General features: G+C 37.8%; 1 protein-coding gene across 1 annotated transcript; it reads right to left on the bottom strand.

Annotated features, from left to right (window-relative positions):
* Nucleotides 1–20,714: 20,714 nt before the first annotated feature.
* On the bottom strand, nucleotides 20,715–28,206 carry LOC101594644 (vomeronasal type-2 receptor 116-like; the record flags this gene model as incomplete). Its single annotated transcript, XM_045141400.1, has 6 exons — nucleotides 28,118–28,206; nucleotides 26,552–26,840; nucleotides 25,344–26,165; nucleotides 24,093–24,302; nucleotides 23,624–23,747; nucleotides 20,715–21,613 (listed from the first exon to the last, which is right to left on the bottom strand). Coding segments are annotated over exons 1-6 (2,433 nt in total), but the record flags the coding sequence as incomplete, so codon positions are not given.
* Between the last annotated feature and the right edge of the window lie 43,883 nt (nucleotides 28,207–72,089).

Here is a 72,089-nt window from a genome sequence, read left to right as displayed (position 1 = left end):
GATTTGCCATGTAGCTTTATATTTGGTATGGTAATGCCTCCAGAGGTACTTTATTTATTTATTCCTTCATTTTTGTTGAGGATATGTTTTGTTATCCACAGCCTACTTCCATTTCATATGCATTTTGAAATCATTTTTTTTCTATCTCTTGAAGAATGATGCTACCTTTTTTGTTGGTATTTCTTTATATTTGCATATTGTTTTTCTTAGAGTTGACATTTTTACAATGTTAATTATACCTATCCTTTCTTGAGTTTTCTTATTTTGTTTTCATTATGTAGATCTTTCACACCCTTGATCAGTTTTATTTCAAGGTATTTAATGTTTTGTTGATATTAAAAATGGGGCAGCTCACTGATTTCTTCTCTGTATATTTGTCCTTTGCATATAGAAAGGATACTAATTTTTATGCATTGATTTTTTTTTACCCTGCCACTTTATTGAAGGACTTAATTCCCTTTTAGATGTTTTGAAATGGAGACTTTTAGGTCACTTATGGATAGGATCATGTCATCTGCACATAGGGCTAACATGACTTCTTCCTTTCTAATTTTAATCTCTCTCTTGTTTCTTTTTCCTATCTTATTTCTTTGGCTGGCACGTTTGATACTATGTTGCAGAGGAGTGATGAGAGTTGGAAGCTCTATATTGTTCCCAATCTCAGTGGAAACTCCACAAGTCTTTTCCCATTAAGTATTATTTGGTCTTTTATATCTAGAGTCTCTTCTGCTGTTATATAAACCATCAGGCCTATTCTTTCCAGTGTTTTGATCATGAATGATGTTGTAGTGTGTCAAATGCCTTCTCTGCATCAATTGAGAAGATCATGTGTTTATTATGGTTAAGTTTATTTATGTGGTGTGTTGCATTGACATATTTCCATATGTTGAACTTTCCCTGCATCCCTGGAATGAACCCTACTTGATCAAAATGGATAATACAATTTATTTATTTATTTAGGACAGTGAGAGAGGGAGAGAGAGAGAGAGAGAGGGAGGGAGGGAGGGAGGGAGGGAGGGAGGGAGGGAGAGAAAATGGACACCCCAGGGCCTCTAGCTACTGCAAACAAACTCCAGACACATGTGCCACCATGTGCATCTGTCTTTAGTGGGACCTGGAGAATCTAACTGGGATCCTTAGACTTTTCAGGCATGCACCTTAACTACTAATCATCTCTCCAGCCCTGAATAATTCTTTAGGGGTTGTTGAATACGGTTTGCTAGGAGTTTGCTCAGGATCTTTGCATTTAAATTCATCAGGGATGGCCTATAGTTTCCTTTACTGGTTGCATCTCAGTTTTTCATGTTAGGATGATGTTAGTTATATACAAAGGTTTGAAGAGAATTCCCTGGTATCTGATAATGCAAAACATTTTGAGAAAAATTAGTTTCAGTTCTTCATTGAAAGTTTGATAGAATTTGGCGGAGAAGCCATCCAGTCCTGGATTTCCCTTTTGGGGGAAGCTTTTGTGTAACTTTTCATTCTCCATGTATGTGTTACATTTACTTAGGAGATTAATGTGCTCTGAGTTTAGTTTTGTTAGGTGGTATGTGTCTAGCAATTCATTCATTTCTTCTAGATTATTCAATTTTGTGAAGTAGAGGTTTTGAAAGTATTCCCAAATGACTCTTCCAATTTCATTGATGTCTGCGGTCGCCTCTCCTATTTTATTTATGTTTTTGCTAATTTGAGAATTTAATTTTTTTTTTTTTGCTTAATCACATTGGCCAGGAGTTTATCAATCTTGTTTATTTCCTACAAAGAACCAGCTGTTTGTTAAATTGATCTGTTTTCATTGTTTTCTTAATTTCAAATTCATTGATTTCTGCTCTGTCTTGATTGTTTCTTTACATCTGGAGCTCTTATGATTTGATTAGTCTTGTTTTTCCAATGCCTTTAGTTGGCCAGTTAGGTTATTAATTTGCGATCTCTCTGTCTTTTTATTAATGCATTTAGTGCTAGGAATCTCCCCCTTAGGACTATTTTCATTGTGTCCCATAAGTTTGGGTAGGTTGTGTTTTCATCAACATTTGATATGAATTTTGATTTCTTCCACAACCCGTTCATTGTTTAAAAGTGTGTTTGAGCCGGGCATGGTGGTGCGTGCCTTTAATCCCAGCACTTGGGAGGCAGATGTAGGAGGATTGCTGTGAGTTCAAGGCCACCCTGAGACTCCATAGTGAATGCCAGGTCAGCCTGGGCTAGAGTTTTACCCTACCTCAAAAAAACAGAAAAAAAAATTGTGTTGCTTATTCCCCAGGAGCTGGTGGAGTTCGTTATGTGTCTCTTGCTTTTTTTTTTTAAATTTTTTATTTATTTATTTGAGAGCAACAGACACAGAGAGAAAGACAGATAGAGGGAGTGAGAGAGAATGGGCGCACCAGGGCCTCCAGCCTCTGCAAACGAACTCCAGATGCACGCGCCCCCTTGTGCATCTGGCTAACGTGGGACCTGGGAAACCGAGCCTCGAACCAGGGTCGTTAGGCTTCACAGGCAACCGCTTAACTGCTAAGCCATCTCTCCAGCCCTCTTGCTTTTAATTGATAACTTTAAGTTATTTTTATCTGATAAGATACAGGGAGCTATTTCAATTTTGTGAATGTATGGAGGCACATTTTATGACTTAATATATGGTGTATTTTGGAGAAGGTTCCATGGGCTGCCAAGAAGACTGTGTATTTTGTAGAGTTTGAATGGAATGTGCTATAGCTCTGTCTTAGGTTGTTGATCTATGGTGTTGTTGAGCTTAATTATTTCCCTGTTGATTTTTTGCTTGGATGAGTTGTCTATTGATAATAGTTAAGTACTGAAGTCTCCAACTATGATGGTGTTTGTTTCTTTCTGTTGTGATGTCAGTTAGGTTTTATGTTATGAACTATGGTGCATCTGTGTTTGGCACATGCATATACATTCAGGATTGTGATGTTAAGTTGCGTCATTCCATTGATGTGTAAGAAGTGGCCTTCTTTGACATTTTTAATTACTTTTGGTTTGAAATCTACTTTACCTGATATTAATATAATAATATCCACTTGTTTTTTTTATTTCTGTTTGCTTGGAATATCATTTTCCATCATTTCTAACTGAGGAGGTGTTTAATATTAGTTGTGAGGTGGTTTCTGGAGGACAGCAGATAGAAAGACCCATTTATTTGATGCACCTTTATAATTTGTGTCTTTCAGTGAGGAAGTTAAGGCCATTAATATTTAAGGTTAATATTGTGATATTTGATTAATATTTGTCAATATGAGATGCTCTATGGGGTTTTGTGGTTTCTTGTGTTTTATACTCTTTTGAACCTGGTCTACTTTTGGTTTTTGTGTTCTTCTTCTTTGTAGATACCGAAATTAGTTGTTTGACTCTTCTGTGTGGAGTATTTGCTAAAGTATTACCTGTAAGTTTGATTTTGTATTCATATAATCATAGAGTTGGATTTTTCATGGAAAGTTTTTCTTTCCCCATCTATTATCAGGGATTATTTTGCTGTCTAGGGTACCTTCAGTTGAAATCCCCAGATTTTTAGATGTTGAAGTGTTCCCTTCCAGGACTTTCTGGTATCCAGGATTTCTGTTGAATAATCTGAGCAAATTCTGATGGAATAGCCTCTTTATGCAATGATTTGTATCTCTCTTGCTTCTTTTAGAACTTTCTGCATGTAGAATGGCTTCTTCCAGCTTTCTGTCAGCTGGCCTACATGGGGGAAGCTATCAGCTCAGTTCCAGAAGGATTTGTCAGTGGCCTTACAGCCCAAGTATGTGGAGTCTTCAGCAATAGGGTCTTACCATCTATTCCTGGTGGGAAACTAAGGGCCTCAGCAATGGCCTATAATGTTTTGGGGGCATAAGGGACCTCCCTGGCCAACAACTCACTGGAACGTATCCCCATCCCTGGCACGGAAAATTTTCTAACAATGATCTATGGCTCCTGAGTGTTCCATTGTCCTAAACCAGCGGATTCCATATGATTTATTTATATCCTCTTCGATATTGATTAGTCCTCCCTCCACCTTTCCTTTAATCAGTCTCCTCCCCTGACCTCACATTGGGACATTTCACCCCTGTTAATCTATTCTTCTACTTACATATATACACTACCAACCTATTAAGTACCACCGTCCTCCCTTTCTCTTCCCTTTATATCTCTTTTTTAGTTTACTGGCCTCTGCTACTGAGTTTTTTCCTTCTCACATAGAAGCCCAATCATCTGTAGGTAGGATCCACATATGAGAGAGAACATGCAGAGCTTGGCTTTCTGGGCCTGGGTTACCTCACTTAGTATCATCCTTTCCAGATCCATCCATTTTTCTTCAAATTTCATAACTTCCTTTTTCTTTACTGCTGAGTAGAGCTCCATTGTATAAATGTGCAATATCTTCATTATCCACTCATCAGTTGAGGGACATCTAGGTTGGTTCCATTTCCCAGCAGGAATAAACATGGCTGAGCATGTACTTCTAAGGAAATGAGATGAGTGCTTAGGATATATGCCTAGGGGTGCTCTAGCTGGATCATATGGTAGATCAATCTTTAGCTGTTTTAGGAACCTCCACACTGATTTCCACAATGGCTGGACCAGATTGCATTCCCACCAGCAGTGAGTCCTCTTTTTCCACATCCCTGCCAACAGTTATGATCATTTGTTTTCATGATGGTAGCCAAACTGACAGGAGTGAGATGAAATCTCAATTTAGGTTTAGTCTGCATTTCCCTAATGACTAAGGATGTAGAACTTTTTCTAGATGCTTATATGCCATCTGTATTTCTTCCTTTGAGAACTCTCTATTTAGCCCCATAGCCCATTTTTTAAACTTTTTGTTCATATTTATTTATTTATTTGAGAGTGACAGAGAGAGAGAGAGGCAGATATAGAGACAGAGAAAGAATTGGCATGCCAGGGCTTCCAGCCACTGCAAAAGAACTCCAGACGCTTGCACACCCCTGTGCATCTGGCTAACATGGGTCCTGGGGAATTGAGCCTCGAACTGGGTCCTTAGGCTTCACAGGCAAGCACTTAACCACTAAGCCATCTCTCCAGCCCCCCCATAGCCCATTTTTTAATTGCCTTGATTGATTTTGTATTATTTACCTTTTTTTTGTTGTTCTTTTGGTTTTTCGAGTTAGAGTCTCACTCTAGCTCAGGCTTACCTGGAATTCACTCTATAATCTCATGGTGGCCTCAAACTCTCAGCAATCCTCCAACCTCTGCCTCTCGAGTGCTGGGATTAAAGGCGTGCACCACCATACCCGGCCTTATTTAACTTTTTGAATTCTTTGTATATCCTAGATATTAATCCTCTATCAGATATATATCTGGCAAAGATATTTTCCCATTATGTAGGTTGCCTCTTTGCTTTATTCACAATGTCCTTTCCAGTACAAAATCTTTGTAATTTCATGAGGTCCCTGTGGTTAATCTGTGGTTTTATTGCCTGAACAATTGGGGTTGTATTCAGAAAGTCTTTGCTAAGAACAGTATGTTGAAGGGTTTCCCCTACTTTTTCCTCTAGCAGTTTTAGAGTTTCTGGTCTGATGTTAAGGTCTTTAATCGATTTTGACTTAATTCTTGTGCATGGAGACAGAGAAAGATCTATTTTCATCCTTCTACAGAAACATATGCAGTTTTCCCAACACCATTTGCTGAAGAGGCTGTCTTTTCTCCAATGAGTATTTTGGCATTTTTATGGAATATCATGTGGCTATAGCTACCAGGACTTACATCTGGGTCCTCTATTCTGTTCCATTGATCTACATGTCTGCTTTTGTGCAGTACCATGCTGTTTTTGTTACTATGGCTCTGTAGTATAGGTTAGAATCAGGTATGGTGATACCACCAACGTTATTTTTGTTGCTCAGTATTATTTTAGATATTCGAGGTTTTTTGTGATTCCAAATGAATTTTTGGATTGTTTTTTCTATTTCCATGAAGAATGCCTTTGGAATTTTGATGGGGATTGCATTAAATGTATAGATTGCTTTTGGTTAGATTGATTCTTCCAATCCAGGAACAAGGGATGTTTTTCCACTTCCTAGTGTCTTCTGCAATTTCTAGCTTGAGTGTTTTAAAGTTTTCATTGTAGAGACCCTTTACTTCCTTGATTAGGTTTATTCCAAGGTACTATATTTTCATTGATGCAACTGTGAATGGGAGTGATTCTCTGATTTCATCCTCTGTGTGTTTCTTGTTAGCATATATGAGGCTACTGAATTCTGTGTAATTATTTTGTATCCTGCTACATGACTATAGGTTTTGATCAACTCTAACAGTTTGCTAGTAGAGTCCTTAGGGTCCTTTATATGTAGAATCATGTCATCTTCAAATAATGATAACTTAATTTCTTCTTTTCCAATTTTTATCCCTTTTATTGTGTCCATTGCCTTATTACTATGGCAAATTCTTCCAGTACTATTTTAAATAAAAGTGGGGACGTGGACACCCTTGTCTTGTTCCTGATTTTAGTGGAAAAGCTTCCAGTTCTTCTCCATTTAGTAATATTTTGGCTGTAGCCTTGACATAAATAGACTTTATTCTATTGAGATATATTCCTTCTATTTCCAGTCTCTGTAGGACTTTTATCATGAAGGAATGTTGGATTTTGTCAAACAGTTTCTCTGCATCTAATGAGATGATCATATGATTTCTGGCCTTCAATCCATTTATGTATTGTATTACATTTATCAATTTGCCTATATTGAACCATCCCTGAATCTCTAAGATAAAGCCTACTTGGTCAGGTTGGATGATCTTTCTGATGTATTCTTGTACTCTTGTTTGCCAATATTTTGTTGAGAATTTTTGCATCTATGTTCCTGAGGGAGATTTGTCTGTAATTTTTTATTTTTGTCCTATCTTTGCCTGGTTTGGTATCAGGGTAATGCTGGCTTCATAGAAGGAGTGCGGTAAAATTCCTTCTTTTTCTATTTTATGGAAAAGCTTAAGAAGCAATGGTGTTAGTTCTTTCCTGAAGGTCTTGTAAAATTCCGCAGTGAGTCCATCTGGGCCTGGGCTTTTTTTAGTTGGGAGATTTTTGATAACTGTTCATATCTCCATGGTTGTTATAGGTCTATTTAAGTGATTAATCTCATCTTGACTTAATTTAGGTAAGTCATATAAATCAAGGAAATCATCCATTTCTTTCAGATTTTCATACTTTGTGGAGTATATGCTTTTATAGTATGTCCCTATGAATTTTTGAATTTCTCTGGCATCTGTTGTGATGTTACCTTTTTTCAGTTTCCTTCTTTATTTCTTCACTGTCCCATTCATCATTTAGCAGTGTATTGTTTAATTTCCATGATCATGTGTATGCGCTATAGCCTTACTTGCTATTAATTTGTAGTTTGAATCCATTGTCGACAGATAGAATGCAAGGAATTATTTCAGTTTTCCTGGATTTGTTATTATTTGCTTTGTGTCCTAATATATGGTCTATTTTAGAGAATGTTCCATGTGCTGCTGAAAAGAATGTATATTCTGCAGCATTTGGATGAAATGTCCTGTATATATCTGTTAGGTCCATTCCTTCTATGACCTCATTTAGTCCACATGCCTCTCTGTTTATTGTTTCCTGGGATGACCTGTTAATTGATGAGAGTGGGGTGTTGAAGTCACCCACTACCACTGTGTTTTGTGTTATCTGTGACCTTAGTTCTAATAGCATTTGTTTGATGAATTTGGGGGCCCTATGTTAGGTGCATATATGTTTAGGATTGTAATGTCCTCTTGTTGAAGGGTGCCTTTAATCAATATAAAGTGGCCTTCCTTATCTTTCTTAAGTAATATTGGACTATGCCTTTGGAGTGAAATTCTTCTCCTTCTACTATGTCCTGAATTCTTATGTTTGACCTTTTCATAGCGTCACAAATGTCTTGAATTTCCCATTCATACTTTTCCACAAGTTTGTCTTTCTCTTTGTTGGACTGTATTAGATCTGCCACCTGGTTTTCTAGCTTAGATATTCTGTCATCTCCTTCATCCATTCTACTAGTGAGATTTTCTACAGTTTTTTTTTTTTTAATTAGCTGTGTTCTTTATTGTTAGTAATTCTAACTGGTTTTTCTTTATTATTTCTATTTCCTTATTTATGTATAGTATTAACCTCTTTATTTCATTAAATTGGTGTCCTGTGTATTCTTTGCTTTCTTTGATTTCTTCTTTCAGTTCTTTAACATATTTATTATCATTCTTATGAAATCTTTCTCAGGCATTTCCTCTAACTCATTCTCACTGGAGGTCATTTCTGATGCATTAATAGTTTTTGGTGGATTTATATTGCCTTGATTTTTGATGTTTCATATATATATATATATATATATATATATATATATATATATATATATATAAGCATCTTGTATTATTTAATGATTGGATTTTCCAGTTAGCTGGGTATTAAGAAATATATCAATCAATCTGATGTTATATATCTTTGGCATAGTAGCTTAAGGCGCTAGGTGTGGCTCTGAAGACTCTCAGAGTGTCTACAAAAGTGACTGTAGGTGTTGGGTGTGCCTTCTATGAGAGTATTCAAGTAGGCTAAGTGGAACAAAATATAGACAGATTGTAAAATTTAACTAAGCAATGTATATTTACAATGAAATACAGCACAGAGTATTTTTCCAAGAGTAGGTATTATGACAACCAGATCCTCTGTGTGTCCCTTAGGCTGTGTGGTGCATTACCCCTTCCCTTAATCCTGACAACAAGGTGGTTAAGATTTCTGGTATGCAGAGGGTTCCAAGTCAGCTTGTGAACAGGTGAGACCCTTCCATAATGTATAACAGAAGAGTAAACAAAGCCACTATAATTCAAGAAGCAACAAATAACAAGCCCAAAATACAGCTTATTTAAGAATGGCAAATTTGACCATCCATCTGATTTAACATATAATTTATCCTGATATGGAAGGTACAATTAGCACTTCTGGTTCAGGCCTATATACCAGGTTTATTAGATGGATACTGACCAGGTGTAATTCCTGTCACCTTTTGGGGTGATTTTGGTCTCAGCTGTGCTCTTGATTGGGTCCCTCTTTGGTTCTCTGTCAGTTCAAGTAGGCCTGTTCGGGTCCCTGGACCACTGTCTGTTCCCAAGGGCTAGGCACTGGTGATGGGAAAGGGCAGGGAGCTGATGCTGCTCAGTTTGCCCACTGTTCCACATGTTCTTCTACCTTGTGTTCTGCTCCTCCATTGTTCATTACTGTTCTCCCTTCACATTTCCTGAGTTTGCAGAGAGCTCCAGGGTGAGTGGAAAATCCCCTCACCTGGCTTTTCCTGCAGCTCAAGCCAAGCCTGTCAGCTGGCTGGCATGCGTCACTGTGGTCTGTCCTTCCAGAGCAGCTTCTGTCAGCCTGTGCAGGCTCTGGATTCTCTGGATCTCTCCTACTTCTCCACTGCTGTTTCAATTTCCTATACACCTCAGTTTTAATAAAAGTATGTATTTTGCTGTTTTGATTTTTTGTTTTGTTTTGTTTTGTTTTGTTTTGCTTTCCTCCCCCAGGCTGTTTTGGCATGGTACCTATGTTGCCATCTTAACTGGAAGTCCCCTTAATTTCTGATTTTATTAACTTGAGACCTCTCTATCTTCTTGATAATTTAGAGCAGGGGTTTGTCAATTTTTTTTTTAACAACCAAGTCTTTGTTTCATCAATTTTTTTTTACATTGTTTTCTTAGTTTCTAATTCATTATTTTCTGCTCTAATTATTTTAGCTTTTTCTGTCTGGAGCTCTTTGGGTTGGTTATTTCTTGTTTCTCCAGTGCCTTTTGGGCAATAACCAACTTATTAATTTGAGATCTTTCTGTCTTTATAAAGAAGGCATTTAGGATTATGGATTTTCCCAATATGTCTGCTGTCGTTATGTCCCAAAGCAGGACCAAAAAGAAACTCTCCAAGACACATCTTAGTTAACACTCTTAACAATAAAAACAAAGATTGTTAAAAGCAGAAAGAGTGTAGCAACTCACAACATAGAAAGGCAATCCCATTAGATTAACATTATGTTTCACAATGGAAACCATGAAAACCAGAAGAGCCTGGAATGGAATACTTCAGACAGGCAAACTAAGGCTTCCAACCCAACTTCATTACCCAGCAAAAGTATCCCTCTTAATAGATGGTAAAAGAAAGAAAAAATACTTTCCAGGAAAAAAGTAAATTCTATGATTATATGTACACAAATCCAAACCTACAGAGAATAGTTGAAGGAATATACCACACAGAACAGTGAAACAACCAATCTCAGGAGCCAAAAAGAAGAGGATCACAATAGCAAAATAAACCAGGCTAAAAATAGTACATACCACAAGTAGCACCCAACCCCTAAAACACCTCACTATGAGAGAGATTAATTAAAACCTCACAGTAATAACCTTAACTATTAACAGTCTTAACTCACCCATAAAATAACACAGGCTCTCAGGATGGATCCAAAAACTAGGCCATTCTAACTGCTGTTTTCAAGAAACCCACTTTAACACTAAAGAAAGACACCTCAGTGTGAAAGGTTGGAAATTGACATTTGAAGCAAATGGAAATAAAAAACATGCAGGTGTTTCTACATTAATGTCTGATGAAATAGACTTCAAACCAAAAGTATCACAAAAGACAAAGAAATCCACTTCTTATTCATTAAGGGAATGATCCAACATGAGCACACCACTCTCATAAATATGTGCCAAACGCAGGGACACCACAGGTTATAAAGAAAATTCTACATGGCAATGAATCAGAAATAAAGACCAACACCATCACAGTTGGAGACTTAAAAAACATCACTCTGATCGATAGACATAGCTTTCAAACAGAATACCAACAGTGAAATAATAGAGCTCAACAACATCACACAACCACGTAAAACTAATGATCATCTACAAAACTTTCCACCTGAACTCTCCATTCTTCTCAGAAGTCCACAGAACCATCTCCCAAATTAGCCATATATCAAGCCATAAAGCATGCCTTCATAAAGTCAAGAAAATTGAACTAATTTCCTCCATCAAGTAAGATCACAATGCTTTAAAGCTAGAAATTAACAATGAGAGGTATATCAAGAACTCCACCAACTCTGGGAGACTAAACAACACACTTTTAAACAAGGAATTGGTCATGGAAGAAATCAAAAAAGAAATTGTAAAATTCCTAAATCTGAAAGATAATGAAAACACAACCTACCAAAACTTATGGGACTCAATGAAGGAAGTCACAAGTCACAATTCAGAGCCCTAAATGTCTTTATGACAATGACAGAGAGATCACAAATCAATAACCTCACTGTTTATCTAAAGGAGTTGTAAAAACAAAAAGAATCCAACCCAAAGATCTCCAGATGGAAAGAAATAATCACAATTAGAGCAGAAATTAATTAATTGGAAGCTATGAAACCATTTTAAAAATCTATAAAACAAAGACATGGCTTTTTGAAAAATATACAAAATCATTGCAAACCAAACTATCCAACATATCAGAAGCATTATCCATATTCCTAAAGTAGGTTTCAGTCCAGAGATGCAGGGATGGTGTAACATACTGAAATGCACTGCAAAAGTAAACTGAATCATAAGAACAACATGATCATTTCAATTGAGGCAGGGAATGCACTTGACAAAATACAATAGCACCTCATGATCAAAACAATTAAAAGAATAGGCACAGAGGGTGTATATCTCAATACAATAAGGGCTGTATATAAAGCATCCAAAGCTCAAATAATATTAATCAGGAAAAACTCAAAGAGTTCCCACAGTTCTCCACACAGAAAATTTGAACAACCAACCTTAAGAGCATTCAAGAGGAAGAACACAAAACCCTAAACTTGAGCAGATAGTACAGTGCACAAAGCATAGGAAAGCACCCAAAACCCAGAAAGCATCCAGCATGGCAGTGATTAAATTGAAACTCAGAAGTATAACTTAAATAATAATGGTCTTAATTCATCCAAAAAAAGATACAAGTTCACTGTGTGGGTGAGTAAAATGTACTTTTCTATGTGCTATATTCAAGAAAACCAACCTACCACTAAGAATAGATAGCTGCTCAGGGTCAAAGGATGGGACATAATTTTCCAAGCAAATAGAAATAATAAGCACCTGTGGCAGCATTAACATCTGACAAAATAAACTTCAAACCAAAAGTAATCAAAAAGGAAAAAGTAAGCCCAGGTGAATCAACAGAGGAACTGATGGGATGAGCAATAATTTGCTTCAGTGGAGATCCAGACAACCTGGGCCAGGGAGATTGAGACATACACTGAAGATACTCAAAAAGCACCAAACAGAATCCCAGAATCTGCTGAGAGCCTAACATTAAAATCACTGTCCAATGCTCAGGGAATTTTGTGTACATACTGGCAGAAAAGGTAGAAGAGCCAAAGAGCTGGAGGGAGTATCCAGAAACATGGCACCCCCACAATGACTGACTGCTGGTCTCATCACTCATAACTCATAACCCTGCTGGTCTCATCACTCATAACTCATAACCCCATGAAGAATACCTTCAATCCAACTAAGGTGGGCCCTCAGTAAGGTGGGAACAGAGAAGATGGAAAGGATGGTCAAACATATTATATAGCCATACAAAATTTCAAGGCAATACAAAAATTAAAAAATGTGAAGAGGGAAAATGGAAAAGAAGAGAGACAGGTGTAAAATATATATCTGACACATAAAAAATGAGATCAGTTGAGCCCTGTGTGCTTGCCATTCAAACACCATTTGCTCTGATATCCTGACTGGCCTCTGTGTACCTTCATCCTTATTCCTGAATCAAAGGGTGCACATGTCACTGTAGAAGATGGCCTGTTGACCCAGTATCTCCAGCTTCCTGTGTCCTTGTTCTCCATTCCATTAGTACCCAAGTGATGAGGAGTAAGTGATAGTTGAGTGAGGAGGCCAGATCTGCCAGTTCCCCACATAGCTTTATAGTACTTTTAATCTCCACAATCTGCACATCTGTGGTTATTACCCCATCATACACCAGTACACCAATGCAGTTCAAATTTACACCAAGCACCCTATGGATGTCCTATAGGAACATAAACTTTCTTCTACTTCAATAGAATAAAGCCTTTCCCCAAGATGAGAAGACAACAATAAAAAAAAAAAAACAAGAAAAGTCAGAAAGCAGAAATATTTCCACAAAGTATGCCTAGTCCCACAATGGAAGCCTCCAATGAAATCATAGAGAAATTAAAAGAAATTGGATCCCAAAATGAAAACACATCAACCTCATTGGTTGATCAAAAGAGACCTTGATGAAAGAATTGCTGAGCTGGAGGCAAGCCATCAAATAACCAACAATTGTATCAATTAAATTGAACAGAATTGACTCTTAGAGCATTCAGCTTTTGACAGTAGGCTTAACATGATTGATATATGATTACATATATATATATTACATATATATATGTATGTATGAATGAATGAATGAATGAATTGACAATGAATCTAAAAATGAAAGATCTCATTAACCAATTAACTAAACTTACTGAAGACTTGATCAAATGCAAGAATGAATTCCAGAAATCAAGGAAAACAAAATATAAACTGAAATCATACTTCAAAAAGAGCTGCACACGAAGCAAAATAATACAACAATGTAAAACTTGTGAGTGTGCATGAATCACAACCAAATAGGATCAGGAAAAATAAAAGTCAAAATAGTTGTAAATAATAATAATAATAATACAACAGAAAATAAAAATCAAATAGAGCTCATGAAACGTCAATAAATCTCAGAAACTCTCATTAACAAAGTGACTATTATGGAAGACAGAGCCTCTTATCTTGAATACAAGAGAGTAGAAATTGATCACGAGGCTAAAAACTTTGCTAAATTTAAAAAAGCAGGTGGACCGAATCCTTAGGTACTGTGGGACACCTAACACATTCAAATATCTGGATATTGCATGTACTGGAAGAAAGGGAAATCAAAGTGACAGGCATAGAAAATATATTCAACAAATTTATTGAGGAAAAAAATTTCCCATTCTCTGAAAAGAGGGGACCACTCAGATACAAGAACCCCACAGAACTACAGTCAGGACCAAAGAAGAAACTCTACAAGACCTACTCAGGTTAAAACTCTTATAGCCCTTTTCTAGCTTGCTGACATCTAGTACCAATTATTGGCTCCAGGCCACACACAAAGTTATACATCTGTAGCTAGGACCACATATGGGAGAGAACATGCATTGTTTGGATTTCTGGGCCTGGGTTACCTCCCTTAAGAGATCCATCCATTTCTCTGCAAGTTTCGTAATATCATTTTTCTTTACTGCTGAAAAGAACCCCATTGTGTAAATGTACCACATCTTTATTATCCATTCATCTTTGGATGGACATGTAGGCTTGTTCCATTTCCTGGCTATTGTGATAAACATGGTTGTGCAAGTATATCTAAGGAATGGAGAAGAGTCATTAGGATATATGCCTTGGAGTGCTATAACTGTATCATATGGTAAATCTATTTTTAGCTGTCTCAAGAACCTCCACACTGTTTTCCACAATGGCTGAAACAGATTACACTCCCACCAACATTGTAGAAGGGTTCTCCTTTTACCACATCCTCACCAATATTCATTGTCTTTTCTTTTCTTGATGGTAGCTATTCTGAGAGGAAAGCGATGGCATCTTAAGGTAGTTTTAATTTGCATTTCCCTGATAGCTAAGAATGTCAAACACTTTTTAAGATGATTTATATGCCATCTGTATTTCTTCCATTGAGATCTCTATTTAGTTCCATAGCCTGTTTTTAATTGGGTTGTTTCACCTTTTATTTTTCTGTTTTTAAGTTCCTTGTATATTCTGCATATTAATCCTCTGTCAGATGTGTAACTGGAAAAGATTTTCTCCCATTCTGTAGGCTGACTCTTTGCTATCTTCACAGTGTCCTTTGCTGTACAAAAACTTTGTAATTTCATGAGACCCCAGTGGTTGATTAGTGGTTTTATTTTCTGAGCAATTGGGGTTATAGTCAAAAAGTAATTACCCATGCCAATATATAGAAGGGTTTCCCCCATGTTTTCCTCTAGAAATTAAGGTCCCTGTTCCACTTGGATTTGATCCTTACACATGGAGAAAACAAGGGTATATTTCTTCTTTCTATATGTAGATATCCAGTTTTCCCAGAACTAATTGTTGAAGAGGCTGTCTTTTCTAAAATGAATATTTTTGGTATTTTAAGTCAAAGTCAGATGGCCATAGCTGCTTGAATTACCATCAGGATCCTCTATTCAGTTCCATTGATCTACATTCCTGTCTTTGTGCCAATCCCATGCTATTTTTGTTACTATGGGTTTGTAATATAGCTTAAAATTGGGTATAGTGACAACACCAACCTTACTTTTGTTGCTCAAAATAGTTTTTGCTATGCTAGATTTTTTGTGCTTCCAAATGAATTTTAGGATTTTTTGTTTGTTTGTTTCTGTGAAGAATGCCATTGGAATTTTAATGGGGACTGCATTACATGTGTAGATTGCTTTTAGTATGATTGGCATTTTTACAAAATTGATTTTTCCAATCCAATAGCACAAGATGTCATTCCATTTGTTTATGTTGTCTGCAATTTCTTACTTCAGTGTTTAAAGTTCTCATTGCACATATCCTTCACTTCCTTGGTTAAAGTTATTCCAAGGCACTTTTTTTTTTTTTTGAGGTTATTGTGAATGGGAGAGATTCCTTGAATTTATCCTCTGCATGTTTGTTGTTAGCATATAGTAAGGTACTGATTTCTATTTCTTTATGTTGTATCCTTCTACATTTCTAAATGTGTTTACCAGCTCCTACAGTTTGCTGTTAGAGGATTTAGTGTCTTTTATGTATAGAATCATAGCATCTACAAATAGTAAAAATTTGATCTACCTTCCTTTCCAATTTGTGTCCCTTTCATGAGGGTCTCTTGCCTTATTGCTGTAGCTAAGATTTCCAGTTCCAGTCGTGCATTGAATAAAAGTGTGGCAGTGTGGCAGGCATGGTGGCACATGCCTTTCATTCCAGAACTCTGGAGGCAGAGGTAGGAGGATTGCCATGAACTCAAGGCCAGCCTGACTCCATAGGGAGTTCCAAGTCAGCCTGGGCTAGAGTGAAACCCTACCTCAAAAAACAAACAAATAAAAAGTGGAGCAGTGGACATCCTTGTTTTGTTCCTGGATGTATTGGAAAAGCTTCAGGTTTTCTCCATTTAGTATTATGTTGGCTGTAGGTTTGTCAAAATTAACTTTTATTATGTTGAGATATGTTCCTTCTATTCCCAGTTTCTGTAATACTTTTAAAATGAAAGGATGTTAGATTTTGTTGAATGACCTTTCTGCATCTATTGAGATGACCATGTGATTTTGTACTTCAGATAATTTATATGATTTTTACATTCATTGATTTGTACATGTTGAACCATCCTTGTATCCCTGCGATAAAGCTAAGGTGGTTGGGATGATTAATCTTTTTTATATGCTCTTGTATTCTCTTTTCCATCATTTTGTTCAGAATTTTTGTATCTATGTTCATAAGGGAGTTTGGTCTGTATTTTAATTTTTTATTCTGTCTTTGTCTGATTTTGGTATGAGGGTGATGCTGGATTCATAGAAGGAGTTCAGAAGAACTCCTTCCTTTTCTATTTTATGTAAAAGGTTGAGAAGCTGTGGTGTTAGTTCTTCCATGAAGGTTTACTAAAATTCACCAGACAATCCACCTGGCCCTGGATTTTTTTTTTTTTAAACTTGGGAGACTTTTTGTAACTGTGTGGATCTCTGTACTTGTTATAGGGCAATTTAAATCACATCTTGATTTAATTTTGGTTTGATTTGGTTTGATGCTTGAATTTTCAACTTATCTGCAGTGTTCTTAGATGTAGGAATACACCTTGATATACTTTCAGGATATGAGTTTAAGATGCCAGGTGTAGCTTGTGTACCCCAATCCACATGCCAAAATAATCCTAGGTGTTGATTTTGCTTGCTAAGCAAGTATTCCAGTGGACTGGGCAGAACAATTTTCTGGCAAATACTAAGCTTCAATTGAGCAGTATACACATTAAAACAAAACAGCACAAAGTATGCAATTGTTGGGATTAAAACAAACAGATAGTCTTATAAAGGCAAAATCCTTAAAGATGTGTTATTCTACACTCTTAATTTTGTCAGTTGGGATGTGAACATTTCTGTTCTGAATTGGGTTCCAAGTAATCCTGGATCTGGATCAGACCTGTCCCCAATAATGACAGAAGAAAAAGACAAAGGCCCTACAAACATAAAAACATAAAAGACAACAATATGCAACTTCCAAAGACAGGTTATTTGAAAATTGTAAAGCCAACTAAGAATATATAACTCCTAACCTGCCCTGACAAGGAAAGAGAGATTAGCTCTTCTAATGCAAGCCTATGTACCTGTTTGTTTGTATGTTTGTTTTAAGTTACATTCTCTTGTGGCTTCCAACCTCACTAATGCTGAATGCCCACCTCAATCCCTCCGTGTTGTGCTGTGGAGCTGTAGCTCTGATCAGCTGTGCAGCCCCTGTGATTCAGGGTTCTGAAGGTGGGGGATGGGAGAGTTCAGACTTCTCCAGTTGTTCACTCAGTTCTGCCTTTGATGCTTCCAGTACCTCCTGAGTTTATCTTCAATTTTCTTAACTTTGCAAAAAGGCTGATGGAATTGAAAATTCCTCTTGTTTTGTCTCTGCCACTTCTTGCTGCACCTGGCAGGGTGATACCGGGAAGGTGTGTAGATTGCATGGATCAGTGGGCTGCAAATGCCTTAGTGGTATTCTGGCTATTTACCTCCTACTGGTGGAACTTGATCTCTGCAGCTTCTTCACTGTGTCTAAGAATAACCTGTACTCCTTCATGTTTTAGAAGAAGAGGGTATTTTGCTGGGGTGTTGCTTAAATCCTTCCGTAGGCAGGTTTGGGGTGGCTCCTGTGCCACCATCTTAACTGGGAGTTGACTGAGAATTTTTATCTTACATAGTTATACCAACTAGAGTGATTAATTTATTGACATCTTCTTGCAAAACAAATTCATGGAATTTTCATATCTACAGTAATAAAAATTCATAAGATTAGCAGTGAAATATAATCCATATTTTACAATATGATATGTGAAAATTTTTATAAATATATATTTAACAGTACTCAATATTTTCACATTTTGTATATTTTGGAAGGATATATGTTGCAATTACAGTTACTTGTAAAATGAATAACAGGTTATTGAACTCTGGCTTTCAATCAATAGTGTAGGATTCCCAATATTCATATGTGAAAAAAGTTCTGAATTTCAAATTCATAACATATGTGTGCTGTTTAAATCCAAATGAGACTATACTAACTCAATAGTTGTTCAAAATGTGTTACATCCATCCATTTGTATCACGTAGGTCTGTTTTCACACTCTAGTAATGGATTGTCACAGCAGCCACAAAGACCATGTGGTCTCAAAACTGAAATGATATGCTTTCTAGCCCATTACAAATAAATATAGTATACTTTATTCTAAAATGTTCAAGTTGCTGCCAGCAATAATGTAAGTCATTTTCATAGTTACCTAATCAAATAAGAAGCACAGCTTAAAAGGTTCAAATCATAAAAAATGAAGTTTCGTTTTATAAAATTAAGTTCTTGATTTGTTGGCCTAGAATTATCATATCCCCATTTTTGGAGGAAGGGCCTGGCAGTTTAATTGCTTTGAGTGAGAAGTACCTAAATTGTGGAAAATGAAACATTTCTAGACAGCAGTGAATGTAGCTAAGGCATCTTCACTATGCACTTAGTCCCTGACAAGATGAGAATTGTGTTGTGTGCAGTTCAGCTAATTTCAGAAGAATAAATATACTATTGCATACCTATTGTACAGAAGCAGGTGGTACATTATTTACTTTTACATGTAATCTATGAATGTTTTCTTCCTATTTCACTCTAGTTTGGTGGATGTTGTCTCTAATCTTACACATAAAGGAGAAGCATCCTATCACAAATATATACTGTGTTTAAAGAAGCCATGGATGAATGTTTGAATCTTTTATACTATTTTTGAAAGAGTGATGTAGAATTCTGTGACACACACACACACAAGAAAACAAAAACAACACTGCTGATGAGCTATTCCCTTGGCCACTATGATTTACACCACTCTACATATGACATTGAAAATTCCACTGTCCAGAAATATGTTAATGCTTCATATCAGTTCATGTTTCATGGCCACAAATGATGATATATTCATTCAGGAAAGACAAAGAATATTCACCAATAAAAGATGATATGGAAAATAATCATCTTGCTTTTACCAGGAATTTAGCATTAATGCTAAGGTGAATATCTTAATCTTGGACTATTCCTCAATCTTGTCTGTCTTTCATATGAACCATGAACATCACTTTCACTGTCACAGAAGTTTTGCCAGCATTATTGTGTATATACTCTACAACAGCACATCAAATGACTGGTGATTTAAATCATTCATATTCTGTTTCAACGTTCCAGCTGGTGAACTATCTGCTCCTGTGCATGGATAAATCTCTTCCTTCACATTTGAATTCTATTTGGTGTTACCTTGGGTAGGACCCTAAGAGTTTCAGATCAAAATATCCAAATTGAATTTCAGAAATTTTGGCACAATACCTTGGATGCTATCTCGCAATAAATTAAAATGGGGAGTGGCATGGTTAAGGATAGAAAATAAGGTATAAAATAATCTAGCTCCAAGAAAGGGGCAATAAATGAAGATCTACTATGGACCAGTTCTTAATCACACATCTTCAGAACAAAAACATCATGATCTCTGTACCAAGTAGATTAATCCTTGAGAAAAGAAAAAAATGTGATCTATGTAGCAAGTTATTCTCACCAGATAGCATACTACTTACAAGGATGCACATTTTTTTAGTAATTACTATTCTTAAAATTTTAAAATAATTACCACAAAGAATTTATTTCATTAGAGTTTTATAAATTCCCAAGTTTTAATGATCTACAAACCACTGAATTAAATTACAAATGTGTTAAGTGTCATTATTGTAAAGACAAATTTATGCTCAAGTGTGTCAGATTCTGAATAGCACACCATTCTTCTCACATAATAGAAAAAGGTCTTCCATCGTCCATATAGTCTTAACTCTATATATCAGTTTTCAAGGTATCCAGTAGATTCCACACACTTTAATAACCTTAATGTATATTGAAAACAGGTTAAGATAAGGCCTCTGCTTCTTCAAAAGGAAATTATTGTACCTCCTAATCATACCCTCACTGTATGTCTGAATATTCTTGAACACTCAAGTACAAACATTTTAGACATTCTCAAAGACATTTGCTTATCCAGCATACTGTAGCAGCATTCTTTGAAGTAATCTGAAGAAGGAGTGAGAAACATTTCAAGTTTTTAAGACTAACAGAAACAAAATGCACAGCACACTAGCAGTGTTTAGTTCTATGTGTCTTTATGAATTTGAGAGACATGTGATAAAATGATTTTTCTTGCTACTACAATCTCCAGAGGCATATGCCACTTTGGGAAATCAGCTTTCAGTAGGTGTGGGAAAATGGAAACTGGAAAATGAGGACTGTGCATGAAAGCTGATGAACAATGTTAGAGAACAAATATGACTTGTACACATGAACAAATAGCTTGCCATTTTTAAAATATGTAGTGCTTACAATAGTGCAAGGGTTTCTACAGGTTATACTTTAAATTAATACATATGAAATAAAATTTAAAAAGCAGTTGGTTGGAAAATGTGTTTTTTCTTTGTCATCTTTAGAGAATTTTTACTGGGTCTTATCAGAATAATGTAACACTTTGGGAAAAAGATGCAACCTAGCAACCCTGCAGTGGAGGCCAAGATAGCAAAGACCTCTACCATCACTATAGCCTTCCCCTTGCTGCTATGGTAGACAGGGAGGAATGTGACCCACACACTGCAGAACACCAGCATGCTGAAGGTCAAGAATTTGGCTTCATTGAATGTATCAGGAAGGTTTCTGGCCATGAAAGCCACAATGAAGCTTCCTATAGCCAAGGAACCCAGGTATCCCAGGACACAGTAGAAAGCAGTGTCTGAGCCTTTGTTACACACAATGATGATACTGCCATCTTCCGAATGTGGATCAGTGTCAACAAAAGGAGGGTATGTTCCCAGCCAGATTCCACAAAGAACAAGTTGGATCAAGGTACATATGGGAATGATGAAGTTAGGTGCTCCTGATAAAAGCAACACCCTCATCTTTTTTCCTGGAGCAGTGACTCTGAAGGCCAGAACCACAGTAATTGTTTTGGTCAAGACAGTGGACACAGCCACAGTGAACAGAACTGAAAATGTGATCTCCTGCAGAATGCAGTTGGTGGTGTTGGGATGTCCAATGAAGAGTAATGAACAGAGAAAACAGAACTTGAGTGCAATAAGCAGGATGTAGCTGTTTGTGCGATTATTGGCCTTCACAATCGGTGTGTCTTGGTGCTTCACAAAAACCCCAAGAACAAGAGCAGTGAGTGCAGAGAAGCACAGGGCCAAGCAAGCCAGAGCCATCCCCAAGGGGTCTTCATAAGCCAGAAATGTCACAGATTTTTGGAGACAGTGAGTTTTCTGTATGCTGGCATACTGAGTGATTGGGCACTTCACACACTGATCCATATCTGGCAGACAAAACAAGAAAAAGTATCATCAGATTATTGGCAGTATTTCCTTCTTAGTCACATCATGCTGCAATAAATAAATGTCCTACAGGTGAATGATACATGTATTTGTTCTTCTTACTGATAATTAAGGTAGTTCTTTCTATAGCTATGATGCCAATTAATAAAGAGCAGCAAATTATGAATCAAAATTTTTAAAAAAAATTTTTTATTTATTTGCTCATAAGCAGAAGAAGACAGAGAGAATGGGTTCCTCTGACTCTCTAGCCAGTGAAAAAAACACCAGATGCATGTACTACTTTGTCCATCAGGCTTTATCTGAATAATGGGGAATTGAAATGAGGTTGTTAGTTTTTGCACACCTGTGCCTTAACTGCTGAGCCATCTCATCACCCTAACAAAGCTGTATTTTGTTCACTTAACTGACCTTATGTAGTCTCCTGATCCTTTGTTTCTCTTAAAAGAATAAAATAATTTTGATGCATTGTCCTAGAATTATAAAATAACATTCCTCCTATGAGGTATTTCTGATGATCTCTACTTCAGCAGAGGTGGCTTATCAATTAAGATGCTTGTTTGCAAAGCCAAATGACCCATGCTTGATTCCACATGTCCCTCCTAAGTCAGATGCACAAGGTGATTCATAAGTAAGTCACGCATGTGCACAAAGTGGCACCTGTGTCTGGGATCTGACTGCAGTGGCCAGAGACCTTTGCAACCCAATTGAAGTCTCAATATTTATATCATTTTTAAATCCCTTTGATCATATTTATTGCAGCCTTTAGGTTCTACTCTAACTTTCCACCCCCATTGTGTGACCTTCTTTCCTGTAAAATAGAAGGCAATGTAAAATACCATGTATTCTGTCATTGTGTGCTCATCCTAGTAGGATGGACATCTCAGAGATACATATTTCTTTTTATTCTTCTTTTTAATCTCTGAACATTTCCATTATCTCTTTAAATGATTCAATATACATCTGAAGCAATACTCATGGCATTTTAATCATAATATTTTTGTTTCTTGATAAACGATTTAAATGTCTGTGACATGCTGTTGTCTAAAGTCCTAAAATTAACTTTCTTCTGAATTATTTCATAGAAACTCAGGAGATATTATGCTTACATTGAAGGTATTTGCAAAATTTCATATCTCTCAAGCTGAAAAGGGTGAAGATATGACTCCCTATTTAAGTGCTTGCCTGCAAAGACTAAGGACCCAGGTTCAAATCCTCAGGTCCCATGTAGACCAGATTCATATGGTGGGCACATGAATCTGGAGTTCATTTGTAGTGGGTAGAGGCTCTGGCACTCTCATTTTCACTTTCTGCCTCCCTACCTCTCTAGTCTATCAATAAATTAAATTAATCTTTAAAGCCAGAAAAATGACATCTCTCAACATTTATGATCCATCAGCAACATCTTAGGTCCTGTGAAAATAAAGGTATGGAATATTCCTTCCTATTCACTTCATTTTGTGTAGATTCAAATATTATATGTATGTGTGACATTACTTGATAGCAAATATATTCATTAACTATTGGATCTCAAACATTGTGGTTTTTAAAAAATATCTTTTAAGTATTCATTTGAGAGAGAGGGAGAGGGAGAGAGAAAGATGGGTGTTCCAGGGCCTCCAAACACTGCTTATGAACTCCAGATGTGTGCTACCCCTTGTGCACCTGGATAATGATGGCTCCTGGAGAATTGGACCAGGATCCTTTGGCTTTGAAGGCAAGTGCCATATCTCCAGCCCTCAAAAAGTGTGTGTGTGTGTGTGTGTGTGTGTGTGTGTGTGTGTGTGTGTATACAATGTATCTACATACTAAAACATGTGGTTCATGGAGTAAAGTGAGTATTAATTTTATAGTCATGAATATTTAACATTTCAACAAAATGATTACATTAAGCAAGGAAGAGATATTATCTGTTTCTTCAAGTTCCCTTGAGGCTCCCACTATGAACAGAGAAAGTAGTCAAGCTGGAGAAAGACACTAAACCATCAACATACCCGTTGTGTTAGAAATCTCATTTTCTGGGCAGGGGAAACAATCAAAACAGCAGGCTGCCTTTCCCTCTTTTCGGAACTTTCTGAAACCAGGCCTGCAAGTCTCACTGCACACAGAGGAAGGAATCTGAGGAAAACCATAAGTATAGTTGTAAAAGTTAGCAATGTTGTATACTCTATTCCTAAGTATATGTCAAGACACTCACAATTATTAAACATTGTATCCACACCTACAATAAAATTGAAGTGTCACACTCCATTCAGTACACTGTACATTGTCATACCTATGAACATGATGATCAAATAAATTGTAACTTCCAAATATCTTTCAAAAGATAGAAAGAAAACCTATGACACTATAAAGAGAACCCTGAACATGTTACACTTGGCCAAATCATGAGGAGCACACATGGCCCCACAGCATTTTATCTACTTATGTCTAGAGTCAAGCATTACAATTAGGTAAACATACCTGCCTACCCCCAGTGGCCCACTCTATTGCCTCATCAGACAAATGCAATTGTTGACTGAGGGAACCATTTGAAGAAAACTGTCCTAGTTTCAGCTTTATTCCAAGACCTTGTGGAAAACTTGAAATGTGGAAAATATCATAGTCTGCCTCATATTTTATTTTCTCATCAATATTCACTAGGTCTCCAACGGGGTTAATAAATTGCACATTCTTCAGATTGTGGTAAAACTAGGAGAAATGTATAATTTTCCAATTAAGTACATACTCAAATGGATAAAATATGTGATATGGGTAAAACTTTTGTTTTTACAACTCTTCCCTGAGAAAGAAACTTTATTGCATGTACCCAATCTTGGGAAATAATGAATTTTCAGAGATAAATTAAACATTACTATATTGTTATAAATTTCTCTTTGGAGAAACTGCTAAAATTTATCACAAAATATTAGGTAATACTTTTGAGATTAACATTAAAACACATTATATTTATAAAAATCAAAAGAATATTAACTAAAGCATTAAGTTTTTCAATCATAGCTCTGATACATAATTACATTAACAACTCATGTGACATCTAAATCAATTGACCAGAATACTTTGGCATGGGAAAAGCAAGCTCACATCTAGATTTCAAGCACTTCATTCTTAAAAAAAAATACTGGGAATACATTTCAAATACTGAAAACAGTTGTCCATGGTATCAGGATCATGTGTCATAAAATAAGGATCACTCAAAACTGATGTCATTAATTTCAGTATCTTTTTCATGTGTACACACAGTAGTAATGGTTTCTCATGGTTGTCTAGTTGACTGGAGTTAGAATTGCCATGGACAAAAATCTGTGATCATGTCACTAAGAAATTTTTTAGTTTGGAAACTAAACTTGGAAAGCTCACACCTAATGCAGTTGGCACTATATCATGAGACAAGGGTTTATATTCAGGGGAAGCTAGATGACCATATATATACAACATACTTGATTACAGAGTGCAGATGCCATGGGCACAATCTGTTTCTTGCCCCTGCTTCCATGGTGTCAGCATCATGATGGAATATAGTTTTGAAATGTGAAGTAGAATGAAACCACTCTCAGCTAAGTTGTTTTGGTCAAGTATTTTCCCTAAAAATAGTAACTAATAAATTCAGTCTATAGTTACTTTGTAGGGAATGAAACAACGTAGAAACATCAAAAATTGACAGTACTCACAGCCACAGAGTTTAAACATGAATGGACTACCTTAGAGGGTAACACTGATGACACTACATACCTTTGAGCAGTCAAGTCTGCATAGACTGATTATTGGGTGAAGATCTACCTGTTCATAATACATTCCATGGTAGGCATGTGCATAAGCATACACAGCATTATATAGATTATAATTCTCATCATTCATAGCTATGTCAAATTCTTGACTTGCATACCATTCTAATGAGATGTTAGGTGAACACTTTCTCTGTCTTCTACATTGAGATTCAATGTACAAACAATTAAAGTGCATCCATTCTGATCTCATCACAGAGATGTCTATTGGATATTGGGAAGTGTTCATTGTCTCAATAAATTTTTTTAGATTGGGAATCTCGTGATGGTGATGAGAAAATGTAAAAGCTCCATAGAATGAGTCATGAATGAAGTCTCTTCTTGTATTTGTGATGACATCCCACTGTGAGGTGGTGACCCAGATCCTATGGATGCCTAAATATGTCCATCTTTTAAAGCCCACTTCCAGTGTAGAATTCATTTCACCATAAATGATCACAACATTTGTCAATGATGTCATAATTTGTTCATAATATTTCTCAGCCCTTGTATTGTATAACTTCATGTTTATTGGGATCACATTCACAAAGTCTAAGCACAGTTCATTTCCTTGCATCTTTTCTCTGAAGTCTGAGAGAAATTGAATACCTTGGTCATCATCAGAGATGACCAGCCCCATCCAGGTCCAGTTGAAATGAAGCATTAATGAGATGATGGCACAAGGCAGCCTTGTGTCCTTAGGGGCAATCTGATACAGATTGCGGTACTGTATATGGTCACTCAGAAGAGGATGAAATGGGCCATAGTGAATCTAAAGACACACAACATAGAAATGAATCTGAGGAAGAGCACTAGATGAAAACTCAATTTAATATCTGAATTGTGTTTATCACCACTTGGGAAGAATGTTAAAGATTTCAGACACCATTTTTAGTTGTATTTCTCTACCCATAAGACTGTACAAGTATTGAACAGTTTAAAGGTTGTTAGGAAATCCCTTTGTATATCTCCACAGTTCCTCTGATCAATTTTTTTTTAAGTTAAGTGCTGATATCCACCAAATTACTGGTTATTATTTCTATGATCTGTATTGGGCAACACATGGATGAACCAAGTATCTACTGGAAATATTGCTAAGCATGTAAGAATGGTAATAAAGAAAACAGGATTTCTACTCTGCATATGACAGAGTCTCACCTGTCCTACATTAAAGATTGACATCAATGTCCCAATTTTGCTACTTGCTGCCCATGATGGTCCTGAAAATAACACACCACATTCAGTTACTTCACAGCTATAATTAGGAACAGTGCTCTTTTTAACTTCTGTGGAAGTTGTGTAAGATATCATAGCCCATGAATCATCACACTTGGAAGGAATGAAGTAAAAATTAATGGACTTGTTGGGTATAAGTTTGGGATTTCTGTTGATCTCCTCAGTGACAAAAATCATTGTCAGAATGTATTGATATTTTTTGACTGGCACACTGAAAAGAAACACAGTAATCATCATGAATGAGGCTTCAAGTGGGATAATCTTCAAAACAATTGGAGTGGACATGTAATACATGTGATAAGGCATACTTTCTTCTGAAATTCTCATGTAATCATTTACCTTTATGTGAGTATATGATCCTGCAGAACATAGAGATAAACTAAGTATTTTGAAATTATTAAATGAAAGGCAATTCATAAAGGTATGTTGTAAATATTTATGTAAAGAGGTGAATTTGTCTATAGGAAATGAGAATCTGGTGAAAAGAGTACATAGATCATACATGAACTTGAGAAAAGTGCTATACCAGACAAAAAAACCTGTTCATATCTTGATGCTAGAATTCTCAATTTTAAGAAATGAAAAATAAATGCAGTAGGTATATAGTTTATGGTATTTTGGTATGTATATGTTGGGAAAAGTTATCTTCATGTTTGTGGAAGACCACATTGTGTGTGTGAGTGTGTGTAGGTGTGTGTAAGAGTGCACATGCTTGTTTCAGTATGTACACCATAAAAGAGAGTCAAATGGTTTTCTGAATTACTTTACATGTAATTATTTACTTATTTTTTATTATTTATTTTGAGGTAGTTTCTGACTCTTTCCCTATGTGACCTAGAATTCACTATTTACTCGTAAGTTATCCTCAAATTCACAGTGATACTCATACCTCTGCCTCCTCAACACTGAGATTACTGGCATGAACTGTGGTACCTGGCTTACATATAATTATTCTGATGACTTGGAGTTCACCAATTTGGCTACACAAGCAAGCAGTCACGAGGAATTCAGATTTTTCAAACTCTTCAGGACATGGGCTGACAGATGCACTTCACCATGTCAATATTTTATGTTTGGGCCATGGATTTGAACCCAGAACCACATGCTTATACAGAAATTCCTTTACAGATTCCTATCTTATGGTGCTTTATTAAATACCATCCTTCACTGAGTAAGTCAATGCTCTAATGAATGCTGCATGTACAGTCAATACAATCTATAGCAAAACTCCTCTTACAATGCCTTTTGAAGGCATTGTGTCACTCCTAGTTGTAGTGTGAACTCTATTTCATCAAGAATTGGAAGAGAGACTTCCGGCCAAGATGGCGACCGCCTGGCTGCCCTCCAAATCCCGGAGAAATAAAGGCAAGAAATTAAGGGTTTGCTGGGTCTTCTTGTCAGTGTCGGGGGGAGGGCGCTCAGAAGGGGAGAAATCAGGGAATCATGGATCTTCTCACGGGCGGGTAGACTACCCATTTCACCAAATACCTGTTGCGCACTCCCGCCATCCTGCACTCTATCCCGTGCCCCATCACTGTCACTGTCCTGCACATCATCCCACAGTGCCCCGCCACCATCGTACTCCCCGTCCCACGCCCCGCTGCCTTCCCTTGCATTGCTGTCCCGTGCCCTGTCCTGCGCCCCGCCGCAGTCCCACGCACGGTCCTGTGAAACCCGCAGTCCCTCGCACCAACGCCATGCTCTCTACTGCACCCCACTGCTGCTCCTGGCTGCAGGCTTGCCACCAATACGGAAACTTAAACTGCTCTGCACATTTGCCCACATTACTGCTCCTGCCACTGCACATTCAGTGAGTCCAGTCCCACAGCAACTGCCACACAAACCCAGACTGTGTCTTTCACTTGCACCAGTTCAGGTGCCTTCCCAGCCAGCCCCCATTCTCCTGAGATGGGGGAGCACAGACTGTTTCTGGGTCCCAGTGTTCCCAACCAGTGTTTGGGCTACTTCAGGGCTTGGTACCTCAGTCACCCTCCAAACTCAAACACAGGCAGCTTTGGCATATTACCACTTGAGAATTCATGCAAATTTGGCGCCCCTGTCAGGCAGTAGATAGGCGGCTCTGTCAAGTGGGATCCAAAGCCCAGGCTGCTTGGCAACTGCCCCAGGCAGCCTCTGATTCCCATCGCCCTAGAGCACATGCTGATCCACCCACCTACGTGCTCATACACTATCAGGGGAAAACCACAGTGCAAAAGAAATAACATAAAAAATCAAATACAAGAAAATCCACTTAGTTCACCTAGTTCTACAATGAAAAATACATCTAACATAGAAGAACCATAAGGATCAGAACAACAAATTGAGGCTATGAGCAATGCAACCCTGACCAACCTACTGATAGAACTTGCCGGAAAGCAACAAAGGGCCACCAATCCTGTCGATGCTACCATCACTAAGCTAGAACAAATTGATAAGACATTGGAAGGACTTCAAAGAGAATTAAAGGATTTGAGGGAGAGTGAAAAAAAGAGGACCTTAAATATCAGCTGTCCATACTAAATGACGACATAAAGAAATGCAGGTATGAATTCCAAGAATCATTGAGAAAAATCAGAAAATGATATGAAAAGGGAGCTTGTCAGAACAATGGAAATGATACATATAAAAGGAGTAGAAAATGCAAGCATAATTGAACAAGTAGAAAGCACTCTAGAGGCTCTCAATAATAGAGTCAGCGAAGTAGAGGATAGAAACATTGATCTGGAAGACAAGATGGAAGAAACAGAGAGTTCAAAAACTTCAGTAAGTCTAAAAGTTCTTGTGAACAGAACATGAAGGAATTGTGAGATACACTTAAACATCCTAATATCAAAATCATTGGAATACCAAAATGAGAAGAATTTCAGATCAAAGGCATAGAGAACTTATTTAACAAAATAATTGAAAAAAACTTCCCTAGTCTCTTAATAGAAAGGCCCATCAAGATACAAGAAGCCAAGAGAACTCCAAATAGACTGGACCAAAGGAGAAACTCTCTAAGACATATTATCATTAAGACTAAACATTCATACCAACAAGAAAATCCTAAAAGGAGCTAGGGAAAAACAGCACACCACTTTCAAAGGTAACCTCATCAGAATTACTTCAGACATCTGAAAGGAAACCCTGAAAGCTAGAAGGGTCTGGATTGAAACTCTCCAAAGTCTAAGAACCTATGGATTCCAACCCAAACTACTCTACCTGGCAAAAGTATCCCTCATAATAGATGGTGAAAGAAAAGCCTTCCATGACAAAACTCACCTTTACAATTATATGAACACAAAACCAAACCTACAGAAAGTATGTCAGGAAATTCTCCACAGAGAAGAAACAAATAAACAAACTCAAATGCCTACAAGAAGCAGATCCCAACAACCAAACACAGAGTAGGCACAAAAAACTTCAAAACCCATGAAAACATCAAAAAACATCTACCACCACAACATGGCAGGGATCTAATCAAACCTCACAGTCATTACCCTAAATATTAATGGACTTAATTCACCCATCAAGAGACACAAGCTAACAGGATCGATCAAAAAATTAGAACCCTCAATCTGTTGCCTTCAAGAAACCTACCTCACCACTAAAGACAGAAACCTCCTCAGGGTAAAGGGGTGGAAGACAATATTCCAAACAAATGGGAATAAGAAACAAGCAGGTGTAGCTATATTAATATTAGATAAAATAGACTACAATCCAAAAATAATCAAAAAAGACAAAGAAGGCCACTTCCTACTTATCAAGGGAACATTCAATCAACAGGATATTACAATCATAAATCTGTATGCATGAAACACAGGGACGCCACAATTAATAAAACAAAATCTACTGGACAATCAAACAGAAATAGCCACCAACACCATCATAGCTGGGGACTTCAATTCGCCATTATCAGTAATAGGTAGATCATCCAAACAGAAACTCAACAGGGAAGTAAGAGAGCTCAACAAAACCATAGATCACTTAGACCTAACAGACATCTACAGAACTTTCCACTCCAAATCCACAGACTACACACTCTTCTCAGCAGCCAATGGAACATTCTCTAAAATACACCACATTGGGTCACAAACACTACCTCCACATATTTAGGAAAATTGACATAATTCCCTGCATGATATCAGATCACAATGCTATATTGCTAGAAATCAACAACAAAACACATGCCAAAAATCCCAACGGAACCTGGAAACTGAACAGCACACTCTTAAACAATAAATGGATAGAGGATGAAATAAAAAAGGAAATTGCAAAATACCTGGAATTTAATGATGATACAAATCATACGAAAAATCAAGGGACACAATGAAGGCGATCTTCAGGGGAAAATACATAGCACTCAATGCCTTCATAAAAAACACAGAAAGATCCCAAATAAATAACCTAACCATCCACCTAAAGGCACTGGAAAAACAAGAAAAATCCAAGTCAAACCGATCCAGAAGGAAGTAAATAATTAAAATCAGAGTAGAAATTAAGAACTGGAAACCAAGGAAACAATTAAGACAATTGACAAAACAAAGAGATGGTTCTTTGAAACAATAAACAAGGTTGACAAACCCGTGGCCAATTTGATCAAAGAAAAAAAAAAGAAGCTTCCAATTAACAAAATTCAAAATGAAAAAGGAGAGATCACAACAGACATAAGTGGAATTGGAGGAATCATCAGGATTTATTTCAAAAACCTCAACTCCACAAAACTGGATAATGTGGAGGAGATGGATAAATTCCTGGATGCATACCATCTATCAATGCTAAACTAAGAGCAGATTAATCACCTCAATGAACCCATCACACTCATTGAGATTGAAAAAGTAATTAAAAAAAAACCTCCCCAAAAAGAAGTGTCCAGGAACAGATGGCTTCTCAGCTGAATTCTATCAAACCTTCATGGAAGAACTCAAACCAATCTTCCTAAAACTGTGCCACACAATTGAAGAACAGGGAAAGCTACCCAACTCCTTTTATGAAGCTAGTGTCACCCTAATTCCAAAACCAGGCAGAGATGCCACAAGAAAAGAAAACTACCGACCAATTTCCCTAATGAACTTAGATGCAAAGATCCTGACCAAAATCCTTGCAAACTGAATCCCACAACACATCAAAAACATCATCCACCTGGACCAAGTGGGATTCATTCCAGAAACACAAGGGTGGTTCAACATATGGAAAACTGTCAATGTAATACACCACATAAAAAAGGTTAAACATAAAAACCACATGATCATTTTGATAGATGCAGAGAAGGCCTTTAAGAAGATACAACATCACTTCATGATCAAAACATTGGAGAGAATTAACATGGTTGGTACATATTTTAACATAATCAAGGCAATATACAAGGCTCCAAAGGCCCAAATAACACTTAATGGAGAGAGACTGGAGGAATTCCCATTAAGATCAAGAACAAGACAGGGTTGTCCTCTCTCACCTCTGCTTTTCAATATAGTACTGGAAGTCCTAGCTCAAGCAATAAGACAGGAGAAGGAAATAAAAGGGATAAAACGTGGAAAGGCAGAAGTTAACTTAGCTCTATTTGCTGATGACATGGTTGTATATGTAAGAGACCCGAGAGACTCCATCCCAAAACTCCTGAAGGTGATTAACTCCTTCAGAAAAGTAGCATGATACAAAATCAATGCAAAAAATCAGTAGCATTTTTATATACAAATGGCAAAGATACAGAGAAATAAATAAGGGATATAGTCTCATTTTCAATAGCAACAAAAATAAATAAAATACCTTGGAATAACGATACCCAAGGAAGTGACGATCTATACAATGAAAACATAAAAACACTCAAAAAAGAAATTGAGAAGGACTTGAGAAAATGGAAAGACCTCCCATGCTCCTGGATAGGTAGAATTAACATTGTGAAGATGACAATCCTACCAAAGGCAATATAAAGACTTAATGCAATTCCAGCTAAAATCACCACAGTGTTCTTCACAGACATAGAAAAAATAATCTCAAATTTCATATGGAAAGGCAGAAGGCCTCACATATCCAAACATATCCTCAACAAAAGAAATACCTCTGGTGGCATCACCATACCTGATCTAAAGCTATATTACAAAGCCATAGTAATAAAAAAAAAAAGCATGGTACTGGCATAAAAACAGTAGTATAAACCAATGGGATAGACTTGAGTATGCGGACTTTGGGTCAAGCAACTATAGCTACTTGATATTTGACAAATGTCAGAACAATATAGGGTGGAAAAAAGATAGCATCTTCAACAAATGGTGCTGGACAAACTGGATAGCAACATAGAGGAAACTGAAACGTGATCCACACATTTCACCATGCACTACACTCAAATCCAAATGGATCAAAGACTTCAATATAAGACCAGAAACTTGAATACTATTGGAAGAAAATTTAGGAAGTACTTTCCATGATATAGGAATGGAAAAAGACTTCCTGAACAAAACCCCAGTAGCTCAAGATCTTAATCAGTCACTCAACCAATGGGATAACATGAAACTGAAGATAGTTTTCACAGACAAGCATACAATAAGCAAAGCCAATAGATTATCCACAGAATGGGAAACAAAATTTGTGGGGTATCCAACTGACAGAAGCCTAATCTCTAGAATCTACAAAGAACTCAAAAAATCTAAACAGTAAGAAGTCAAACACCCCACTCACAAAATGGGGCAAAGAGATGAACAGGCAGTTCACAGAGGAAGAAATACATATGGCAAACACACACTTAAGAAAATGTTCATCATCCCTAATCATCAGAGAAATTCAAATTAAAGCAACTATGAGATTCCACCTTACCCCAATAATAATAGCAAAGATTTAAAAAATCAAATGAAAATGAATGCTGATGAGGATGTGGAGAAGCAGTAACACTCATCCACTGTTGGTGGGCATGTAGGATAGTACAACCACTTTGGAAACAATATGGAGACTCCTGAGAAATTTGACTATAGAGATACCAACAGACCCAGTTATTCCCTTACTGGACATCTACCCTAAAACCTTCAAACCACAGGCCAGAGAGATTTGCTCAACCATGTTTGTAGTGGCTCAATTTGTAATAGCTAAGAGCTGGAATCAACCCAGATGTCCATCACTAGAAGAATGGATAACTAAGATGTGCTATATATACACAATGCAATTCTATACAGCAGTAAGAAAAAATGACACAATGAAATTTGAGGAAAAATGGTTGAAGCTGGAACAGATCATTCTCAGTGAACTTACCCAATCACAGAAAGAAAATCACCACATAGTCTCACTCATCTACAGCATCTAACCTGAATCTACCCAAGATACCTTACATACCTAGCAAGCATCTCATTGACTAGACACTAGGAGTTATGGGGAGGGTGGCAAGGGCATCGAAGGGGTGGTGGCAATGGCACCATAAAATGCTGCTTCCTAAAAGGGAGACAAAATGGCTGAACCTTCACCAGGCCCTTACAGGAAACACCTGAATCACAAGACACTGGAAAGGGTAGGATGAAGTCTAACCTAAATCCACTACATCTTCCCTCCATCCCTCTCCTCTCGCTCTCTCTCTTGCCTCTCTAACTCCTATATAGTAGTTACCTTTTTCCCTCATTTTCTTAGGGGGCACTGACCTCTCAGTACCAGCATGGGGCTATCACCCACAATGAGCTTTTGATCAGAGAAACCTACAAGGTTTTCTAAAAGAATGACAGATTTCTGTCAGAGTACCTCATGACCCACCAAAGGTTAGTTGTAAGACCCTATTGCTGAAGACACCATATGCAGCTGACACATAAAATGGAATGGCATGGCTGGAAGCCAGGAGAGAGTCAGTCCCCAGACAGTCTGCGTGTCTAGTGCCAGAAGGTGCTACATGGGCAACTGGGGGATACAACCAATATCTGTCCATGCAACTCATTGTCCAACCTATGTAGCAGCAAATAACCTGTTGTGATGCCCACACAATTGCAAAAGTGGCACACAGCCATGGTGGGGAACCAACTGCTCTTGATTTGTCTAACTGATCCCCTCAGTGGTACGAGACCCATAGCTGGAGTTGGGAAACAAGTCAGAACCATATCCAAACATAAGCCCACTCTCCAATATCAAGTTACCATCAATCATGGGGTACAAGAGGGCCTACACCTATTAAACTCTCTATAAAAAATGTAAGGGTTATCTCATTTGACCTGGTGCTAACTTACTCTCCGTTGGAGAATCCGCTTCTCTTTTTCAGATAGATGCAGAACCTAAGGAGTTAGCCACCCATCATACCTCTAAAGGGCCCTGACTAAAACTAAGGAAAATTGGCGAAACAAGTAAGGGTGCTGTTTTCCTGATTAACCAGATACCAGCACAAGGCAGAAGAACGACACAGAGAAAAATCAACGCCTACCAAATCAGAGAGCCAGAGCCCCAGAAGCCCCCAACACCTCATCATGAAGCAGACCAAAAATGTACCCCATATGGCTCAGGGAAATTTAGCAGTAGAGGGCGTGGAAAGAATGTCAGAGCCGCATGTTGGATCATGATATACAGGGACAATTATCATACCAATAACTGTGGGCTAACCCCACAATGCATGACCCATATACCTCAACAAGGAGGGGTCAATGGGGAGGGGGTAGGTCATGGATGAGCCTAATAATGGTACCAAACTTCCTGTACTTGCAGAATAGGAAACTAATTTAAAAACTAAAATAAAATGATAAAAAATTGAATAACTGGACGTGTCAGTTTATGACTATTGTCCTATTCTAATTATTAAACTTGATCTTTCTTTTAAAAAAAAAGAATTGGAAGTGCTTCTCATCATTTTTGTAGTTGCATTTGTTTCTTGTGTTAGCTATCTGCTCCTTCCTAGGGAAAAAAAAAAGGTGAAAAAAATCAGTGTAAAGGAAGAAATACTTATTTCAGATTATCCTTTCAGGTAAGTTTAAATAATAGTCAAAATTGATAAGGGAATTATTGGCTGGGAGAGCATGGCAGCAGGGAGTGTTCTCTTCTAGTCCAACAAGGAGGCACAGAGATCTTTAAGATTGCACATGGGCAGTCATCTTTCTCTCTCTTTCATACAGTAGAGGGTCTCTGCCCTGTTATGGTGCTGCCCATGGTCAATTTGGATATTCCCACCTCAATTACCTTGTCAAGATTATCTCACAAGAATTCTGTCTAAGGTTAACTTAATCCATGTAAACCATCACAGACTATTCTAAATCTTCTCAAGTTGAATATTAAACTAAAATGTCAGTTAGAAAATCTTTTTTCCCTTATTTCCCTCAAATATCATCTCTGTAATCATAATGTGAATAATTTTCACCTGAGGACATATTCCTTTTTCCAACCTAATCTTCTATTTTAAGTCTTGATCAGAGAATTAAGACCACAAATATCCAGAGTTACTGTTGATGTGTGAGTTTATTCCAAGATTTCTTTCAATATGTTGTTTTAAAACATACTTTTGTTCCTTCCTACTCTCTCTATTCTTCCACCCCCCCCCCTTTAAGCCTTCTCCTGATACTTATGTTTTCTGCCTTCATCCCACATGTTTCATTTGGCTCAGCAGTATAACACTTTAATTCTGCCCCTTGTGGTTAGTCAATAGTTGCAGCTCATGTTGCCAAGCCCTTCTTATATTTATGTTTGTTGAACAATCACCTATGTTGATGGGCTTGCTTTTATATGTTATTCAATGTTTCTATCATGAGTTCTCTGACCCTTTGTTCATTTTGTATATCTGCAGTTTTGTTTTTTTTTTAAATTTTTATTTATTTATTTGAGAGTGACAGACACAGAGAGAAAGACAGATAGAGGGAGAGAGAGAGAATGGGCGCGCCAGGGCTTCCAGCCTCTGCAAACGAACTCCAGACGCGTGCGCCCCCTTGTGCATCTGGCTAACGTGGGACCTGGGGAACCGAGCCTTGAACCGGGGTCCTTAGGCTTCACAGGGAAGCGCTTAACCACTAAGCCATCTCTCCAGCCCTGCGGTTTTTAATATAATGTGAGACTGGGTAGTTTCGTTAGGGGTCCTGTCTGTTGTTTTCTATGCCTATTGTAACTTGATAGCATTTTTTCTCCTAGATAATTTTCTTCTATAATTTATTTCAATAAATTTGCTACCATCATTATAGGGTTTATTTCATTCTATGTACTTAATTTGTAAATTTTACCCTTGAATAGAATTGAAAATATCACTTGTTTCCTTCATATGTGTTGAACTTATTAATTGTGACTGAACATTTTATTCTTTACCTTGTCTATATGTCCTGATATTACCTCACCCATATAATGTTGTCTATGTGAAAGGATTTTCACAGATCTTTTAATTTTACTTACTATGTTTTCATTTCCAGAATCATTCCAATTTGCCTTTTATTGATATGCTATCAATTTATTGAATTATCATATAATATCCACTTAAATATCTACTTGATTGTGATATTTGTTTCTTTTGTCTTGGAATTCACTCAGCACTTATTTATGTCCTCTTAGAATTCATTCTATTGTTGCTTTATGTTCTTCTTGATAGCATTTGGATATTTACTCCTATATTATATCACTTGAATTCATTGTCTGAAATTCCTCTACATACTTCTTATTTGGTGCTAAAATGACATATTAAGTAACGTTTTTAGGAGGCATCCTCTAATATGTGGCTTCCCAGCAGCAGGTAGTATAGCCAGTAGGAAGGGCAAAGGGACTGGTTCTACAGTCGGACTCTCAAATTTGAATCCTAGAAGTGATTATGCATGTTGGAAGAAATTCATGTATATGGGGAAATTGCTCCTATACTCTCATTGGAAACTGTCAGTGGACATGTGGGTGGAAACAGGGACATGAATACTTGTTAAGTGTGCCCACACTAGCATGTGTGCTTCTGTATACCCCTATGTGTGATCCTTGCCCCAAATGACATTGGTGGGAGAAAGTGGTATAGTGACGGGGCATCAATGCTTAGAGTCATGTGTGATATCCAAGTACAAATAATATGGGCAGGAGGATAAGATTTGGGATCTGAGGATTTGGATTCACTGGAGGGAGGATGGTTTGTGCAAACACCAATCATAGTTTGTAAAGGCATAACAAAAATGTTATCGGTGATTATGAATATAATTTTCTGACATTGTGCTCTGCCTTCACATTCCATTGTTCTGGTACATGTATCACTACTGGACTTTTAGTTTGCCTACTAAAACCAGAAAAAAACTCAGAATTTGATGATATTTCAGATAGTGAATATTTCATGTTCTCTTAAATGTTTGCTCTCCTGCGAAGTAAATTTTTGACTTCCCATGCAATTATATTATTATTAAATCATATATATGTTCTAGCTCATTAGAGTTCTTCTGTAGATACATTTTGACTTCGTGTAAAAATAGTTCATTATAGTGATTTATTCTATGTAGTACTTTTATGAACATTTAATATTTAATTAGTCCAAATGACTACAGCAATGTACACTAGAGGAAACATTGCATTCCCAACAAATGTTGCTGGATATGTTGAATAATTACATATAGTAAAATGAAACCCAACACATTCCTCTCCCATACCAAAAAAAAAGAACAAAAAAAATCAACCCCAAATTGATGAAATACCTCAGATTAGGATTCAAAAATTTAAAGCTACAGCATGAAACAAAAGAGTAACTCTCTTCAAAATAGGAAAATAATACAGTAAATTAAATATATGCCTCAAGTGTTGGCATGTAATGAAGATAAAATGCTGTCTACAGACAACATACCCTAAACAGAGCCCACAAACTACCTACAGATGGGGAGAAAATCTTTGCCAGTTACAGCACTGACAGGGGCCTAACATCCAGAATCTATAAGGAACTCAAAAATCTAAACAATAACAAAATAAACAGTGTACTTAAACAATGGAGCAGGGAACTTATTAGGAAATTGTAAAAGGAAGAAAGTAAGGGGCTAAATTCATCCAAATGTTCGACACTCTTAATAACAAGTGAAATGCAAAGTAAAATTACTGTGAGATTCCACAACTCTCATAAGAGGATGGAAAACTTTAATAAAATCAAGTGATAGTAAATTTGAGATCCTTCAAGGAAAAGGGGGCCCTAATTCACTACTTGTGAGAATGTAAACTTGTACAATCAATAAGTAGACTCCAGAAAATGATGAAAACTGTGCTACCAAGTAAACTGGCCATTCCTGTATGGGCACCTATGCTAAGTGCCCCACTCTTCACACCAAAGCATTTGCTCAAAAATGATAATAGCTGCCCAATTCACAATGGCTACTAACTGGAATCTTCTACAGCTTCTCTATCTTTCTCTCTTTTCTCTCTAACTCTTTTATATTGGTTATCTTTTTCTTCCTTCTCTTAGTGGGCACTGACCTGTAACTCACAGTACCAGCCAGTGGCTATCATCCACAATGAGCTTTTGATCAAGAGACCTACAAGGTTTCCAAAAGAAAGATAGATTTTTGTCAGAGTATTGATGACACAACAAAGGTTAGTGGTTATACCAGGCTGCTGAAGACACCATATGGTTTGACACATAAAATGGAATGATATGGCTGGAAGCTGGTAGAGAGTCAGTCTCCAGACAGCGCATCTAGTGCCAGAAGGTGCTACAAGGGTGACTGAGGGAAAATGACCAATATCATGGTCTAACCTACTTAGCAGCAAAATCCTCTTGTGATGCTCACACAAGTGCAATGGTGGTGGGAAACCAACTGCTTCTGATTTGGCTAACTGATCCCCTCAGTGGAATGGGAGTCATAGCTGGAGCTGGGAAACAAGTCAGAACCATATCCAAATTTCAGCCCACTCTCCATTATCAAGCTACCACCAATCGTGGGCTACAAGAGGGCCTACATCTATTAAATTCTCTATAAAAAAAATAAGGGTTATCCCATTTGTCTGGTGCTAACTTTACTCTCCATTGGAGAATATGCTTCTCTTTTTCAGATAAATGCAGATCCTAGTAAGGAGAGAACAAACCCATCATACCTCAAAAGGGCCCCAGCTGAAACTAAGAGTAATTGGTGAAACAAGCAAGGGTGCTGTTTTCTTGGTGAACCAGGTACCAGCACAATGGTGAAGGAGATAGACACAGAGAACAATCAATGCCTACTAAATCAGATATCCAGAGACATGTAGGTTCCCAACACCTCATCACTTAAGCAGACCCAAAGTGAACCCAACATGGATCGGGGAAATTTTTAGGAAGAGGGGTGGAAAGAATGTCAGAGCCACATGTTGGGTCATGATATGCAGAGACATTTCTCCTGCCCATAACTGTGGGCTAACTCCACAATGCATGACCCATATACCTCAACAAGAAGGGGCTGGAAGGACAGGGAAGGACATGGACAAGCCTAACAATGGTATCAACTTGACTGTATTCACTGAGTACAAAATTAATTAATAAAAAATTAATTAATTTAAAAAGTCTCTCAAAATCCAAGCCCAGATGGATTTATGGGGGAATTCTACCAGAGCTTCATGGAAGAACTAACACCAATGCTTCTTAAATGTTTCCATAAAATAGAAAAATAAGGAATGCTGTCAACTCCTTGTACAAAGCCAGCATCACCCTAAAACCAAACCCAGGCAAAGACTGAACAAAAAAAGAAAATTATAGACCAATCTCTCCCATTAAAATAGATGCAAAACATATTGGTAGAGAGAATAAAAGAATATACCAAAATATCAGTCACCCCTACCAAGAATGATTTATTCCAGAGATGCAGGGATAGTTTAACATGTGCCAGCTGATTAATGTACATTATATAAATGAACTGCAGAACAAAAATCACATGATCATCTCATTAGATGCAGAAAAAACCATTTGATAAATCCAACATCCCTTCAAATACTACAGAGACTGAGAATAGAAGGAACATATCTTAACATAATAAAGGCTATTTATGACAAGCCTCCAGCCAACATAATACTAAATGGAGAAAAACAGAATTTTTTTTCCATTAAATCAGGTCCAATACATAGGTGTTCACTGCCCCCACTTTTGTTTAATATAGTGCTGGAAGTCTTAGCCAGAGAAATAAGGTAAATGACACACGTGAAATGTATACAAATTGGAAAGGAGGAGATCAAGTTATCATTATATACAGTTATGATTGTATACATAAAGACCCTAAAGACTCTACCAAAAGACTGTTAGAGTTAATAAACTTCTATAGCCATAAACACACAGAAAAGAGAAGCCTTCCTATGTGCTAACAACAGACACACAGAGGATGAAATCTGAGAATCAATCCCATTCACAATAGCATCCAAAAAAAGTATGTTGGAATACAACTAATCAAGGAAGTGAGGGATCTCTACAATGAAAACTTTAAAACACTCAAGCAAGAAGTTGCAGAAGACACTAGGAAATAGAAAGACATCCCCTATTCTTGGATCAAAAAAAATCAATATTATAAAAATGGCAGTCTTACCAAGGCAATATATATATATAATGCAATTCTCATCAAAATTCCAATGGCATCTTCTAATAAATAGAAAAAAATCCAAAAATTCATTTGGAAACACAGAAAACTTTGAATATCTCAAACTCTTTTGAGCAACAAAAATAAGGCTGGTGGTATCAGCATACCTGATTTTAACCTGTACTATAGAGCCATGGTAACACAAACAACATTATCCTGGCACAAAACAGTAATATAGATCAAGTAAACAGAACAGAGGACCCAATGTAGGTCTGGGTAGCTATAGTCACCTGATATTTAACAAAAATGCCAAAAAATATTCCTTGGAGAAAAAACAGCCTCTTCATTAAATGGTGCTGGGAAAACTGGATATATATCTGTAGAAGGAAGAAAATATATACATATCTCTCTCCAAACTAAAAAAAAAAAAAAAAGTCCAAATACACCTAAGACCTTAATGTCAGACCTGAAACTGTGAAACTGCTAGAGAAAAAATAAGGGGAAACACTTCAACATATTGGTCTTGGTGAAGACTTTCTGAATATAACCCCAGTTGCTCAGACAGTAGAACCACAGATTAACTGCTGGGAACTGATGAAATTACAAAGCTTTCATGCAGCAAAGGACACTGTGAATACAGCAAAGAGGCAACCTACAGAGTGGGAGAAAATCTTTGCCAGCTATACATCTGATTGAAGGTTACTATCTAGGTTATATAAAGAACTCACAAAAGTAAATGATAAGAAATCAAACCATCCAATTAAAAAAGGGGCTATGGATCTAAATAGAGACTTCTCTAAAGAAGAAATACAGATGGCTTATAAACCTGTAAAAAGTGTTCTGCTTCCCTAGTCATCCGGTAAGATTAAAATGTCATTGAGATTCTATCTCCTGTCACATTGGCTACCATGATGAAAACAAATGACCAGAAATGCTGGTGAGGATGCAGAAAAAGAGGAACCCTTCTACACTGTTGGTGGGAATGCAATCTGACCCAGCCATTGTGGAAATGAGTGTGGAGGCTCCTGAGATGGATATAAATAGATCTACCATATGTCCCAGGTATAGCACTCCTAGACATATATCCTAAGGACTCTTCTCACTACCTTAGATATACTTGCTCAACCATGTTTATTGCTGCTCTAGTCACAATAGCTGGGAAATGAAACCAGCCTAGATGTCCCTCAACTGATGAGTGGATAATGAAAATGTGGCACATTTACACAATGGAGTTCTACTCAGCAGTAATGAAAATTGAAGTTATGAAAGTTAGGAAAATGGATGGATCTGGAAAGGATTATACTAATGAGGTAACAGAGACCCAGAAAGCCAAACATCGCATGCTCTCTCTCATATGTAGATCCTAGCTATAACTGAACTTCTGTGTGAGGAGGAAGAAAACTATTTAGCAGAGGCCAGTAATCTAGAAAGGAGATATAAAGGGAATATGAAGGGGAGAAGGGGAGACTTAATAGGGTGCTATTGTATATATGTAAGTTTATGAAAATATTAATGGGGGTGAAAAGGCCTAAGTGAGGTCAGGGGAAGAGACTGAGTAAAGGAAAGGTGGAAGGAGGGCTAATCAAAATCTAAGAGGATATAAATAAGTCATATGGAAACTGACTTTTTTGGACATTGAAACACACAAGAGCCATAGTCTGGTCCCATAAAATTTTCAGTGCCAGGGATGAGGTGCCCTCCAGTGAGTTATTGGTCATGGAGGTCCATGATACCCTCAAAATATTGCTCACCATTGCTAATGCCATTGGTTTCCCAACAGGAATAGATGGTAAGACCCTATTGCTGAAGACTCCACATACTTGGGCTGCATGGTCACTGAGAAATCATGCTGGAGCTGAGTTGAAAAACTCCTCCATGTATACCAGCTGACTGAAAGGTGGAAAATGTCATGCTGCATGCAGTTCCATAGGAGAGACAGAAATCACCAGTGAATACTTCAAGCCTAATATTTGGCCATCCAGGCTAAATGAGCCATACTGCAATAGAGGCACGTCTCTTATGGGCGAAACCAACTTCCCTCTAATTTGACTGGAGGCCCACTCCAAGGGAGGAAATGCATCCTGATACTGAGAACCTACAACAGGGGTAGTCATGAGCCCTAGGTGTGTAACATCTGCTGTGGTCTGGAGAAAAAGATTATGACGTCAAAATAAAAGAGAGTGATTGAAAAGGGGAGTTTCAAAGGGGAAAGTGGATATGAGAAGGTAATTACCATGGGATATCATTTGCAATCATGGAAGCTGTAGTTTAAAACATAATTAAATAATTTAAAAATAATATAGGAAAACAATGTATAGTTGGCACCTTTATTCTCCCCTTACTCCATTATAACATGAAGAAAGTATCATATAACCTCATGTACCTGTTATCTGAGAGATTTTTATCTATGAGAAAAGTCTGTCCAGGGTAAGACATGCAAAGAAAATTGTTCCCTTTAAACCATTTCTAGGAATTATATTATATGCTCACAGGTGAAAGAAGAGCAGCCACTTCAAGGGATACATTTTCTCAGCCACTTAATATTGAACAAATACCAGTGTTTTTTGTCATGAAAGGAGGATCTAATATTAAGCACTTGTTCTTCCAATTCTACAATTCTAGCTTTCTACAGAAATAGAAATACTGAGGAACCAGGCTGAAGTTCTAGCTCTGAAGGACACAATCATATAGAAAACAAACAAACAAACAAATCCTTTTTGGAAAGTCTCATCAGTAGAATGGAAGAAGGTGAGAAGAGAATATCTTAAACTACAAGACCAGGTAGCAGAACAAATACAGTCCAGCACAGAGAAAGAGAAGGTAACAGGAAGGTATGAATGGTAATTTCAAGATATCCAGGATACTATGAAAAGATCAAACATAAGAATGGTATAGTAGGAGAAGAATTTCAATCCAAGGCTTAGTAGGCATTTTTAATAAAATCATAGAAGACAAAAAGTCCCCAAATTGGGAAATAAGTGTCAGTGCGGATACAAGAAACTTCTATAACACCAAACAGACAAAACCTGGAAAAAACTTCTCCTCACTATGTTATAATTAAACTACTAAACATGCAAACCAAAGAAAATATATTGAAAGCAGTTAGAGAGAAAAAGCTTGGCCTTTAAAGGCAAGCCCATCAGAATAACAGCAGATAACTCAACACAAACTTTAAAAGCCTTGGAATGATGTATTCTAATTTTTAAAAGGTACCAAATGTAAGCCAAAATTACCTTATCCTGCAAAGCTATCTATCAAAGTTGATGGAGAAATAAAGACATTCCACAACAAAAAACAGGCTAAAGGAGTTTATGACAACTAGTCCAGCTGTACAGGAAATACTTGTTGGATTCCTTTACTCTGGAGAGAAAGCAAAGCACAACCAAGAGGAAATAAGAAAATATAAACCACACTCAAATAACAGTTAATACTAGGAAGTAAAGAGGAAAAAAGAAGCAATAAAAATGTCAAAAATAAATACACACCTTTCAATAATAACTCTTAATGTCAATGGCCTCAATGTTCCAACAAAAGGATATAGGTTTGAAGACTGAATTAAAAGACAGGATACTGCCAATTGTTGCCTCCAGGAAACTCAGTTCTCATTAAAAGAGACACTGTCTTAGGGTGAAAATATATAAAACAATATTTCAAGCAATTGGGTCTAGAAAACAAGCAGGGTTGCAATCCTAATATCTGACAGGATTGACTTCAAATAACGTTAGTGAAGAAAGAAAAGAAAGTCCCTGATTAAAGGAGCACTCCTATATTTAGGACATTACAATACTAAATATATATGCACCTAATATGGGGAATTCCAATTAAAAAAATTGTTAGACTTAAGGTACAGATCACAACAAACACAATTGTAGCGAGTGATTTAAAAACCCCACTCTCATCAATTGACAATTCATACCCACAAAAAATAAATCGAGAGACATCTGCAAATAGACCTAACAGATATATACAGAACATTCCATCCTTATGCTGCAGAATGTAAATTTCCCTCAGCAGTATATGGAACATTCTCTAAAACAGGCCATATCTGAGGACACAAAGCAAATATTAACAACTACAGGAAAATTGAAATAATCCCTTGTATTCTATCTGGCCACAAAGGGATTAAACTGCAAATCAGAATCAAGAAAATCTGCATTGAATTCTAAACAAACCAGATACACTTGAGTGTTGAAAATTTATGCTCTGTAAACTATAAAATGAATTTGGATTCATTCATAAGTGGTATGCTTGGGAAGAAATGTGCAAGGGATCAAAAACTGTTAGTGTACCATATATAGAATTCTTACACATTATTCATGTCTTACAAATATAAAACTAAATAACAAAACTGACACTTACCGGTAAAGCTGGTTCAATGAAATGTAGTCTATCCTATGCTCCTTTGATGTGTCTATTCCAAACATACAATCCTTCCACATATTTCCATCACTTTCTGTCTTTTGCTTTATTCTCCAAAAGCAGCCTGTTTCTGTCAAACTGCAGAAGAAGACAGAAAACATTGGAAGAAACAAGACAAAAATGAATCTGATCAGCTTCCCCATGTCTATAAGTTCTCGGTATGAGCTCAGATGTAATGTGCAGCATCAAGTACAAACACACATCACAAATGCCTGCTTGTGTGTGTATCTATCTTACTACTATTACTGACTAGGGGGGATATTTATATCCCTATTTTCTTTCTTTGTAGTCTGCGTCACCCTCCCTTGAGAAGTACAGAACACAGCCCTGGGGTTCTGCATCTGAGGTGTACTTCAAGGTCATTAAAAAAAGTAGAAAAACATGCTGTGAGGATCAACTCTTGCTTCAGGTACCATAAGTGCTTGTATATACAGGCATGAATGCCACTGTGATAATCTCCTGAGAATTCTTGTTTGCCAACTAATTTCAACAAGTCATTTGGATGAACAGCACCTGAAGTCATGTAAGTGGATCTCCTTGGAGTTTCAAGTCAACATATGTGGTGAAAAGGTCAGAAATGTCTCCTGTTCATCATAGCTCATGAAGACATGGGCAGCATTGTTTATTCCATTGTTCAAGCAGTGGAGAGAACCCTCACATACCTCACTTTCATCAGCATCATACCATTTACTGTGTTGTCTTGCACTACTCATTGTAGTCTCATGCCTGTAATATCCCACAACATGTCTCCCTTTGTCTGAGTACACAATATGGAAAATAATCATGGCAAATCCAGGATTCCCAGTCATTTCCCCAGTAACAATACACACACTAAGCCTCATACTTCCATTCTAAGTCATGGCCTGCATCACTGTTCCTCAGTTCCCACAAACTAATAAGCTGTGATGACCCAGATTCTCATCTTTAGCATTGTTTCTTCCATGTTTTACACTTACCTAATTACAGGATTGCACACAGAATTTAACCTTATATTTTATATTCATACAATGCAGTTCCACCACCTGAGTGGGGAATTAATTTTTGTTGTTGCTTTCACATTATGTGTTTCAAGTGGACAGTAAATAAATGAGTGTGAGGGGCTGGAAACTTGGCGTAGTGGCTAAGGAACTTGTCTGCACAGTCAAAGGACCTCAGTATGATTGCACAGGACCCATTTAAGCCAAATTCATAAGGTGACACATGCATCTGGATTTTATTTTCAGTGGCTGGAGGCCATGGCCAGCCAATTCTTTCTATTGCTTTCTCTCTCTTCCTCTGGCTCATTCTCTCTGCCAAAAAAATAAATAGGACTTCATGCCAAGATGGTGACACCTAACTGTGCCATGCATTCTCTGGAAAGAAAGGCAAGACATTAAGGGTTCACTGGCTCTTTCAGAGGAGAGCAATCTCCAATAGATGGCCAGTGGGAGGGCACAGAGGGGAAAAATCAGGGAATCACTGATTTCACCACAGGCAGGAAGGTAGCCCACCACTTCCCCCAAGCAGCTACTGCCATGGTCTCAGATTCAGCAGACCCCTGCACTTACTGTAGGAAAAGGGTCCAAGGCCCACATACTTCCACTTGCCTCACTGTACAGGGGCAATTGCCCTGCTACCCCTGCCTATGAGTGACCTTGGCCAGGCTGCGCAAGGTGGCCCATTGTAACTCAGGCTCCCTTGATCATGTTAAATCGCATCTGCCACCACTCTAATCCAGCTTGTGGAAGTTTAGTTTGCTTTGACAAGTTCCCACTTACTGTTCCAGCTGCCACATATTCACATTCGTGAGCCCATGCAAATTTCCAACTCAACACGTGAGCTCAGATTGTGTCTGTCACTTATGCTAGGTCACATGCCATCCCCTCCCTCTCTCCCACACCTTCTGACCACTATTGTCCTGTTGCAGGAGAGTGCAGACTGATTCCGGGTTCCATTGATTCTCCACGCCAAAGTTTGGGCTGCTTCAGTGCATAGTGTTTCCATGTCCCTCCTAGCGCAAGCACAGGCTGCTTTGCCATATTACCCACTGAGACCTCAAGAAATGTTGGGGCCCTGGCAAGGCAGAACCTCGGGCAGCTTTGGCCAGCAAGAGCCAAAGCCCAGGCTGCTTGGCAACAAGCTCAGTCTGCTTCAGATTCCCATTGTGCTTGAGCCCAGGCTGGTCCATGATCTATGTGCCCATACACAGCGATGGACAGAACACAGCACAAAAGAAATAACAAGAGAAATCAAATGCAAGAAAATTCAGTTAGGTTACCCAGTCATACAATGAACAGCTCTAATCAAAACATAGAAGAGTCATTAGGATCAGAACACCAAAATGAAGCTATGAGCAATTCAACACTGACTAAGCTACTGGTAGAACTGGCAAAAAAGCAACAATAGACTGATAATCATGTGGATGCTGCCATAATTCAACTAGACCTAACAGATAAGAAAATGGAAAGAGTTCGAAGACAGGTAAGAGATATGAGGGAGCGGGGAAAAAGTTAGGATGTCAAAAATCAGCTGGATATACTAAATGAAGATATAAATAAATGCAAGGATGAATTCCAAGAAGCATCAAGAAAATTAGAAAGTGATATGAAAAGGGAGCTTGACAAAGGGATGGAAATTATATGTAGAAAAGTAGTAGAAAATGCAAATCTAATTGAACAAGTCCAAAACTCTCTAGACGTTCTCAAGAATAGAGTCAGTCATATGGAGGATAGGAAGTCTGATCTGAAAGACAAGATGGAAGAAACACATTGAGAGTTCAAAATTTTCAGTAAGTTCAAAAGTTCCTGTGAACAGAACATGAGGGAATTGTGGGATACACTTAAATGTCCTAATATCCGAATCATTGGAATACCAGGAGAAGAATTTCAGACCAAAGGCATGGAGAACTTATTTAACAAAATAATTGAAGAAAACTTCCCCAGTCTCTTAAAAGATAGGCCCATCAAGATACAAGAAGTGAACAGAACTCCAAACATACTGGCCCAAAAGAGAAACTCCCCAAGACATATTATCATTAAGACTCTAAACATTGACACCAAAAAGAAAATCCTAAAAGCAGCTAGGGAAAAACAGCACACCACTTTCAAAGGAAAGCCCATCAGAATTACTTCAGACTTCTCAATGGAAACCCTGAAACTAGAAGGGCCTGGACTGAAACTCTCCAAACTCTAAGAAACTATGGCTTCCAAGCCAAACTACTCTACCTGCAAAAGTATCCCTCATAATAGATGGTGAAATAAAAACTTTCCATGACAAAACTCAGCTTTACAATTATATGAACAGAAAACCAAACGTACAGAAAGAATTCCAGGAAATTCTCTACAGAAAAGAAACAAATAACCAAACACAAATGCCTACAAGAAGCAGATCACAACAACCAAACCCAGAGTAGACACAAAAAAATTTCAAATTCATTTAAAACACCAACATACCTCTACCGCCACAACATGGCAGTGATCAAATCAAATCTCACAGTCATTACCCTACATATCAATGGCCTTAATTCACCCATGAAGAGACACAAGCTAACAGGATCGATCAAAAAATTACATCCCTCAATCTGCTGCCTTCCAGAAACCCACCTTACCACTAAAGACAGAAACCTCCTTAGAGTGAAACAGTGGAAAACAATATTACAAGCAAATGGGAATAAGAAACAAGCAGGTGTAGCTATATTAATATCGGATAAAATTGACTTCAAATCAAAAATAATCAAAAAAGACAAAGAAGGCTACTTCGTACTTATCAAGGGAACAATCCATCAAGAGGATATTACAATCATAAATCTGTATGCACCAAACACAGGGGCACCACAGTTCATTAAACAAAACCTACTTGACAATAAAACAGAAATAACCACCAACACCATCATAGCTTGGGACTTCAACATGTAAGTATCAGTAATAGACAGATCATCCAAACAGAAACTCAACAGGGAAGTAAGAGAGCTCAACAAAACCATAGAACACTTAGACCTAACGGACATCTACAGAACTTTCCATCCCAAATCCACAGACTACACATTCTTCTCAGCAGCCCATGGAACATTCTCTAAAATAGACCATATACTGGGTCACAAAGACTGCCTCCACATATTTAGGAAAATTAACATAATTCCCTGCATGATATCAGATCACAATGCTATATTGCTAGAAATCAACAACAAAAAACCCACCAAGAATCCCAATGGCACCTGGAAACTTAAGAGCAAACTCTTAAACAATAAATGGATTGTGGATGAAATTAAAAAAAGGAAATTGCAAAATTCCTGGAATTGAATGACAATGAGAACACATCATACCAAAACTTATGGGACACAATGAAGGCAGTCCTCAGGGAAAAATTCATAGCACTCAATGCCTTCATAAAAAAGACAGAAAGATCCCAAATCAATAGCCTAACCATTCACCTAAACGCACTGGAAAAACAAGAAAAATCCAACCCAAAGAGCTCCACAAGTGAAGAAATAATTAAAATCAGAGCAAAAATTAATGAATTGGAAACCAAGGAAACAATTAAAGAAATTGACAAAAAAAAGAGCAGGTTCTTTCAAAGAATAAACAAGATTGACAAACCTCTGGCCAATTTTATCAAGCAAAAAGAGAGGTTCCAAATTAACAAAATTCAAAATGAAAAAGGAGAGAGCCCAACAGACATAAGGAAATTGGGAGAATCATCAGGACTTATTTCCAAAAACCTCTACTCCACAAAACTGGAAAATGTGGAGGAGATGGATAAATTCCTGGACAGATATCATCTACCAAAGCTAAGCTCAGAGCAGATTAATCACCTCAATGAACCCATCACACTCGTGGAGATTGAAATAGTAATAGAAAAAAAAAAACCTCCCCCAAAAGAAGAGTCCAGGACCAGATGGATTCCCAACCGAATTTTATCAAACCTTCATGGAAGAACTCAAACCCATCTTCCTAAAACTGTGCCACACAATTGAAGAACAGGGAAAGCTACCCAACTCCCTCTCTGAAGCTAGTATCAACCTAATCCCAAAACCAGGCAGAGATGCCACAAGAAAAGAAAACCACCGGCCTATTTCCCTGATGAACATAGATGCAAAGATCCTGAACAAAATACTCGCAAATGGAATCCAACAACACATCAAAAGCATTATCCACCTTGACCAAGTGGGATTTATCCCAGGAACACAAGGGTGGTTCAACATATGAAAATCCTTCAATGTAATACACCACATAAACTTAAACATAAAAAAAAAATGATCATTTTGATACATGCAGAAAAGGCCTTTGACAAGATACAACATCACTTCTTCATCAAAACATTGGAGAGAATTGGCATGGCCAGCTAACATCTTAACATAATAAAGGCAATATACAAAGCTTCACAGGCCCAAATAATACTTAATGGAGAGAGACTGGAGGAATTCCCATTAAGATCAGGAACAAGACAGGGATGTCCTCTCTCACCTCTGCTTTTCAATATAGTTCTGGAAGTCCTAGCTCAAGCAATAAGACAGGAGAAGGAAATAAAAGGGATGCAATTTGGAAAGGAAAAAGTTAAGTTAGCACTATTCGCTGATGACATGATTGTATATGTAAGAGACCCAAGAGACTCCATCCCCAAACTCCTGAAGGTGATTAACTCCTATAGCACAGTAGCAGGATACAAAATCAATGCACAAAAACAAGTAGCATTTTTATATACAAATGACAAAGATACAGAGAAAGAAATAAGGGACATAGTCCCATTTTTAATAGCAACAAAAATAAATAAAATACCTTGGAATAAAATTAACCAAGGAAGTAAAAGGTCTATACAACGAAAATATAAAAACTCTCAAAAAAGAAACTGAGGAGGAATTGAGAAGATGGATAACCTCCCATGCTCCTGGATAGGCAGAATTAACATTGTGAAGATGACAATCCTACCAAAGGCAATATACAGATTTAATACAATTCCAATTAAAATCCCTACAGTGTTGTTCACAGAAATAGAAAAAAATGATCTCAAATTTCATATGGAACTGCAGAAAGCCTCGTATATCCAAACATATCCTCAGCAAAAGAAATACCTCTGGTGGTATCACCATACCTGATCTATAGCTATACTTCAAAGCCATAGTATAAAACAGGATGGTACTGGCATAAAAACAGAAGTATAGACAAATGCAATAGACTTGAGGACGGGGATTTTGGGTCCAGCAACTATAGCTACTTGATATTCAACAAAGGCCTGAACAATATAGGCTGGAAAAAAGATAGCATCTTCAACAAATGGTGCTTCAACAAATGGACAAACCGGACAACCACATGCAGGAAATTAAAACTTGATCCACACATTTCACCATGCACTACACTCAAATCCAAATGGATCAAAGACCTCAACATAAGATCAGAAACTCGCATACTACTGGAAGAAAATTTAGGAAGTACTTTCCATGATATAGGAATGGAGAAAGACTTCCTGTACAAAACCCCAGGGGCTCACGTTCTTAAACAGTCACTCAACCAATGGGATCAAATGAAGCTGAAGAGTTTCTTTACAGACAAGCATAAAATAATCAAAGCCAATAGAATACCCACAGAATGGGAGAAAATAGTTGCGGGTTATCCAACAGATAGAGGCCTAATCTCTAGAATCTACAAAGAACTCTAAATTCTAAACAATAAGAAGACAAACACCCCACTCACAAAATGGGGCAGAGAGTTGAACAGGCAGTTCACAGAGGAAGAGATACAAATGGAAAACACACTTAATAAAATGTTCATCATCCCTAATCATCAGAGAAATGCAAATTAAAACAAGTATGAGATTCCACCTTACCCCAATAAGAATAGGCAACATCAAAAAATCAAATGAAAATAAATGCTGGCAAGAATGTGGAGAAGCAGGAACACTCATTCACTGTTGGTGGGAATGTAGGATGGTACAACCATTTTGGAAAGCAATATGGAGACTCCTGAAAAAGCTGACTATAGAGATACCAACAGACCTAGTTATACCCTTACTGGGCATCTACCCTAAAACCTTCAAACCACAGGCCACAGAGATTTGCTCAACCATGTTTGTAGTGGCTCAATTTGTAATAGCTAAAAGCTGGAATCAACCCAGATGTCCATCATTAGAAGAATGGATAACTAAGATGTGGTATATACACACAATGCAATTCTATACAGCAGTAAGAAAAAAAATGACACAAAGAAATTTGAGGAAAAATGGTTGAAGCTGGAACAGATCATTCTCAGTGAACTTACCCAATCACAGAAAGAAAATCGCTACATAGTCTCACTCATCTACAGCACCTAATCTGAATCTACCCAAGATACCTTACATACCCCGCAACCACCTCATGGACTAGACACTAGATGAATGGGGAGGGACGGGAGGGTATCGAAGGGGTGGGAAACACTAATCTAGACCCACATGGCAATGATACCATAAAATTCTACTTCCTAAAAAGCAGACCAAATGGCTGAACATTCACTAGACCCTTATAGGAAACACCTGAACCACAAGACACTGGAGAGTGTAGGATCAAGACTAACCTAATCTTCTACATCTTCCCTCCCTCCCTCTCCCCCTTCCCCCCTCTCCTCTCTAAATCTTGTATACTAGTTATGTTGTTCCTCATTTTCTTCGTGGGCACTGACCTGTAACCCCCACTACCAGCATGGGGGCTATCATCCACAATGAGTTTTTGATCAGAGAAACCTACAAAGTTTCCTAAAACAATGACAGACTTTTGTCAGAGTACTTGATGACCCACCAAAGATCAGTGGTAAGACACTATTGTTGAAGACTCCATACACAGATGACACATAAAATTGAACGGCATGGCTGGAAGCCAGGATAGAGTCAGTCCCCAGAAAGTCAGCGTGTCTAGTGCCAGAAGGTGCTACATAGGTGACTGGGGGAAATGACCAATATCTGTCCAAGCAACTCATTGTCTAACCTAATTAGCAACAAATAACCTGGTGTGATGCCTACAAAAGTGCAATAGTGACACACAGCCATGGTGAAGAATCAACTGCTCTTGATTTGACTAACTGATCCACTCAGTGGTATGAGACCCATAGCTGGATCTGGGAAACAAGTCAGAACCATATCCAAACATAAGTCCACTCTCCAATATCAAGCTACTATTAATCATGGGATACAAAAGGGCTTACACCCATAAAACTCTACCAAAAAGTAAGTGTTATCTCAATTTTACAGGTGCTAACTTACTCTCTGGTGGAGAATCTGCTTCTCTTTTTCAGATAGATGCAGATCCTAAGGAGAGAGCTGCCCCAACATACCTCAAAAGGGGCCCGACTGAAACTAAAGAAAATTGGCAAAAGAAGCAAGGGTGCTGTTTTCCTGATGAACCGGATACCAGCACAAAGGGGAAGGAGACCAACACAGAGAAAAATCACCTCCTACCAAATCAGAGAGCCAGATCCTCAGAGACACCCAACACCTCAGCACAGAATCAGACCAAAAATGAACCTAACATGGCTCAGGGAAATTTTGCAGAAGAGGGGTAGGAAAGAATGTCAGAGTCACATGTTTGGTCAGGATATGCAGAGACATTTATCATACCAATAACTGTGGACTAACTCCACAATGAACGACCCATTTACATCAACCAGTAGGGTCCATTGGGAGGGAGTAGATCATGGATGAACCTAAACAATGGTACCAAACTACCTTTTTAAAAAATTCAGTAAGTTCAAAAATTTCTATGAAACGAACAAGAGGGAATTGTGGGATACACATAAATGTCCAAATATTAGGATCATTGGAATACCAGCAGGAGAAGAAATTCAGACCAAAAACATGGAGAACATATTTAACAAAATAATCAAAGAAAACTTCCCCAGTCTCTTAAAAGAAAGGCCCACCAAGATACAAGAAGCTAATACAATGTCAAACAGACTGGACCAAAGGAGAAACTCTCCTAGATATATTGTCATTAAGACTCTAAATATTGATAGCAAAGAGAAAATCCTAAAAGCAGCTAGGGAAACACAGCACACCACTTTTAAAGGTAACCCCATCAAAATTATTCCAGACTTCTCCATGGAAACACTAAAAGCCAGAAGGTCCTGGAACAAAACACTGCAAAGTCCAAGAACCTATGGCATCTCACCCAAAATACCGTACACAGCAAAAGTATCCCTCATAATAGATGATGAATGAAAAACTTTCCATGACAAAACTCAGCTTTACAATTACATGAACACAAAACCAAAACTACAGAGTATTTCAGGTAATTCTCCACAGTGAAGAAACAAATAATCAACCTAAGTGCCTACAACAAGCAGATCACAATAACCAAACTCAGAATAGGCACAAAATCATCAAAGTCCATAAAAACACCAACCGACACATACCATCACAATATGACTGGGATCAAACCAAATGTCAGTCATTACCCTAAATATTAATGGCCTTAATTCACCCTTCAAGAGACACAAGCTAACCAGATGGATCAAAAAATTATACACTTCAATCTGTTTCCTTCAAGAAATCCACTTCACCACTAAAGACAGACACCTCATGAGGGTGGAAGGGTGGAAAACAATATTCCAAGCAAACAAGAATAAGAAACAAGCAGGCATAGCTATATTAATATCAGGTAAAACAGACTTCAAACTAAAAATAATCAAAAAAGAGAAAGAAGGCCACTTCCTTCTTATAAAAGGAACAATCCATCAAGAGGATATTACAATAATAAATCTGTATGCACCAAACACAGGGACACCACAGTTCATAAACCAAAACCTACTTGACAGTAAACCAGAAATAAGCACCAACACCTTCATAGTTGGGGACGTAAATACACCATTATCAGTAGTAGACAGATCAACCAACAGAAACTCAACAGGGAAGTAAGAGAGCTCAACAAAACCATAGATCACTTAGACTAACGGACATCTAGAGAACTTTCTATCCCAAATCCACAGACTATGCATTCTTCTCAGCAGCTCATGGAACATTCTCTAAAATCGACCATATATTGGGTCACTAAGCCTGCCTCCACATATTTAGGAAGATTGACATAATTCCCTGCATGATATCACATCACAATGCTATATTGCTGGAAATTAACAAGAAAAGACACAGCAAAAATCCCAACTGGGGGACTTCTGGTTAAGATGGTGGCATAGGTACCACACAAAAGCAGCCTGAGATGGGGGGGAAGCCCAGCAAAATACACACTTTTACTAAAAAGCGAGATGTATAGGAAATTGAAATGGAAGCAGAGAAGTAGGAGAGAGCCAGAGCCCACACAGGCTGGCAAAAATGGCCCTGGCAGGTCTGCCGACTGTGGCAGTAGCAGCACACCAGAAAGCCACCAGGCTCGGCTCGAGCCACAGGAAAAGCCAGGTGAGGGGAGCTTCCACTCACACTGGCGCTCTCCGCAACTCAGGAAACGTGAAGGGAGAGTGGCAGTGAACGACGGAGGAGCAGATCACAAGGTAGAACACGTGAAACAGAGAGAGAACCAGAGCAACTGTGGCTCCCTCCCATCCCCCACTGACTGTGCCCAGGTCCAGCAAACAGAGCAGCAGTCCCGGGACCCGGCCACTCCAACTGGAGCCAACAGTGGGACCCAAGCACAGCAGAGTCCTGCAGTAACATCAGCAGCTCTGGCACTGGCAACAGTGGCCCCAGCAGGGGCAGATCCATTAATGGCAGCTTCAGCAGCAGCAGCAACAGATCCAGCAGCAGCAGCTCCAGCAGTGGCAGCTATAGCAGCAGCAGCAGTGGCCACAGCAGCAGTAGACCCAGCATCAGCAGCTTCAGCAGCAGCTCTCATCAATAGACAAATCATACACACATAAAACCAACAGGGAAATAATACAGCTCAAGAGCACCATAGATCAACTAGTCATAATGGATATAAATATAACTTTTCACCTAAAATATACAGAATATACATTCTTGTCATCAGCCCATGGGACCTTACTCAAAATTGAACATATATTATGCCATGATGGTGCCTATATAAAGTCAGGAAAATTGAAGTGACTTTCTGCACCAAGTCAGATCACAGTGCTTTAAAGGTAGAAATCAAGATATCCATTAGCTCCAGGAGACACACTTTTAAACACTTCTAAACAATGACTGATAGAAGAAATCAAAAATAAATTGTAAAATTCCTAGAATTGAATGGTAACAAAAACATAACGTACCAAAATTTATGGGACACAATGACAGAAGTCATAAGGGGAAAATTCATAGTGTTAAATGCCTTCATTATAAATACAGAGATACCACAAATTAAAACCCTGCCTATACATCTAACGGCAATGGAAAAACAAGAAGAAACCAACTCAAAAAGCACCACAGGGAAAGAAATAATCAGATTAGAGCAGTAATTAATCAATTAGAAATTAAGAAAAAAAATTAAGAAATCTAGGAAACATAGACCTAGTTCTTTGAAACAATAAACAAGGTTGACAAAAACCTAGCCAAAATGATCAAGGTAAAACAAAAGAAAGAAAAGTCTCAAATTAACAAAATCAGAAAGGAAAAAAGGATAGATCCTAAGAAGCATAAGGGCATAATTCCAAAAACTCTACTCCAGAAAATTAAATAATCTGAAAGAAATGGATGAACTCCTAGACACACATCACCTACCAGAACTAAACTCAGAGCAGATTAATCTCCTAACAAAAAACTATCATATCCATGAAAATTGAAATGATAATCAAAAACCTCCCCAAACAGAAATGTCCAGGACTGGATGGCTTCTCAGCTGAATTCTACCAAACCTTCATTATAGAACTGAAGCTATTTTTTCTTAAACCATTCCACATAATTGGAGACCAGAAAATAGTCTCCTACTCCTTTAATGAATCTAGTATCATCCCAGTAACAAAATCAGACAGTGATAAAAAAGAAAGAAAACTACAGGCCTATAAACATAGCTCCTGAACAAAATCCTTGGTAACTGAATTCAACAATACATCAAAAGTAGTATCCACATTAATCAAGTAGGGATGCATCCCAGGGATGCAGGAAAATAAGTCAATGTAATACACCACATATATAAGCTGAGCCATAAGAACCACATGATTATCTCAATTGATGCAGAGAAGGCCTAGAAAGAATAGCATTGAGGATTTATATCTCAAAAAAAAAAAAAATAAATGTAAATAAAAAAGCTCCTAAAGCCCAATTAAGAGTTAATGGGGAAAAACTCAAGGAGTTGTAACTGAGATCACGAACAAGACAGGGGTGCCCACTCTCACCACTGCTCTTCAACATAATACCAGAAGTACTAGTTGAAGCAATAAGACAAAAGAAAGAAATAAAAAGAATTCATATTGGAAAGGAAGAAGTCATGTTAGTCATACTTGCAGATGATACAAATCTATATATAAGTGACCAAAATTCTCCATCTCAAAACTACTAAAGGTAATAAATCCTTCAGCAAAGTAGCAAGATACAAGATACAAAATCAATGCACAAAAATCAGTACCTTTGCTAAATAAATGCAAAAGACAAATATAAAGGGAAACAAATCAGTGAGGCTGTCTCACTTTCAATAGCAACAAAAAAAATTAAATACACTGGAATAACACCAACCAAGGATGTGAGAGACCTATATAATGAAACCATAAAATAAAAACACTCACAAAAGATATAGAGAAAGACTTGAGAAGATGGAGATTCTTCCCATGCTCCTGGACAGGTAGAATTAACAATATGAAAATGTATATTCTAAAAAGCAATATACAGATTATATACAATGCCAATAAAAATACCAGCATCGCCTGAGTTCAAATTTTTACAACACAGGTAAAAATCTGGGCATTAGGCTGGAGAGATGGCTTAGCAGTTAAGGCACATGCCTGTGAAACCTAAGGACCCAGGTTCGATTCTCCAGGCCCTACATAAGCCAAATGCACATGGTAGTACATGTGTCTGGAGTTCATTTGCAGTCGCGAGAGGCTCTGGTACACCCATTCTCACTCTCTCTCCCACCCCTCTCTCTGTCTTAAATAAATAAATATCTTTTAAAAAATCTGAAAAAAAAATACCAGCATCATTCTTCATGGAGAATAAAAAAAATGATATCAAAATTAATATGGAATTGCAGAAGGACTCGGATATCCAAACATGTCCTCGGGGGGGGGGGGGGAACTACCTCTGGTGGTATCACTATTCCCAATCTAAAGCTATATTACGAAGACATAGTGACGAAAACAGCATGGTACTGGAATAAAAACGCAAACATAGACCAATGTAACAAAATTAAACACTTAAACATTAGGTAAAGAAACTACAGCTACTTGATTGTTGAGAAAGTTTTCAATAATATAGACAAGAGCAAAGACAGTGTCTTGAACTAATGATGTTGGACAAATTGGATGTCCATGTGCAGAAAAATGAAATTAGACCCATTCTTTGGCCATACACAAAAATGAATTTCAAATGGATTAAAGACCTCACTAGAAGACATGAAACTCTTCAACTACTGGACAGAAAAAAAAAAAAAAAAAAAAGGAGGCACACTCCATGATATAGGACTGGGAAAAAACTTTCTGAACAGCACTCCAGCACATCAGTAAATTAAAAAAGCACTCAACCAGTAAGATCTCACGAAGCGAAAAGGCTTCTATACAGACAAACATCATAAGTAGCGTCAATAGATTCCCCACTGAATGGAAGAAAAGCCTAATATCTAGAATCTACAAAGAACTCAAAAAAACTAAACAATAAACACTCAAATAACTCATTCAAAAATTAGAGCAGATAACTGAATAGGGAGTTATCAGAGGAAGAATTACAAATGGCTGATATACGCTTCAGAAAATTTTCAACGTTCCTAACCATTAAGGAAATGCAAATTAAAATACCTTTGAGATTCCAACTTATCCCAGGAAGGATAGCAAACCTTAGTTAATTGAATGGAAACAAATACTGGGGAAGATAGGGAGAACTAGGCACAGTCATTCACTTTTGGTGGGAATGTAAGGTGGTGCAACCTCTATGGAAATCAATATGGAAACTCCTGAAAAGAATGAATATAGAGTAACTAACAGACTCTGTTATTCCCTTACTGGCCATTTACCCTAAAAGCTACACATTTCAGTCCAGTGATATTTGCTCAAACATGTTTATAGCTCCCCAACTCACAATTGCTAGAAACTGGAATCAATCCAGGTGCCCATCATTTGGTAAATGAACAACCAAGATGTGATATATCTACATGATGGGATTCTACTCAGAACAAAAAAATGACACACTTAAATTTGTAGAAAAATGTTTGAACTTGAAACAGATCATTCTTTTTTAAATTTTTTTATTAATTAGTTTTGTATTCAGCAAATACAGTCAGTTTGGTACCATTATTAGGCTCATCCATGACCTACCCTCTCCCCTTGGCCCCTCCTTGTTGATGTATATGGGTCATGCATTGTGGAGTTAGCCCACAGTTATGGGTAGGATAAATGGCTCTGCATATCATGACCCAACATGTGGCTCTGACATTTGTTCAGCCCCCTCTTCCACAAAATTTCCCTGAGCCATGTTGGGTACATTTTGGTCTGCTTCAGTGATGAGGTGTTGGGGGCCTCTGGGCCTGACTGCCTGATTTGGTAGGAGTTGATTTTTCTCTGTGTTGACCTCCTTCACCCTTGTGCTGGTACCTAGTTCACCAGGAAAACAGCACCCTTGTTTGTTTTGCCAATTTTTCTTAGTTTCAGCCAGGGCCCTTTTGAGGTATGATGGTGTGGCTGTCACCTTAGGATCTACATCTATCTGAAAAAGAGAAGCAGAATCTCCAACGGAGAGTAAGTAAGCACCAGGACAAATGAGAGAACCCTAACTTTTTTTTTTTTTAAAGAGAATTGAATAGGTATAGGCCCTCTTGTAGCCTACAATTGATGGTAGATTGATAATGGAGAGCAGGCTTATGTCTGGATATGGATCTGACTTGTTTCCCAGCTCCAGCTACAGGCCCCATACCACTGAGGGGATCAGTTAGACAAATCAAGTGCAGATCTTTCCCCACCATGGCTGTGTGCAAATATTGCACTTGTGTTGGAATCACAACAGGTTATTTGCTGCTAAGTAGGTTAGACCATGAGTTGCTTGGACAGATATTGGTCATTTTCCACCATTGACCCACGTAGCACCTTCTGGCACTAGACGCACTGACTCTCTTCCTGCTTCCAGCCATGCCATTCCATTTTATGTGTCAACCACATAAGGTGTCTTCAGCAGTAGGGTCTTACCACTAACTGTTGGTGGGTCATGAAGTACTCGGACATAAATCTATCTTTCTTTTAGGAAATCTTGTAGGTCTTACTGATCATAAGCTCATTGTGGATGACAGCCACATGCTGGTACTGGGATTTACAAGTCAGAACACACTAAGAACAGGAGGTAAAAGATATCCAATATACAATAATTATAGAGAAGAGAGAGAGAGAGAGAGGGAAAGGGAGGTAGGGAAGCTGTGGATCATTAAGACCAGTCTTCATTATACCCTATCCAGTGTCTTGCGGTTCAGGTGTTCCCTGTAAGTGCCTGGTGAAGGTTCAGCCATTTTGTCTGCCTTTCAGGAAATAGAATTTTATGGTACCATTGATGTTTGGGTCTAGATTTGTGTCTTCCATGCCTACGTTGTCCTCCCTCCCTCCCTACCCATCCTATTGTCTAGTCCACGAGGTGCTTTCAGGGTATGTAAAGCATCTTGGGTAGATTCAGGTTAGATGCTGTAGATGAGTGAGACTATGTGGCAATTTCTTTCTGTGATTGGGTAAGTTCACTGAGAATGATCTGTTCCAGCTTCAACCATTTTTCCTCAAATTTCTTTGTGTCATTTTTTTTCTTACTGCTGTATAGAATTGCATTGTGTGTATATACCACATCTTAGTTATCCATTCTTCTAATGATGGACATCTGGGTTGATTCCAGCTTTTAGCTATTACAAATTGAGCCACTACAAACATGGTTGAGCAAATCTCTGTGGCCTGTGGTTTGAAGGTTTTAGGGTAGATGCCCAGTAAGGGAATAACTGGGTCTGTTGGTATCTCTATAGTCAGCTTTTTCAGGAGTCTCCATATTTCTTTCCAAAGTGGTTGTACCATCTTACATTCCCAACAACAGTGGATGAGTGTTCCTTCCTCTGCATCCTCACTAGCATTCATTTTCATTTCATTTTTTTGATGTTTGCTATCCATATTGGAGTAAGGTAGAATCTCATAGTTGTTTTAATTTGCATTTCCCTGATAATTAGGGATGATGAACATTTTCTTAAGTGTGTGTTTGCCATTTGTATTTCTTCCTCTGTGAACTGCCTGTTCAGCTCTTTGCCCCATTTTGAGTGGGGTGTTTGACTTCTTACTGTTTAGAATTTAGAGTTCTTTGTAGATTCTAGAGATTAGGCCTCTATCAGTTGGATAACCCACAAATATTTTCTCCCATTCTGTGGGTAATCTATTGGCTTTGCTTATTTTATGCTTGTCTGTAAAGAATCTCTTCAGTTTCATATGATCCCATTGATTGAGTGACTGATCGTGAGGTACTGGGGTTTTGTTCAGGATGTCTTTTTCCATTCCTATCTCATGGAAAGTAGTTCCTAAATTTTCTTCCAGTAGAAGTTGATTTTCTGGTCTTATATTGAGGTCTTTGATACCTTTGCACTTCATTGTAGTGCATGGCAAAATGTGTGGATCAAGTTTCAATTTCCTGCATATGGTTATCCTGTTTGTCCGGCATCATTTGTCAAAGATGCTTTCTTTTCTTCAGCCTATATTGTTTGGGCCTTTGTTGAATATCAAGTAGCTGTAGTTGTTTGACCCCAAGTCCCCATCCGCAGTTGATTCCATTGGTCTATACTCCTGTTTTTATGCCACTAACATGCTGTTTTTATTACTATGGCTTTGTAATATAGTTTTAGATCATGTATCGTGATGCCTACAGAGGTATTTCTTTTGCTGGGGATATGATTGGATATGCAAGGTCTTCTGCCTTTCCATATGAAATTTGAGATCATATTTCCTATCTCCTTGAAGAACACTGTAGGGATTTTAATTGGAATTGCATTAAATCTGTATATTGCCTTTGATAGGAGTGCCATCTTCACAATGTTAATTCTGCCTATCTAGGAGCATGGGAGTTCTTTCCATTTTCTCAAGTCCTCCTCAATTTCTTTTTTGAATGTTTTTACATTTTCATTAGGTAGATCTTTCACTTCTTTGGTTAATGATAATCCAGTGATAATTATGATATGATATGATAATTAATGACAATGTTGTTGTTGTGGCTACTGAAAATGACACCATAGGGCTGGAGAGATGGCTTAGTGGTTAAGCGCTTGCCTGTGAAGCATAAGGACCCCGGTTCAAGGCTCAATTCCCCAGGACCCATGTGAGCCAGATGAACAAGGGGGCACACACATCTGGAATTTGCCTGCAGTGGCTGGAGGCCCTGACGCACCCATTCTCTCTCTCTCTCTCTCTCTCTCTCTCTCTCTCTCTCTCTCTCTCTGTTTCTCTGCCTCTTTCTCTGTCCATAGCTCTCAAATTAATGAATAAAAACAAGCCAAAAAAAATTAAAAAAAGAAAATGACACCTTATCCCTTATTTCTTTCTGTGTATATTTGTCATTTGCATATAGAAAGGCTACTGATTTTTGTGCACTGATTTTGTATCCTGCTATTTTTCTATAGGCGTTAATGACCTTCAGGAGTTTTCAGATAGAGCCTCTGAGGTCTCTTACATATACAATTATGTCATCAGTAAATAGAGATAACTTAACTTCTTCTGTTCCAAATTGTATATCTTTTATTTCCTTTTCCTGTCTTATTACTTGAGTTAAGACGGCCAGTACTGTATTGAAGAGCAGAGGTGAGAGTGGACAACCCTATCTTGTTTCTGATATTACTGGGGATTCCTTCTGTCTCTCTCCATTAAGTATTATTTGGGCCTTGGGAGCTTTTTATATTGCCTTTATTATGTTAAGTTATGAACCAACCATGTTAATTCTCTCCAATGTTTTGACTGTGAAGTGATGTTGTATCTTATGAAAGGCCTTTTCTGCATCTATCAAAATGATCATGTGGTTTTTGTGTTTAATCTTGTTTATGTGGTGTATTACATTGACAGATTTCCGTATGTTGAACCACCTCTGTGTTCCTGGGATGAATCCCACTTGGTTGGATGATGGTTTTGATGTGTTGTTGGATTAGGTTTGTGAGGATTTTGTTCAGGATCTTTGCATCTAAGTTCATCAGGGAAATAGGCTGGTAGTTTTATTTTCTTGTGGCATCTCTGCCTGGTTTTGGAATGAGGGTGATACTAGCTTCATGAACGGAGTTATGTAACTGTCCCTGTTCTTCAATTGTGTGCCACAGTTTGAGGAAGATTGGTTTGAGTTATTCCATGGAGGTTTGATAGAATTCAGCTGAGAAGCCATCTGGCCCTGTACTCTTCTTTTTGGGGAGGTTTTCTATTACATTTTCAGTCTCCATGAGTGTGATGGGTTCATTGAGGTGATTAATCTACTCTGAGTTTAGCTTTGATTGATGGTATGCATCCAGGAATTTATCCATCTCCTCCACATTACCAGTTTTGTTGTGTAGAGGGTTTTGAAATAACTCCTGATGATTCCTCCAATTTCACTTATGTCTGTTGTGATCTCTCCTTTTTCATTTTGAATTTTGTTAATTTGAAGCTTCTTTTTTTTTTTTTTTCCTTGATCAAATTGGCCAGGGGTTTGTCAACCTTGTTTATTTTTTCAAAGAACCATCTCTTTGTTTTGTCAATTGTCTTAATTGTTTCCTTGGTTTCCAATTCATTAAATTCTTCTCTGATTTTAACTATTTCTTTCTTTCTCGAGCTATTTGAGTTGGATTTTTCTTTCTTTTACAGGGCTTTAGGTGGATTGTTAGGTTATTGATTTGGGATGTCTCTGTCTTTTTTTTTTTTTTTTTTTTGGTTTTTCGAGGTAGGGTCTCACTCTCGCTCAGGCTGACCTGGAATTCACTATGTAGTCTCAGGGTGGCCTCAAACTCACGGTGATCCTCCTACCTCTGCCTCCCGAGTGCTGGGATTAAAGGCATGCGCCACCACACCCGGCTTCTGTCTTTTTTATTAAGGCATTGAGGACCACTTTCATTATGTCCCATAAATTTTGGTATGATTTGTTCTCATTGTCATTCAATTCTAGAAATTTTACAATTTCATTTTTTTCATCCACTATCCATTCATTGTTTAAAAGTATGTTGTTCAGTTTCCAGGTGCCATTGGGATTCTTGGTGGGTCTTTTGTTGTTGATTTCTAGCAATATAGCATTGTGATCTGATATCATGCAGGGAATTATGTTAATTTTCCTAAATATGTGGAGGCAGTCTTTGTGACCCAGTATATGGTCTATTTTAGAGAATGTTCCATGGGCTGCTGAGAAGAATGTGTAATCTGTGGATTTGGCATGGAAAGTGTTGTTGATGTCAGTTAGGTCTAATTGATCTATGGTTTTCTTGAGGTCTCTGGCTTCCCTGTTGAGTTTCTGTTTGGATGATCTGTCTTTGACTGATAATGGTATATTGAAATCCCCAGCTATTTTGGTGTTGCTGGTTATTTCTGTTTCATTGTCAAGTAGGTTTTGTTTTATGAATTGTGGTGACCCAGTATTTGGTGCATACAGATTTATGATTGTAATATCCTCTTCATGTATTGTTCCCTTGATAAGTAGGAAGTGACCTTCTTTGTTTCTTTTATCATTTTTGGTTTGAAGTCTATTTTATATGATAATAATATAGTTATGCCTGCTTATTTCTTATTCCCATTTGCTTTGAATATTGTTTTCCCCCCTTTCACCCTGAGGAGGTGTCTGTCTTTAGTGGTGAGTTTGTTTTTCCTGAAGGCAACAGATTGAGGGGTCTAATTTTTTGATCCATCATGTTAGCTTGATTTTCTTGATGAGGGAATTAGGGCCATTTATATTTATGATAATGACTGTGAGAATTGACTTGATCCCTGCACTCCCCTGCCACAAGACAATGGTGGCCAGCCAGTGTGGCAGACAGGTAATGGATGGCACCTTAACTGGCACACGTGGCAAACACAGTCTGAGCTTGCGTGGCAGTGCCGTGGGCCTGGACTCCCTGAATGTGAGGTGGCTGGAGCAGTAAGTGAGCAAGTGGGTGCAGAAGTCTAAGCTTCCACATGCAGGGATCGATTGGCATGTGGGGCGCCATTGACACTGAAGCTTCTAGGGGGTAGGCAGTGCTACCCACCCATGAGGGAATCATCAATTTCCTGTCTTTACCTGGACTCGCTGAATCTGCAGTGGCTGGAGCCATAAGTGGGCAAGTGGGTGGAGCAATCCAAGCTTTCACACACAGGGATCGATTGGTGTTCGGCTGCCCTGTGGATGCAGCAGCTACTTGGGGGGGTCCCGCCTGTGAGGAGATCAGTGATTCCCTGGTTTCCCCACTCTGCTCCCTCCCACTGGCAATCTATTTGAGATTGCTCTCCCCTAAAAGACCCAGTGAATCCTTAATGTCTTGCCTTTCTTTCTCCAGAATTTTCAGCACAGCTAGGTGATCACCATCTTGGTTGGAAGTCCTTGGAACAGATCATTCTAAGTGAACTCATACAGTCACGAAAAACAACCATCACATGGTCTCACTCATCCACACTTCCTAATCTGGATCAGCTCGAGTTGCTCTCATACATGAATAGCATCTCAAGAATTAGGCAATATGGAGAGTAGGGCTTGGGGGAAGGGTTGGGCAGTGGACACAAAACTGAACCCAAATTGAACTGGTACCATAGAATCCTATATCCTGGAAGTCAGACTAAAAGGATGTCTTTTCCTTTTTAAAATATTTTTTATTTATTTATGTAATTGAAAACGAGTGAGAAAGAGAGAGAATGGGGGCACCAGAGACCCCAGCCACTGAAAATGAATTCCAGATGCATGTGCCCCCTTGTGCATTGGTTTACATGGGTCCTGGAGAATTGAACTAGAATGCTTTGGCTTTTCAGGCAAATTACTTAACTTCTAAACAATCTCTCCAGCCCAAAGGTGGTACTTTCAAGAGGACCTTAGGAAGAGAAACTGAATAAAAGGGCCCTGTCAAGGGTAAGACAACATATAACTTTGACTTTCCCCTGTTTATGTTTCTCCTCTGCATTTTCTTTTATCTTTTCCCTTGGCACTGGCCTGTAATTCCCTGTAACAGAATGTGGTCTACATCCACAATGACTTGTTTATCAGAGAGACCTACTAGATCTCCCAAAACAAACAAGACAGACTTCTGTCAGAACACTTGATTACCAACCAGTAGTTAATGGTAGGACTCTATTGCTGAAGACACCATTTTTATGTAGACACAAACCCTAGAGAGACCTGGTTGGAATCTGGAAATGAGCCAGTCCCAAGAGAATTAGCCCATCTACTGTGGGAAGGTGCTACATTAGCTACCAGGGAAAGTGGCCAATATCTATCCAAGCAACTCAAAGTCTATGTGACTCAGAATCAAACAACCTGACATGAGGCTCACACAAGTGCAATGGTGACACACAGCCATGGTGGGTAACCAACTGTTTTTGGGTTAGCTAACAGATTCTCTAAGTGGAAAGGAAACCATATCTGAAACTGGAAAACAAGTCAGAATCATATTCAGCTAGTGATTCTCCTTTCCATTGTCAAGCTCCCACTACCCTTGGACTATAAAAGGATTTACACCTTTTAAATTCTCTCAAAGTTAATAATGGTTTTGCTTTTTAACCAGTGCTGACTTCATTCTTCACTTGAGAATCTGCTTCTATTTTTCAGATTGGAGCTGGACCTGTGGAGATAAACTATGTACTCAACCCTGACTCCTGCTAAAATCACAGATTTTGGGAAATTAGCAAGAGTGCTGCTTTCTTAGTGAATCTGATATCAGCATAAAGGTGAAGGTGATAGGCACTGAACACCTACCAAACTACATATCCAGAGGCTCCTACATGCCCATAACTGAAGTCGACTTAAAATGTTCCCAGCATGACTCAGAGCATTTTCAGAAGAAAGGGAAAAAAGGTTGTTACAACCATAAGTTGGAACATTTTGCACAGAGACATCCCCCACAAGATGCATGATCCACAATCCCCATGTGGTTCACTTGCATCTCAAAGGAGTAGGGCCTCTTCAGAAAAGGGGCTGGAAGGAGGCAAAGGATTCTACCACCATGTGTTGTTTACATACTAAATATGTCCATATTAAATAGATAAGCCTACAAAAGTTGAAAATATTTCTAATGATTTGTAGTTGGATTAGGATATATGAAAGCATTCAGATATTATTATCTAGTCATATAGATGGTACTAAGGACTGCTTAAAAGTTACTCTTCAAAACCACTAATAAGATTTTATACCATTTCAGCTGGAAATTCAACACTAAAATTTACTGTCTTCCTCTCCTCAAAAGACAGGTTTATTCTAACCTGTTTTTAAATTCTGATTCTCTGGGATGCACAATGTAGTTCTCAGCACAGGCATTGTTGACTGGTAATTACATGACAGTAACAGCTACATCATACTGGTTGTTCAGATTAGTTGAGAATGTGGTTTCATTCTTGGGGTTTTTAGAAATCTAAAGCTATGTGGAATAGGTTTATAGCAGAGAGATCACAATGTAATTTATACATTTGTATGTATATATATATATATATAAACATATATATATAGTCAATATATTAGTGAAGACAACAGAAAAGCTGATGATCTTGCTGTTATAGGAAAGCAACAAATATTATTCAGAATCCAATTTCATGGCCACATGGAATCTACATGAAAGTACCATATTATTCATAGGGCTAGAGAGATGACTCAGCAGTTATCATGCATGCCTGCAAAACTTAATTATCTTGGTTTGATTGCCCAGTACCTAATTAAAGCCAGATACACAAAGTAGTGCATGTTTCAGGAGTTTGTTTGCAGCCACAAGAGAACATGGTATTCTCATTCTTTTTTTCTGTCTCTCTTCTCTCTCTCTCTCACACACACACTTTTTTAATTTCATTTTTTTAAATATATTTGAGAGCAACAGACAGAGAAAGAGGTAGATGGATAGAAAATGGGCATGCCAGAGCCTCCAGGCACTGCAAACAAACTCCAGATGCATGCACCATCTTGTGAATCTGGCTTACACGGGTCCTGAAGAATTGAGCCTTGATCTGGGGTCCTTGGTCCTCACAGGCAAGCACTTAGCTGCTAAGCCATATCTCTAGACCCACACTCCTTTTTTATTTGTACATAGTGTGTATACTGCAATGTTGGTAGAATCATTAGCCTCCTGCCTGACCTACCCCCATCTGAGGGGAGCTTAATCACTGGGGAATGTGGGTTGTGCATTTGGGGTTTAGCCCTCATTTATGGGGAAGAGGCAATGTCTCTTTGCATAATGTCCAATCTTGTTGCTCTAACAATCTTTCTACCCCCTCATCTGTGAATTTCCCTGAGCCATGTTGGGTTCGTTTTAGGTGTACTTCAGCAATGAGGTCTTGTGACCCTTGTGTTTCTGGATATCTGGTTTGGTAAGAGTTGAGTGTTCTCTGTATCTATCACCTCCCTTGTGCTGGTACCAGGTTCACCAAGAAAGCAGCACTCTTGCCCATTTCCCCAATTACACTATGATTTCATCTGGTGCCCTGGTGAGGTCTGATATTTTCCTCAGGTAACGCATCCATCTGAAGAAGAGGAGAAAATTCTCCAACTGAGAGTGAAGTCAGTACAAGATAAAAGGGATAACCATTATTTTACAGAGACTTTGATAGGTGTAGGCTCTCTTGTAGCCCACAATTGTGGAGGTTGATATTGGAGAGTGGGGTTGTTTTTGAAACATGGTTTTGACTTGTTTCCCAGTTCCAGCTATGGGTTCCATTCCATTGAGAAGGTCCATTAGCCAAATAAAAAGCAGTTGGTTTCCCACCCTGGCTGTGTGCCACTATTTCACTTGTGTGAGCAACACATCACTTTGTTTGCTGCAGTAAAAAAAAAAAAAAAATCATGTCATTCTTGTGCTTAAATTTATCTAGGTGGCAAATTATATTTTTTAATTTTCTTATGTTGAATCAACCCTGCAGCCCTGAGATGAAACCTACTTGGTAGAGGTGAATGATATTTTATTTTTTTTTAATTTTTTTTTGTTTTACAAGATAGAATCTTTCTCTGGCCCAGGCTGACGTGGAGTTCACTATGTAGTCTCAGGGTGGTCTCAAATTCATGGCGATCATCCTACCTCTGCCTCCCGAGTTCTGGTATTAAAGTTGTGTGCCACCACGCCTGGATTTGTGGATGATACTTTTAATGACTACTTGAATTTGTTTTCGATTTTAAAGCAGACTTTTTCATCTAAGTTAGAAATCTCAGTGTATAACTTTCTATTTTGATGGGTTGTGTGTCTAGTTTATGTATGAGAGTAAAATGGGGCTTTAGAGAAGGAATTTGGATCATTCCCTGTTTTTCATTTGTGTGAAATAATTTAGAAGAAATGGCTTTATTATTGATAAGTTTGGTTGAAATCAGAAGTGACTCTGTTTGGATTTTTGTTGTTATTTTGGAAGATTCTGAATGCCTTTTTCCATTTCCTTGGAAGAAATACATTTGTTTAGGAAGCCTGCCATTTCTGAATTTACTTCTGCATTGTGACATGAGTCAGGGAATTCATCTCTTTCTTCCAGGTTGTCCAATTTGGTAGAATACAGTTTTTGAAAGATGGCAATGATCCTTCAAATGTCAGTGCTGTCAGTTGAGATGTCTCCACTTTCACTTTTAAGCTTGCTGATTGGAATAGTCTCTTTTTCATTTGATTAATTTTGCCAATCTTGTTCAATGTCTCAAAGAATCAGACCTTCGTTTCATCAACTTTTTCATTTTTACATTTATTTCCAATTCATTGATTTCTGCCTTGATCTTGATAATTTCTTTCTATTTCATTCTTGTCTTGTTCTTGTCTTTTCAGCAGCTTTAAATAGATTTTTAAATTACTTATTTGAAATCCATGTTTTTGTAACATAGGCATTTAATGGTATAAATAGGAAGTCATGTTATACCTGATTGAAAACCAATGACTTAAATTACTTTCACAGTTACAAAGAAATTGAACATTGTACCTAATAACCAACTTTTAGGAATATAAAGTGTGTTAACTTTTATGGAATTTCCCAATTTCAGACTGACTCCCCTAGCATGTTATGGATCAGTTAAACTATGTCCTTGCTCCAGTTGGATAAGATAAGTTCCACAGACCTGACGGGCTCACTTTTGTATGACAGTGAATGTTTATGGCATGAGTTTTCAGTACCTTTTCTTAGTTCTGTCCATTTACAGTTCTTAATATAACATGATCTGTGTAGTCTCTTTTTGGGTCACTTATGTTTGTTGTTTGGGTCGTTATGTTTGTTGCCTCTTATATTTGGAGAGCATCTTTTCTCCTAGATTTGGGAAATTTTCTTCTGCATTTTTCCAATAAATTCAATTCCTTTAGTCAAGAGTTCTTTTTATCAAAGACTATAATTTGTAAACTTCTTCATTTTGTATTTTTGTAAATATACCTTATTTCCTTCACACATTTTTGACCTTATTAACTTTGACTAAAGTATTAATTATGTTTCCTTTTCTTCTGATATTCTGTCCTTCATAGGATTTCCAGAGGTTTTTATTTGACTTATTATGCTTTTTTTTTTTCCAGAAACAAATCTATTTGGCTTTACATTGGTATTGTTTTTGTATTTATGGAATTCCATTATAATATCCTGTTATGATTTTTAGAATTCAGTTGGTTGTTTCTTGTGAAAGGCTAAATGCCAAATATTTCGTCATATGCCAAAAACCGTATGAAGAAGAAAAGCTTTTACACTAAATAATGCTATGGCAATGGTGTAAGCACACAAAGCCTAATGATACTAAATAGATTTCACTGTACCCATATAAACCCAGGTACACTAATTGGCACATGTATCTGGATATTGTGTTAAGTGGCAGGAGGGCCTGGTACACCTATTTTCTAACTCTCACTTTCTCTCTGCCTCTCTTCTCACTCTCTGTCTCTGCTTATAAAGTTGTAAATAAAAATCTTTAGAAACATTCTATGCTAGTGATAGGTTGAGAGTCCGTGATATGACACGGGCCACCAAAACAATATATGGCATGGATATTGCTCTTTGTTGCATACCTAAAGTAAAATGTAAATCTTCATTGTTTGAAAATAACAGTTTGAGGGGTATAATTTACTGATCACCCTGATGGCTTATTCCTCTTGATGTGTGAGTTAATGTCATTGATACCTAGGTTTGGTGTTTTCTTGGACTTTATCATTATCTGCGCCTTCTCTGAGTTTAGGTTCTGCAGTGTTGTATTACAGGTCTTTCTGGCTTTCAGTGTATGAATTAATTCTGATGGGGTTTTCTCTCTATGTAATGTGTTTTCCTGGGGCTGCTTTTAGGTCTTTCTCTTTGGTATGAATGTTTATAGTGTTAATGATAATTTATCTTGGAGAATTTATTTCTTAATTATAACCCTCCGAAGCTTTAAAAATCTGTAAAATCTGAACACCTAGAGAACATCCCATCCAAATGAGGCACAATGCCCATTCTTTCAGCAGCATATAGAACATTGTCTAATCATCTAGAGAAAGCAGTGAGTTTGTTTCTTTCACAGTTTAAGTACATTAATTCTATACT

The sequence above is a fragment of the Jaculus jaculus genome, unplaced genomic scaffold, assembly GCF_020740685.1.
Source record: "Jaculus jaculus isolate mJacJac1 unplaced genomic scaffold, mJacJac1.mat.Y.cur u25, whole genome shotgun sequence".
Taxonomy (NCBI): Eukaryota; Metazoa; Chordata; class Mammalia; order Rodentia; family Dipodidae; genus Jaculus; species Jaculus jaculus.
This window is presented reverse-complemented; position numbering and strand designations above follow the sequence as displayed.